The 72,089-nt window shown below is 39.9% G+C and overlaps 1 protein-coding gene across 2 annotated transcripts; it reads right to left on the bottom strand.

The window, feature by feature from the left end:
• Positions 1 to 21,565: 21,565 nt before the first annotated feature.
• Positions 21,566 to 66,233, bottom strand: SUSD1 (sushi domain containing 1). 2 transcript variants are annotated; one of them, XM_082075489.1, is made up of 16 exons: positions 65,920 to 66,230; positions 63,985 to 64,116; positions 62,575 to 62,730; positions 61,797 to 61,949; positions 60,300 to 60,476; positions 57,012 to 57,191; positions 54,918 to 55,097; positions 46,221 to 46,315; positions 44,406 to 44,595; positions 43,324 to 43,418; positions 42,025 to 42,211; positions 34,058 to 34,151; positions 32,709 to 32,964; positions 28,217 to 28,256; positions 25,314 to 25,407; positions 21,566 to 22,685 (listed from the first exon to the last, which is right to left on the bottom strand). In XM_082075489.1, the coding sequence occupies exons 1-16, from the start codon at positions 65,993 to 65,995 to the stop codon at positions 22,547 to 22,549; spliced, it is 2,244 nt and encodes a 747-aa protein (XP_081931615.1). In that variant the 5' UTR covers positions 65,996 to 66,230; the 3' UTR covers positions 21,566 to 22,546. The 2 variants fall into 2 exon arrangements, with proteins under 2 accessions (XP_081931615.1, XP_081931616.1); XM_082075490.1 differs by lacking the exons at positions 43,324 to 43,418; positions 44,406 to 44,595 and having other exon boundaries at positions 65,920 to 66,233.
• Between the last annotated feature and the right edge of the window lie 5,856 nt (positions 66,234 to 72,089).

The raw sequence follows: 72,089 nt of genomic DNA, 5'->3' as shown, positions 1-72,089 counted from the left end.
ATATGTTTAAGAAAATATGTAGGAAAATACTTTTATTTTTATTTACCATAAGCTGGAGCATCATGTGACAAGAAGCAGCTGGTGACACTGTGGCTTTTGCCTAATTCCTGATGTGAGGAAGAAGCACGTTGCTGTCCCGGCCAGGTGCTGTGCTCAGGAGACATGGGAGCCACACACTGGACTTTCTTCCCTTGGTTCCATCTCCATGTGCTCATGCATTATCTGCCTTTCAGCCTCTCCAACGACAGAGCAAACTGGAGCAGACAGAAGGTTGTCAAATGGAGGAGGTGAGGGGGGAAAAATGCAGAGTAATAACGGTGTGGGAATTAAGCAAAAAGTCCTCCTGCTTCTGAGCTAGGGATTGAACTTCATAGCTTGGTCAAGTCATGGGAGATGGCACTAGAGCTAGCAAAATAATAGAAATCAAGAACAGGATCTGAAAGTCAAAAGATGTGTGACTTGTTTGTGAGATGCAATGGTAGCTGTCCTCACTTAGGGACACATTGCTTCATCCCTTAAAGGGATATTTTAGGTCTTCTGATGGCACGGTATCTTTAGGATCAACCTCCTACCTTTTCTGAGGATGGCTTAGAGCCCTTTTTCTTATAATGTTTCAGATAGAGTAAATTTCAGGTGAAAACCACATAATTTCTATTTATATCTGTTTGCTGCACCTGAAGTCCTGTATTATTCTCAAGGGGAAAGGAAAAAAAAAAAAAAAAAAAAGCAGTCTTCACTCTGCTAGCAACATCTATGGTACAGGTTTCTTAACACCAAGGAAATCTTATTAGCAGACAAAGGTTGAGTGTTTTGAAGAAAATTGCTAAAAGAGTCTTAACACTTTGAATTGGATCTTTTTGCTTCCAGAAATATCCTAGAATCTTTAAATAGTCAAAGTCTGACTCCAGTGCCTGCTAGTTTTTTTAATTTCAGAAGAGTTAAAGCTTTACTACCTCTCTGGACAACCTGGGCAGGTGTTCCACCACCCTCATCATAAAAAAATTCTCCCTTATATCTAGTCTAAGCCTTCCCTCTTTTGGTTTAAAACCATCACCCCTTGCCTTGTCCTGTCAAAACAGCCCCTGCTAAAAAGTCTGTCCCCATCTTTCTCATGAGCTCCTTTTAAGTACTGAAAGGGTGCAATAAGGTCTCCCTGGAGCCTTCTCTTCTCCAGCTGAACAACCCCCAATCTCTCAGCCTGTCCTCCCAGCAGAGCTGTTCCAGCCTCTGATCATCTTGGTGGCTCCTCTGGCCCCTCTCCAACAGGTCCATGTGTGTCCTGTGCTGAGGGCTCCAGAGCTGGACACAGGACTCCAGGTGGGGTCTCACCAGAGCGGAGCAGAGGGGCAGAATCACCTCCCTCCACCTGCTGGCCACGCTCCTTTTGATGCAGCCCAGGATATGATTGGCCTTCTGGGCTGCAAGCACACATTGGCGGCTCATGTCCAAACTCTCATCCACCAGTACCCCCAAGTCCTTCTCCACAGGGCTGCTCTCAATCCCTTCATGCCCAGCACGTATCGATATTGGGGCTTGCCCTGACCCAGGGGCAGGACCTTGCACTTGGCCTTGTTGAACCTCATGAGGTTCACATGGGCACACTTCTTGAGCTTGTCCAGGTCCCTCTGGATGGCATTCTGTCCCTCAGGTGTGTCAACTGAACCACTCTGCTTGGTGTCATCAAGCTGATGACTTACATACAAATGGTTTACAAAAGCTAAGTCACTTACAGTCACACTTTCTGCTTTGCTAAGCTGCTGATAGTGCTGTCTAGCATTGTTTTTAATGTTACCTGTGTAACACAGCAAGGCTTATTTAAGCAGTTTATAATACTAATACCTCTAAAAAACATGTTCCTTTGTGAGGAAGCAGGGAAACACTTTCTGTTTACACTCTGCCTCGTTATAAAAACTGATATTCACTCAGGAAGCTTTTAAATGTGTTGTTTCTCGCCACAGAGGAGCCGAGATGGGATTTGAGTCCTCAGCAGGGAAGGAGCAAAACAGCTGGACAGTTGTCACAGTTCCCATGTGGCAGATCTTACCAGACTGCTCACCCTCACGACCTGCCCACCCCATTGTGGAGCCGTGCACTGTGTTTTTCCCCTCCTGCAGCTTACTCCCAGGGGCACCCGTTGCTCCTTGTCCCAGCATCACTGTGCTTGGAGCTCCAGGTCTCGCAGCTCTTGCTGTATGAAAAGCTCATGGCGGTGGGTGCTTCTCTGTCAGCGTTAGAGCTGCAGCCAGCAAGACCTGCCACAGCTTGCTATGAAAAGGAATTAAATTGATTTCCGTAGTGTTAACTTTGGGTGGGTGTTTCACAGAAAAACAAACAAACAAACAAAAACAATAAAAACACCACAATGAAACAAAAAATCCAACAACAACAAAACAAAATAAAAACCAAACAAACAAACTAAAAAACACCCCCAAAAGTTGCCACAGGAAGAATCAGAGGAGAGGACAGCAAATGACAAGGCATAGAAATGTTCAGGTAGAGATGAGCCAGGAGATGTGGATTGAACTGGCTCACATAAACACATAGCAACAAATTTAGATTAAAAAATCAAGCGCAGAGTGAACAGAAACGGGATGACAAGCTAGCCATCCATGCACTTGCTTTCCAGTCCTGTCCTGGGACTGCTCTGTCCTGTGCCTCTCTGTCACAGACCGGGTGTTTCTGTGGGCTGGGCAGGGCACTCTACATTTTCCTATTTTTTCTGTTTTGCAGCTGAATATCAAAAGCAGGAGCCAGACTTATCCCTGCCTGGCCATCTGTTAGTATTTCTTATCACCTTGGGGCAGTCGGTGGCTGGTGCAATCTGGCTCTTGATCTTGCTCTGCTTTTCCCAGGCTTGCTGCAAAACCCCTCCTCCCTTGGAAACCCCAGAGCATTGCTGTGCCTGCTCCTCTGCCTCAAGGGCAACAGACAACCATAATGCAACCTAGAAATGGCCTGCGCAAGAAAAACCAAGATGCAGGCAGATTTACTTTGTAAGCGAGGAGTTTTTGGAAGCCTAAGCAATGTTAACAGACTTCAGAGAGCTGCTTAAATTTGTGACACGTCAGCAGTGGTACTGTGGCAGCTGAACGCTCTCTGACTCATCCTCCTTCATGTGCTAGGCACAAGCTTTCACAGCTTGTTGCAAGACAGGCCCTCAGGCTCTGTGCAGGACTTGGGTCAGATGAGGCACCCACGGGCTCCTCTGTGATCCTGCCCCCAACCTCGCATCCCCCCCAGCTGCCACCATCTGGAACTGTCCCACAGCTCCCTGATAAGAGTTGGGGGATGAAAATCCACGTGTGGCCAAGGGGGTTTGTCCCCTTGAAGGACACTCTTGTTTTCGACAGTCCTGGGTGACCTCCCCACACTGGCCGTGATCTGGGACCTCGCCACTGCAAAGCTGCTGCTGTGGCTGCCCGGTGTCTGCTCCCTGGGGAAACTCTGGGGAGGCTCAGTGAGTCACACTGTTTTTATACAAACTGCTGAGGAGGTTCTAATGCCTTCATGTAATTAGTGTGACATGAACAAGTCAGGAGTTCATTTATCTTATCTTTTTTTTTCTCATACGCTCATATATTCTCACTGTTCAATACTGTCAGCCTTCCTTTCCCAGGAAAACTCACCCCCTGGCTGCCTGCTAACACACACCAAGTGCAGTAAGTGCACAGACATTTGAGTTTTGAAAGGTTCACAGAAAATACACATTTAAAGGCTTGCTGCTGAGACATGCTGACCAGCTCTGTCTCTGAGTAATTTTAGGTTATTCCTAACCTCCTGGGACACCACGTCCATTAACCCATGACCTTCTGTGCTAATAAACCCCAAATGATACACACCAATCAATATACACTGAGGCAGGCAGAGTCACCTTCTGTGTGCAAAGCACCTCGTACCCTGTGCAATCCCTTTCCCTGACACAAACCAGCCCAGCACGGGGGCTACAGCTGCTGGTCTCCTGGTCCCTCCTCTGCCAGGCCCTAACACTGCCCTGGCTCTGCCTGCCCATGGCAAACCCTGACCACAGGTGGACACCAGGTATTTTGGTATCCTGGACACATAAACATCCACAGGAAGCTGTGGGCCCGGCTTCAGTTTTGCAGATGTAAATCAAAAGTTCTTGTGTTACAGGCACAAGGGTTAGCCTTGGCTTGGAAATGGGACTAAATGTTGCTGCTCTTACTATAATCTAGATTGCTTTTTCCTCATCTGTACTCAGGATTAAGCAGTCTGTCTGTCTGCGGATCTCTTGGATATGGTCACCCGGTGGTATTTCCTGAACCAAACTAAATCATAACAAAAATGTTCTTTTCAGTTGCATCATGCCTGCAGGTGCTCCCGTTAATTCAGCCTGGTGACTTAGGAGTTAAACTAGGCTGAAGAAGAACACAATTTGACAGGGCACTGATGCTGCCCTGGGATTTCCCTGGGACACAGAGTTTACTTCTACCAATGGACCCAAAGAGGCTTCATTCTGCTTCGCCTTACAAGAGCCACACATGAAAACGTTGTCTTTGCACAAATTGGGAAAACACCTTTGGCAAATACTGCACAAAATTACTGTGATGGGATTTCTGAGGAACATCTTCCCAGAGCTTATTAATGTTGCTGCAGGGCAGAGAATGAAAATGGAGCTGCTGAAGGGTGCTCAGATGGAAAGCAGCTGCATGAAACCAAGGCGTCTGTGTGATGCTTTTGCTGTGGCTCATTTTTCTACTGCAAAACATTTCTCAGTCCTTCACAATCTGAGCAAGGCAGACGTTGCAGCCCCAAAATGAACCCCCTGTTTATGCTACCCATTATACTATGCAGGCATCTCCACCCTTGTCAGCCTTACTGCAGCCTCTGGAGCTTTGCAGAGGAAGGAGCCCACAAAGCTGTTCTCAGACAGCTTCCCTGTCCATCACTCTTTCTTATTTCTCCTTGATGCCCAGATGTGGTCTGCAGCTTGAATCAATATCATTTCAGATCCTTGCTCTGACACAGAAAATATGTGATGATGCACAAGCTGGCTTCACGTTTGTCATGTGGCTGTGATTTACACTAACCTGTGGGCATGGTGGCAGGTCACTTGATGGTATGTTAAGGACTGAGAGGTCCTAGTCAAGATCTCCTGAACCACATCTCCCTGCTTTCATCTTTCCCTCCTTCCCTAGGACCATTTTACTTCAAAGACGTCATGGCCTGAGGAGTATTTTCCCCAAGAGAAAGGACTTTTTGTAAAGCAGAGCTCAGTCTGACAGTGCAGGAGCCAAACCCGAGGACGTAAAGCACACCACTGCCAGCAGAGCTGGTGGCACAGCGCCGGGTGCTGGTTTCCTTTCCATTTGCACTGTCTGCCACATTGAATTCATACCTTTCCTGTGATGAACGGGATGGTGTGACATTCAGCTGCAGATCAGGAGAACAAAGGCCACAGTCAGCAGAGTGAATCACATGAGTGGGATTTCCAGAGATGACCAGTTCTGTTGCCAGATAAAACTGAATGTGGGCTGAGCTCTAAAAAAATTAAACAAAAAGGCCCAAGCAAACCAGACTCATACTGGGTTTTGTTTTCAGATTACTGAAAAGAAGTTAGCAACTTCCACATTATGCTGGATGAACTGATGAAGATGAGATGAGTGTGCCCTTAGCCCCGATGCTGTAAAGAGACTGGCTGCAGTTTGGAGAGGAACAAGCCTCCTCCCCTCTCCATGGCTTTAGCTAAAACCCTTTCTCATCTGTACTCAGGATTAAGCAGTCTGTCCGTCTGTGGATCTCTTGGATATGGTCACCCAGTGGTATTTCCTGAACTAAACTAAATCATAACAAATAAAATTTTGAAAAGGCAGAATTGGAATATCAAAGATATGGATTTTTAATTTTATGGAAAATTTGCTGGTGTTGAGATAAAACTACAGGCAGTCTAAGTGAGAATGTGAATTCAGCTTCCTGCAGCTTCAAAAGAGCTTGGAACATGTGTGCATGTTTGTTGGAAAACTGTTTCTGCCAGACCAAACCATAAAGATGTGCCTGGTCCCTGACAGCTCAGGGGGAGCAGCTGGAAAGAGCAGGGGGCCCAGCTACAAGATGTGAGGGCCGTGTGGAAGAACTGACCCTCTTCTAGCAGAGCTACTTTGCAGCAAGGCTGACAGGTGATCAGGCTCCACCAGTCTTCACAAGTGTTTCCAGGCATTCTTGCCATGTGAAGAATATGTAGAACTTTCCTGTGAGTCTGCTGGGATGCATTTTTCGGACCTGAGCTTTCCCTAGGGTCAAAAGAAAAAATACATTTGAAAAAAAGAAAAAACACACTTCTCAAAAGAAATGTATTGGGCATTTCTTTGGCATTTCTTGGGCAAGGGTCTGTTCTAGAAAAAAGGCTTCAATAGTCTTAACATGTGTACAGCATAGCTTGTTACTACTAATAGGGTTTTCCTAAAAAATGTTCCCTTTGCTCGGTGCAGAAAATTCAATGATATCGCTGTGTTTCTAAATGGCAAAGCATGTGCCTATGTGATAAGCCTGTGTATCCTAATCCAGAGGGTCTGCAGTGCTGCGTTTGACAGAGTTTTTCTCCACATATCCTACCTCAAGCTGTGTCCTATTTTAGAGTTGTTCCACCACAGGCAGTGTCTTGGTCCCTCTGCTTGTACTGTTGCCAGACTAGCAGCACTGAAACAATGAAGATGATGTAAATGTTCTCAAGCTAATATTTAGTCTGTGAAAAAAACCTACATATATGGGGATGCCTTAACCCTGCCGTGGTCTCACTGGAAGAATAGTCACCATCACCCACATTGCACAGAGGGGGAACAGGGACAGGACATATATAAATGTATATTTATACAAGAAGGTGAAAGCTGAAGACTCATGGAATAGCTCTGTAAGTGACTGCTCTGCTGGCATGGGACTCACAAGTGCATCTCTCTAATACGTGCTTTAACAATACTTGTCCTCTTAAGTTCACCCTTTTTAGTGGCTACTCGTTGTCGAGGGTTTTGATTGTGGGGTGACAACAAAACCCTGGCAGATGTGTTGTTAACCTCCTCTCCCTCGCCTTCTCCCCTGTCAGCCCCTCTATCTCCCCCCTTCCCACTAAGGACAGGCGATTGGGAGGCAAAGAAGGACAGAGAGAAGAGAGTTGGAAAAATTAAAGATGTTTTACTAATGCTACTAATAAGAATAGAGAAAATAATACAAAATATACAAAACCAGTCTTGAAAGTCTCAGCAACTGCAGAGCCGGCACCCGAAGTCCTGGACTGGACTCTGCTGCCAACCGGAGCTGGATTCAGTCTCTCACTTGGCCTCAGTTCGCAGGGACAACTCTCAAGGTCCTCTCCTAATGTCGGCCATAAGGAAATGGGATGAGATCCTCGCGATCTCTCACTTTTATATGAAGTATTCACGTGAATGGAATGTTATACACAGTTGGTCAGTTTCTTGGTCACCTGTTTCTCGTTGCCGCTCTCGCGAGATGTGCATCTGTGCTTATCAATAAGTTATCATCCCATTGCTATGTTTACCAAAACATGTATCTGGTTCTCCAGGACAGTGCAGCTAATATGAAGGCTTTAGCTGACAGGCAAAATCACTAAAAGAGAAACTTGTTTTTTAACAAAACCAGGACACTCGTGAGACAATGGCTAAAAGTACCTCAGCAACTAAGCTCCTGTATTTAGTCTACCATCCTCCCTGTAGTAAGAGAGCATTACTAAGTGCAGTTCTGCATCATACAGAGGTGTTGCAATGAAAATTAAACTACAGGTGCTGTGCAATCAAACACAAGGCAAATGAAGTCATATAAATACATTACATGCAAACCTAATGCAGAATGCAGGTCTGTGATTGTATCCACCATTCATCCCTTCTCCGTGTGGATAGATGTATATTAAAGGGACACCGGAAGGCTAATCAGCAAGAAACAAATTTTTCTTTTAAAAAATTGCCCCTAAGCAAATATTTCTGTGGTTTCAGCATCATCCCATCCAAGCTAAAGGGAATTGCACTTTTTATGAATGTCCTTTGGTTCACACACTTTGGGCTGTTCTTTCTTTGCTTTGCCCTTTCCTGCTTGAGAGAAAGTAGTAAGTCATTCACTTGTACTGCCAGAACTTTCTAGGCCTTTAATTTTATGCCTTGGGTGCAGTGGCTGTACCTGTCACTGTTGTTTCCAGTTCCTATAAGACTTTCTCCTCTTCGTGGATACCATTGTGACTTTCACAACTTCGTTGGGAAAAGCAGACTCCAAAGTGGTCCAGAGGCGATCAAAGAAAGGCTGTGCTGTGGCAAACTGGAGTGGAAAGACCCCGTTTTCCCCAGCAAGTGCTATACCAAACAAGGGACAGGCTTTGAATTCGCAGGGGGCACCTTCAGGGATTTTCTGGCAAGACACAAAGTCTCCCATTGACAACCCTGAGGGGCAGAACAAAACGCGAAGGACATCAGATCGGTTCACCAACAGTGGAGGAATTAGGAAAGCAAAACTGCCCCTTCTTTTGCTACAATTTAGCTGACGTTAGGGGTCGAAAGTAATTTTATGCGGTCAAAAGCCTGTTTTTGCAACAGGAAAGCCTTTTATCTAAATCAAGGAAATGCAGCATCAATATATATACAAATGTATATTTATATATGCAACTCACAGAGACTGTCAAACACCCATATTCTCAGTGCCTGTGGCTATAAAGGATTACTCATCTGCCAGCACAAACACTCATTAATCAAATATTCCTCAAGCACTTCCCTGCAACTCACAGTTTGATGCTGGTGAAACCTGAACTCTTGGTTGGCTTGGTCCAGCTTTTCACCAGCTCTACGTAGATTCATAGAATCAAGATCATCGAGTCCAGCCATTAGCCCAACACTGGCACTGAACCATGTCCCTAAGAACCTCATCTTCTCATCTTTTAAACACCTCCAGGGATGGTGACTCCACCACTTCCCTGGGCAGCCTGTTCCAATGCCTGACAAACCTTTCTGTGAGGATATTTTCCCTCATATCCAATCTAAACCTTCCCTGGCTCAACTTGAGGCCATTTCCTCTTGTCCTATCACTTACTACTTGGGAGAAGAGACCAACCCCCTCCATACTCCAACCTCCTTCCAACTACCTTTCAGGCAGTTGTAGACATTGATAAGGTCTCCCCTCAGCGCCCTTTTCTCCAGGCTGAACAGCCCCAGTTCCCTCAGCTGCTCCTCATCAGACTTGTGCTCCAGACTCCTGACCAGCTTCGTTGCCCTTCTCTGAACTTCCTAGGGTGAGTGTTACTGCAGTGTCACCCCAGTCCAGAAGTGTCTCTCCAGTTACTGTCACATTCACTTTTACTGGTGGTGCACTGTGGGACTGCTCCACAGCCCTGTGGGGCTTCAGTAGTGATAGACATCACTGATGCTACTCTGCTGTTTCTGACCAGAACCACCTTTGTCTCATCCATAGGTCACAGTCAGCAAGATCAACTATTGCCCTTGACTCCCCATCCAGAACAGCTCCAGACATCTCCATCTGCAGGAAACCTGATTTTGTAGGGGTGTAGGTTCCAAATGAGATGTTTATGGGCATTTGCCTACCCCCCTGAAGAACTTAGAGAATATCTCGCACCTTAGATAAAAGTTCTTCTCTCCAGCAGTTCCCTTACAAGGGAACTCTGTGAAAAGGTAGTTTTAAATCACTGGATTTTCATAAAGTTCGTACCTGACAAAATGTCTGTTTAATTACTTTAGCAACCTTTCTGTAAAATTGTGTTCCTCCCTAAGAAAAGGAGTATTTTTATTTACAAAATTACCACCGTGCTTGATGAAAATTTTAAAGCCAATATGGTTATGTAACTACCAACAACAGTATAAAAGCTGGGAAAAATAACATGAGGCTGTGAAACGCAGCTCTACCAGATTTTAATAATCCACATTTCTCACTTACGTCAGCACTTGGGTAAATCAAAGTCACAGTCTCAGGGAGAACCTGCATCATGAGAGCAAGGCTGCCACAGATCAGTAGTGCCAAAGCGGGAGCCGCTTTTTCAGTTCACTGGCATCTCTCAAACAAAGCAAACCAAACCAACCAAGCAACCAAAACCCAACAACAAGGTGACACTTTATTTTAACTTTCGATGTTTTGAAGCTCTTTTTTACTAAAAAAAAAATTCTAAGTTGTGAAAGGGAGGGGACTATGGACACAAAAGGGATGGTGGAGTTCCGTATGGAAACACAATGAGACATTGGTCCCATGAGCGTCTGAGGTTGCAGCCAGTCCTCCTGTGCTACACAGCACAGACTCAACCATGCGGCTCCTGCCCAAGTTCAGATCGTGCATGTGTTTATACCTGCAGGTTGCTGAAGCATAAGCACTGGCTGTATGCTTGGGTGTAAAAATGGTACAAACAGACTCCTTCTTGAAAGAAAAAGAAGAAGAAAGGGGAAAAAAAGGAGGGGAGGGAAGGGAGGGGAGGGGAGGGGAGGGGAGGGGAGGGGAGGGGAGGGGAGGGGAGGGGAGGGGAGGGGAGGGGAGGGGAGGGGAGGGGAGAGGAGGTGAAAAAGGGAAGAAAAATTAGAAAATAAAGAAGAAAATAAGGGAAAGAAAAAAGAGGAAAGAAAGAAAGAGAAAGAGAAAGAGAAGGAGAAGAAAGAGAAAGAGAAAGAGAAAGAGAAAGAGAAAGAGAAAGAGAAAGAGAAAGAGAAAGAGAAAGAGAAAGAGAAAGAGAAAGAGAAAGAGAAAGAGAAAGAGAAAGAGAAAGAGAAAGAGAAAGAGAAAGAAAGAGGAAAGCAGCGGAAAGCCTTGTTTCCTTGAAGGGGTAGCAGGAAGCTTAGCATGGAAAGCAATGGAATATGATTTTCTGGCTGGATGGGGATGCACTTACTACAGTTACTATGCAAGTGTCTAGGATTACAGTATTCAGGGCCTTCTGCAAGGGGAGTTCAAGTAGAAGCTCCTCCTCTCAACAGGACAAGGAGATGATGAGACTTCTCATGGATGACTGAACAACCAGGCTACAATGGTGCCTGCTTCCCCCTGAGCTTTGCAAAATTTAAGTCAGGGGCAAACTTTCCATACTTCTGGAAGGGAGGAAAAAAAAAATCCCAGTATTTCCAGGGAAAAATATGATCTGAGGCCTAACCCTGCAGCTTCAGCTCTCCCCACTCTTCCTATTGCACCATTTTTGTCTGCAGGTAAATGTTTTGCTGAGGAAATACAATTTCTCCTGCTCCCCCCACCAGCACAACCAGAGTGACCATGATGTTGCAATTGCTATGTGCATGCTGCTGACTTGTAAATGTCCTATCTGGTTGCCCCCTCAAATTGTCACGGCTGGCAAGTCACTCCCTTCCTTACTCACGTTTTTGTGACAGAGTTGCTTTTCCCTGGCCTCTCTCCAAAGTTTCCTGCAGCGATAACAGCCCTTTCCCCTAGAAAATGTCTGTATGTTCCACCAGTGACTTTAGTGAGGACCGAAAAGAAAGGTGAGGTGCTGGATGAGAGTTCATTGAGGTTGTGGAGCAAGTTCAGAGAAGAGCAACGAAGCTGGTGAGGGGTCTGGAGCTCAAGTCTGATGAGGAGCGGCTGAGGGAACTGGGGCTGTTCAGCCTGGAGAAAAGGAGGCTGAGGGGAGACCTTATCGCTGTCTGCAACTGCCTGAAAGGAGGTTGGAGCATGGAGGGGGTTGGTCTCTTCTCCCAAGTAGTAAGTGACAGGACAAGAGGAAATGGCCTCAAGTTGAGCCAGGGAAGGTTCAGGTTGGATATGAGGGAAAAATTCTTCATGGAAAGGTTTGTCAGGCATTGGAACAGGCTGCCCAGGGAAGTGGTGGAGTCACCATCCCTAGAGGTGTTTAAAGTATGTGTAGATGAGGTTCTTAGGGACATGGTTTAGTGCCTGAGTTAGGTTATGGTTGAACTTGATGATCTTGAGAGTATCTTTCCACCAAAATAAATCTGTGACTCTGATTGTCAGCCACAGCATAGTACTGCTCTGCAGCTGTCAGTGAGGTGTCTCTCACAAAGTGGGAGAAAGGAGAAATTAAACTTTTACTGAAGTTGGCTGCATTTATTGTTCTAGCTCCTCCTGAGGCCCAAAGGAGTTCCAGACATTTGTCATGCAGTAGCTAGTGTCCAGATCAGAACCAAATGCTCAAAGCCCAAGTCCCTGCTATTATAGTAGCTGCTTCTGATTTTTCCAGTGTCTGCATCTGTCAGCCTGGACCAGACACTGGCAGGCAAAGAGTATCCGAGAGAGCAGATAACCCCACCGCAGCCCCACGGCAAGTCCTGTGCTGCCTGTCACCACTTTCTTGCAGCTGAGAAAACCAGGACACTGTGGGTTTAGCTGGTATCTGACGTAAAGTGACAGAAACTGCAAAGACCACATCGTGGCTGAGGGGAACCGCACGGGTAACACTGCCCGCTGCTGACAGAGCAGTTACAGAACACACAGATTGCTCTACTCGTAGTTTCTTTGTGTGAGTAAGCTAACAAACAGATCTAGCAGAGGCCGATGGCTCCCTCCTCTCAGCCAGAACCAGTAGCAGGCAACTAGCTACAGAGTATACAGTATTTTAATATTTTTTAATAGATATAATACCCCTCAGTGTAGCATTCACACATATTTTCACCAAACGCGTAAAAAATAAATAATACATGCATTCCTACAGCATGAAATATTATTTTCCACCCACTTTCAAAATGTATTGCTCTACTCAGGAGCACAAGGTGGCTAAAAATCCATATGAAATACCCCTACATTAACAAGCAATGTGTGTAACGTTCTCCTTCACCAAAGTAACGTAAACCCAATGAAAAACAGGTCATGATCACAGACAAGTACATGCGGCAGAACCGCCTTCAAAGCCATTAAAGACAGTTATCAGAAGAGAAAGGGAGAGCGTTGTCTGAATCAGTGTTCACAATACAAACCTGCCAGTCAAACTACAATAGTTCTAGGTTTATGCTTTCACCAATTCACTCTGCGACAGACAGTACAACCCCTAACTTCTTTGTTCCTACCACTTTCTTACGGTAAAGTGTGTTAAGTTCTTCAGGAAAAAATATGTATTAAGCAGAGGTAATGAAGGCAGGAACTGACAGGCGTGGGAGTGAGATGATCTACATTCAGAATGAGAGACAAGGTTCTTCATCCCAGTGAGATGAACTCTCAGATAATTTACCCCAGCTAACCAGCAGAGGAAACATTATAAACGTTCTGTTGCACATAGGAAAGAAAGAGCATTGGGTACTGACAAGATTTTTCCCAAGTGAAAAGGAGAGGCAGCAATTTAAAAAAAAAATAAAGAAGTAAATACAGCAATGCCTAAAAATGCAGTTTGTCCATAACATCTACTTGTTTCGTTTCAGTTTAATTTGGTTTTAAGCAAAATTGGGTTATTTAATAATGTTTTTAAACAGATCTGCACATTTGTTTTTTAAAAAACTCTGACAATATATGTTTTTTATCAATATTTTTCAAGTGGCCAAATCCATAAATGATTCAAAAGGGTGCCAGTGTGTCAGTCACCAGAGCCTGACCACAGACACGTAATGAAGTGTCCCATCTCAAAACCACTGGGGCTCTCTTTTTGCTGAAGGCGCATGCCCCAGACTTACCTTCCAAGCAAAACTTACCAGCTCTGCCTCGACGCAAACCCTGATTTATTTCAGAAACATGTGACGATCTTGTCTACCTTATTCTTAAACTAATTTTCTGATTTTTTTCAAGGGAAGTGAGGAGGGAAGGGTACAGACTTCTGAAAAGACACTGAAATAATTTAGGAGACAAAGACTCTCCAGAGCCAGTCACAGCACTTCTAGAAGCTGCAGCTTCAAAATAACAGCCGATCTTCAACCTTCTCTCAGAAGCAGACCTATGTGCATAGAAATGCTCACTCTTGACGTGAACACTGTTTTTCTTAAAAACTTCAACAATTACACAAAATAACTCCTCCAACGGGTGCCAGGGCACCTCCTCTTCATTTAGCTGGATCTTTCTGTTAATGCTTCTCTACTGACACTTAGGAAAGTTGCTTTCTGCAAGGCAGCCTTTGGCAGTCTGAAATCGGAGTGAATAGACTGGTTCTGTCATTTGCTCCACATTTCATTTGCTGATCCCTTGATTTAAAATCTATTGGTAAAGATTATCTCAAAAACAAGTATCTGGTAACTGCCAAACATGATAGAAGGATCAACAGCCACAGGTTCCAGTCTTGAGTCAAAAGCAGTCTGTTAAGGAGTGCCATGGGGAAATGCAGAGGCTACATAAGCAGCAGATCCTGTGATTCTGAAAAGTATGGTGGCAAACATCCCAAGAATCTGCAGAGAACCATGATAAAGGCAGCTCCAATGACTGGTAGCAGAGGAAGCAATGCCTTTGCAAAATTCCAGCAGCAAAACAGGCAATTCCTCTCGGCATGGTGCTCCCAGGCAGCTTGGGACAGTTTGCCTCTTCACTGCACTTTTAAAATATGAACTCCCCCTAGCATTTTTGTCTTAGATCCGTCATTTATCATGAAGAATCAGAAAAGTTTTGTTGGTGTCAGATTGCAAGACAAGGATTGAAATTATATTATAATGAGTTAACATGCACTTCTTCTTCTCTTTCCTGGTTTTCCTGCTGCTGGACGGAAAGTTCCAAGTGTACCCATGCACCCTTTCTGCCTTGATTTGCAATCTGAAAGGAACAGTGCAAATGAGCAAATGTCACAGCAAGCACATTTGTAGGGGTTTAACTGCTGTGGTTTGTTGTGTGGGGGGTTTTCTTGTTTGTTTCTTTGTTTTCTGTTTGATTCGTTGGGTTTGTTTGTTTGGTTTGTTGTGGTTTTTTGTTTTCTTTTGTTTATGTTTTTGTTTGGTTTTGATTGTCCCCCAACAGAAAAGACCCATCACTGTCCCCTCCCTACAAAGAGGAAAAAAACGCAGTCATATGCTCCCACGGGATGTTGGCTCCATTGGGGAAAAAGACAAAGGGAACTGAATGTAACTTATAATATAGGAGAAAATGAATACAGGATAAAAAGGTAACAAAGTGAAAATCAAAGAACAGTACACTTGTTTAAGGATGTCAAAGGCAGGAAGAGAAAGATTTGTATTGGTTTTGAAAGCTGCTTGTTTACTTGGAAAAACAAGGACTTAAATAGTGATTTGTACTCAAGGATGCCTGGAAAGAAACCTGTTGCTTCTGCAGCTTCAAGACTCTCATCCGTAGCCTGTGATTTCCCAGTAGCTGGATTTCTATGGCTTTGAGAAAGACTAAGACTGAAGTGGACCCTTCTACCAGATCACTCATTTCTCACTAAAATCCAGCAAATTTTTGCAGAGCCAGGCAATAGCAGAATTAGCACATAAACTACAAGGTGCAAAAACCATAATAAATTTGAGCTGACACACACAAGGACTCATGGTCAGTAGGCTCTAATATGGAGCCTTAGAGATGTAGGTACCTGCTGACTCAGCACAGCTCCTGGAAAGAACCTAAATGTGTAAGAACATGAATATGCCGTGAAAAGAACGGTTTTAGAGGCCACCATTAAAAGCTCTCTGTAAGTCTGAGACTTGAAGGCTTTTGTTACTTGAATGAATCTAATGATTTCCTTCCTTCACATTTGAAGTTTTCTACACTGCTGAGTTCACTACAGCATACCTGCATAAACCTATTGCTTCCTCTACTCATACAAACACCAAGATTTGGCTTGTAAACATTCCGTGCACTGCACGTTCCCTGGATATCGTTGGGGCTGCATCCATCTTTCCCAGAACACCGGAGCACTTGGAAAACCTGTTCCCTGAGGAAGCCCGAGTCTGCCTGTAATCTCCTTCTTCTGCTTATGTGTCATCATTCCGGACCAGCAGCTATTGTGTAAGACCTGCTTAAGGAAGCCTGCACTCTCATTGGCTTTTTCTTCAATTCCAAGACACAAGTTTAGAGGATGTCACTGCTCTTTTCTAGTAAAAAACACTTCCATGATTCTCTACGAAAGCTGCCTTCAGCTCCGCTGATTTTCAGATTCTCGTAGTAGGTTTTAAGAATTAACAGACTGCAAATGAGTGTTGAAAAAAAACAGTGCTCTGTAATTGTCTGCAGAAAACAGCCTGCGGGTGTGCTGGAAGAGTTCAGATAAGCAGATCTGTGAACGCTGGGCCCAGCCGAGCCTCGGTTTCTTTGTATTTGTAACTTGTGATTGACCTGAATTTCTAACAGAACTTGAGTGTGCTGCTAAATGAGCTCGGCTCTTAGCAGCACAGGAGACTAATCATACAATAAGCAGTAATTTCCACTGCATGCAACAGACAGAGAGATTTGACTGTATTGCATGTTTCCTTAAGCAGAGGCAGAACATTAGTAACATCGTTTACTTGTACAGTGGATTCTCTGGTATCTGGCAAAAATAGAACTGGATTCTAGTGGATTCCGTGGATGAGCATATCCTGGCTGCAGAGACTTGAACCTTACAGAAAGAGCATTTTAGGATATGACTACACACAGGAAGCAATTACTCAATACCCAAGGCAGACATGAGGAAAATATCTGGGAAGGGAAATTCCAGGTACCAGATAAAATGCCTGGAGGCAAATGTATTTCACTATCACACTGATTTACTATCATCTGCTGGGACATGTTTATGGATAAATGCAAAACAGAATGACTTCTAAATGGGATGAAATTGGATAATTTCTCATATTATGGCAGAATTCTTGCTTGCTGGTACTCTACCAAGTACTCTGGGTTCATCACTCCTGGGATTACAAAATCACTGTCATTTAAACCTTACTTTGTCACTCTAAATGCAATCTCGTTTCCTTGCACGAACTCTGCCTTTTATTTTGTAGGGCGAACATGAGCAAAGCCAGAACGGGTGCTTGCATTAAGTCAAATTATCACATAAGAAATACTTGTTATACCTTGTAAAAGACAGCCTGGCTTTTCATTGCAAAACACCAAAGCCACTACATGAAAATTTGTCCGAACAGTCTAGTCTGTTCAAAAAATACAGATCAGTTCTGCTGTGGTAATTATTAGGATGGAGGATGAGAAAACAAACTCCCAGGAGTCCCAGCAGAAAGCAGAACAGATCAACAGGATCCTAAACTAACTCAAACAATCCTGTTTAATCTCAAATGTTGCTGAACTGACCAGCAGAAAAATCTTTCACGAAGAAAAAAAAAAAATAGGACAAAATCGCGTCTTCAAACAATGTGCAGCTGGAAATTCCCCTCTACCTTGCTTCATACTGACCTCCTGTGTAGAAAAACAGTGGATAAATAACATTACTGCTGAAGATTCTTAAAGTACTGCTGTGGCCATACTAGGAAACATTCCTACAGCTACTGCTTTCAATCTTCTCGCAAAAATCCACAGTGTACTCTTCCGTTTGGTCTCCTCTTTCTGTCTGGAGTTAAACCATAAGAGCATATTCTAAACTAATGTAAATATATATCATTGCCCTAAATTTAGAAAGACCAATGTCAAATGGCATGAGGTGAGAGCCTGGATAATTCCATAATTTCAAGGGAATTTTGTGAAAATCTGAGGAAGAAAGTTGAATTCTACAGAATAGCTGGATGTATGTCCAATTTTGAGTCTGTTTTATTGTAACAAAAATTAACATCTGGCAGCTTAAAGCCATGAAAAATAAATGGAGGAAGGTAATACTTAACAGAACTGGAAGAAGACAGATTTCATTTAGCCACAAGACATTCTGAAACATGCTGCATAATCCCATAATAATCATCTTATTCTTTTGCCAGTAACACACTGGTATACTGCAAACACGCAGAACTGCTGTTGAAGCACTATTTATCTGCCTCTCAGCAGATATTTACAAATGCTACTCATCTGGAAATTCCACATTCACCTGCCTCTGTGTGCCTGAATGAACATCTCGGGTTACGGGAAAGGACTGGCCAACCGTACACAGGGAAATAAAATACCTAGAATGGGTCAGAATTCACAGGAATGCAAAACAAAATGGAACTTTGGACATCTTCATTAGCCAAGAGCCAAACTGACTAAGCAATTTTACACAGCTGAAAGGTAAAGCTGGGAACTGGCTTGTACCACCTCTACATTCTTGTTACATCAGGCTTTTTCCAATGCAGTGGCACAGCTGATTTCTGCCCATTATCTTGAAACATCTTCACCAAACTACTCAATCCATTTTGCTGTCTTTTCACTTCTCCCAGCATGGCTGCAGGAGAGGCTTTTACAGGAACTGTCATCAAAGTCAATCTAAAACATTCCGGGCTAAAAGCTGCTTAGGAAAACCTGGGCATTTGGAAGTTACCTTCTGTTAAGAACTGACTTTATTTCTATAATCCTTCCACTGTTGCTCCCCACTCTATTAATATTTTTCATACTCCTGGGGGCAGAAACTGAACCTCCCCAACCTTGCTACAAAATTCTGACTGTATCTTCAGTTACTTCTTAAGTGAATGGAAAAAACAGAACAAACTACATATATATATATGTGTGTATACATACACATGTATATATTACACATGTATAATGTATACAGTTTTCCACTAAGTGGTGACCCAACAAGGACACCAGGGAACACAAAACACTAACTGCAACTGAAATATATCAATTGCACTGCCTCAAGGTGGGAAAACACCAATAAAAGGTCACTCTTCCTTATTCAGCTGTGAGACTGAAGGAACAAAGGCGGTATTTCTAGGAAAAAATACACATAGACATTTAGGGAAAGGGAAGAGAAGAAATAACTTCAGAGCAAGTCTCCCTTTTTTTGTGACCATAAAGGTGCCATTTTTGTTTACCTCAAAGTGGAAATAGCTCCATAATAACCATACCACGAACACTGTCATGATCCTCTGCCTCCTCAGACCTCACTGCTCTCAGAGCCAAAAGGAACAAGCGTCTGAGCTGTCCACAGGGGCATTTCTCCAGCTGCCAGGAGGTGCTGTTGCAATGCTGACACTTGTTCCTCTCCTCTAGAGCTCAGCTCTGAGATCACCAGCTGATTGCAGATCCTGCTCAGAATGTTATCTGAAGCCACCACCTCTGTCCTTCCAAGCAATGCAACAGTTGGATTCTTCAGAGACTTTTGTAACTTCCCAGCGATGCTGTCACTAGAACAGAAGTACTTCCATCTGTGCGAGACATCATGGGTCTGCCAGCTCAGGATGGACTCTGGCTGAACTCTGCTGAATAGGAAATGGCCCTGCAAAACAGCACAAGACCTGGGAGGCAGGAATGCTGATGGAGAACAGTTAAATCTGTGATCGTACGCAGAAATAAGGAGCACACTGGCCCACATATCTGGCCCTGTAGGTACAATTGATTGAGACTATAAACACCCAAACAAATAAACAAGCCTGAATGACATCCTACCAAAAGATTTAAAGGACCCATCAGTGACATGTAGTAGGAAGTTTATTTTACAATAAATGTTTTTTCATTTAACACACCATCAAAATTACATTCACCTGCATGTTATCTCACTATTACAGAAAAAAAAAAGACAAAAAATAGTTTAACTTAAGCTTATATGGAATTGTTTATCCAGGGCTAAGAACTTCCTGTTTCCTCTACAGACAAAAACCTAAAAACCTTTCAGAAATAATGCAGACAGTGGTATGTATCTAAACTAAACAGTGTCTCAATATAGCACATCTCAGTATGGCACTCTGAATGGGTACAGATCAGCAGTAAAAGCAGAGCAGCTTCAGTTGGCTTTACATTACTTGGCCTGGGTGTGCAACACCTATCAGAGGAAGCAGAACAAAAACATTGGAAGAAAATCTAGAATTTCAGTGTTAACTGGAGGAACAGCAGTAAAGGATCATTAGAAATGTCTCTAGAACTTCTCAGACCATGAGGGTGTGATTACGCCAATGTTGCAATTAGTCTGGCAGAAGGCTACATATAAAATACAGAGCTGCTGGGTCATTCCGTAAATTCAACTACAAGGATTACAAATCTGAGTAGCAAATGCACCCCTACAGACACACACTTCTAACTCCAAACCACCATTCAAAATGGGACCTCTTAGGAGTATCTTCTCCTATGAACTATTTTTGTAAATCTGCTATCTAAGGCTAAACGTTTTGCAGTGAAACCCTTTCTAGTATAATGGCATATTTCCTTCTAATGAAATGTCAGCGAACAGGCCTTCATTAGCAGTACTCTTGATTCATTGATTCATTCACTGTACAAGCTTGTTTCTCTAACAAATGTAAGTACACGCACTATAATTTCAAGTTGTTCTTTCGTCCAGTCCTACAATAGCTGTTCTCAGTAAAACTTTTAAGAACCTTCTTCTATTCTAGCTACTTCTTAATTTCCTACTGTTTAAAACTTTTTCCTTTCCCTAAAAAAGAATTTAAAATATACGATTGGAAAGCTCGAGAGCAATAGAGCAATATTTCTGAAAGACAGAGGCTGTAACAAAAGAACTGTTAACATTTGCACAATTATCTGAGAGCAAGGCTAAATTATTTCTCTATGCTTCCCACATTAAACTGAAACAGATGTAGATGGAAGGAAGATAAGTACACAACAGATGAAGCCAGGCTTTCAGCCAGAGGTCAGGCTGCCAAGACTAAGCAAGGAGGCAAAGAGGGAAACTTGCAGGACCGTAGCTGTCTTGGAGAACTGAAGATGGCAAGCAGTCCTGCCTGATGGCTTCTCTGTCACTGGTCTGTTCCTGGGTATTAATAAGCTTTGCTATGCAGAGATGTCCAAATGAGTCAGTAAATACACTATGTGGATGTTTGGTGAAAAGAAACCTTGGTCTGAAAACATTAAGAAAATACAAGCTATGTAAGGAAGAGGCACACAGAAAAGAAACTACTTGATGAAGGTTACATGTAGACCTCCAACTTTCCAATTATACCCAGTGACAAGATGGACTTCATGTTCCTGGTCTTGAATAACATAGTGGATCTGGTTTAATAAAAGGTGAATGAGTTTTTGTTTCACAGATGATGGCACCTCTGTCACTTTAAATAATTTCCTGCCCCTCCAGCTCTCTCTTATTCAGGAACAGCTGCTCACGAACTTCACAGGACCAGAGCTGCTGGAAAATGAACCAGAATGCAGAAGTATATACCGCTGTGCCAAACCTTGGCAACCTGTTCCATTGAGAAAGGGAATTACAAGCAGAATGTGTGAGAATGCATTCCACAGCAGAAAAAATCAAGTAACAGTAACCCAGCATGAACAGTTAAGTTGTTCTTTCACCAGCAAAGGAAAACATTACCAGCTCTTAATCACTAATGTAGACCAAGGAGTTCTTACTCAGCTACTAACTACTGAAAACTTAACTTGAAGGGCAGATTTAGTGAGCAGTGGAAATGCTGGGTAACAGAAATGGTATCTGCTCAGATTTGAAAAAGGCACCCCAGGTAGGTGCAGCAGTTAAAAACTCTCTCACGTAACTTCGACTGCAATTCTTCTCTGCTACCAACAATGAAGTCTGCTGTTACACTTTAAATATCAAAAAAGGACTTACACCACCTAGAGAGACAGAACATCTGAAAGTATAAAGCCAGCAGGAATCAGAAACATTTAAAATTCAAAGAAGGTGCATAATATATTCAAAGTGCTAAACCGCAAAACGTAACTTGGAAAAAATTACCAAACTGAGTAAAAAAACCCAACTTTTTCTTTATTTCAACAGTTAACAGAAAATTATTTTGTTAGTATATCTCAAAGCAACTTCTGAGCAGGAGTGGAACTAATCAAAGACACGTGATTCTTTCTTACAGAAGAAAAATATTAACTGAGAGTATGCCATAGGAAATTGATTAATTGTACTTTATTGACTCTAACCAGATGTTACACACCAGCTCATTAACCAGACAATGATTTAATGGCTTTACTCAGCTGTAATTATAGAACAGAAATTAGCAAAACTGCACTTAACACAGATAGTTCCTTATTTCAATTAGTTTCACATGCCATTAAAACTGCTCAGCTTTTTGGCAAAAAAAACTGCAGTTTTATAGATTGGTATATTATTTGCAATTACTGCTAATTGCTATGAGCAATGACTGCAATATCTCTGGAACACATCTGTTGCTGACACTATTTAAATCTGACAATTTCATGGCTAACAACTCTGTACTTGTTCCTGAAGTACCATTATCCACGACTGATTAAAGTGTTTGACTTTGATACTGAGGAAGTACAATAAGCACTTTATCTGATATAAGGGTTGATGTGCATTTTCTCTCATAATGGGCCAGTTTATCTGCCTAAAGGTATCTAAAGTAGCAGTTCATCCTCAGACAGTCTCAACTGAATCAGGGGATTATTCATGTAATAAAGTAAAACACAGACATTCATCATCAGGCATTCACGTGGCTGGACTAGCTGAAAGTCAGTGGCCAACACAGAGAACACATGTTAATGTCTCTAACACAAACCTGTTTGTTAAGGAAAGTTCTCCTTTACATATTACACCATTGGGAAACAAGGGGAAACAACAAACATCTCCCTCCCAGTAACAAACACATTCCAGTTGCCCATGCTACATATGTGTCGTGCAGATACATCCATAACCAATAGATGCTGGCTTTGGTAAGAAAAGTGCATTTTCTCTATGCTGACTTCAGCGGATAACACATCAGAGAAGAGAGACATTTTCAGTCTCTATGAATGACGATATAATCCCTGTTTGTGCCATGTCCATTGTAGCAGACAGATGTACAGCCTCGCAGGCTAAAGCTGCAGGTGGGGAGTGCACTGTGCTGTGGAGATAAGAGCTGTGAAAAGAAAAAAATCCAGTTAAAAAAATAATTGAAAAACCAGTTAAGACTCAAGTGTGAACCTGAGAGAGAACATGCATCATACATGTGATAGAATAAATGACCGAGTTTCTGAAGTTTTTTGAAGACCTGAGGTGCTGGTATAAATTCTGAAGATTGTAGCCAGTGCAAGAGGGGTAGGAAGCATTCCCATAGGGTCTGATGACTACCTGGCCTATGTAAACCTTGGCATTGACAACACTTATGCCCAATGCAGATCTTCAGAAAGCTGAAGTTCTGACACTGTCCTTATGCATCTGAATGGGCATCACATATTAAGTGAAGCAAAGGATTAGAAGGAATGAAGCCAGGTCAATGTGTGACAAGGCACCTTAATAATAACAACTATGGGCTAATGCATTTTTAAAATGAAAAAAACCTGATAATATCTAAGGAGATCAGCAGTCAGTCAGGCTGTGTGTTTTGTGAATCCAGTGTCAGACTTTTACTAACTGAGAAACAGTTAAAGCTGCTGTCAGCAACCAAGCTAGAGGGAATTCACAATCTGTCCCACTACAGTAACACAACATTTGAGGAAGCAGACATGTGGCAAGCTGGTGAGCATTTGAATACAGTGGTTCTTTGTGACAGAAGCTGCAGAACAGGAAACCTTACAGAGACCCCAAGAAATAATCTAACACCATTCACCCCACACCATGACAGGATCAGCTGTAGCTGTGTCATTCCTGACAAAAGTTTAACCTGCTCTTGCAGACCACCCAGAAGCCATGGTTTTACAGCATTTGCAGAAATCTGTTCCCATGCCTCCCTTTCCTACTGTTCAGAAGCACAGGGGTATACTGCCCGTGGATGGCCCATGTACCATGGACACTATGGACAGGAGGAAGTTTGTCTTCCTATAACAGCTTTCTGCGTATTTGTATATCATGGTTCACAGTTTATTCTCCGCCAGGCTAAGGAACCCACCAGTAGATTAACTCTACTCGCAGTTGGATCAGCCAGATTTCATGTCTCTCTTGTCAAGTTCCTTTGTCTCTTTTTCCTGATGAGCTGCACAGTGCCTAAAACAGCACCATGGCTTTACAACTGTACAGGGCAGAAGGCTGATTTCACATGTTTTTTCAAATTACATTCTTATTCAGAAATGCATTAAACTGATGATTATTTAAAACTAAAGGAGTATTTGTTATTAATGAATATTACAGCTACCTCTTGTGAGCACTGTGATGGGTCTTATCACAAGTGACATATGGGTTTTCCCTTTTCTGTCTCCTACTGGGATGGGGCAGCTTTAATTTCTGCCAAGGATTCTGTCTCACTCCTTTTAAAAGAAGATTGAAATGGAAGTTCAGGATCTAATCTCTACACTCATTCACAACTGGTTCATATTCACACATGATTCTACCAGTATTGCCTATTATCTTAAACAGCTTTCCTATCACCATTATGCTAATTGATTTGACACAGTTTTAAAAAGTATCCCCCTGTCACATTTCCACCAGAGAAACTGAAATAATGGAGAAGCCTTTCACACTGTGGCAGCCCAGGGATGCCCTTCTTCCTGCAACAAGCCCACTGCCAGGAGTGCTAGTTCTGATACTGAGACAGTTATAGCCCCTTCTGCCTCAAACATCAAAGCTGACTATGACAATGCTTTTCAAAACAATTAAGACTGCAAGCTCAAGTTTACCACTGCATCCTATTGCCAAGGGAACTATGAGATCCCTTTCTCTAATTACTTAAAGAAAGACACCGTGGAATCTTTAATCTGGAATTTAGATTGTAAGAACAAATTTGAAATTTAGACAACTACAAATAATCCTAATTTCTCCAGCCCTGTAAAAGACTAGCTCCTTCTATTTCTGAATGCCAAATAAGCAGCTTAAAAGATCAATGCTTGACTTCACAGCTCCCAAGCTGGAGGTTCCCAGCCATTCCAGGGACACAAGTCACAAGACTGCTCTTAGAGATAAACATTTTAAAACAACAACAAAGACATATTTTTTAGACTGATTTTACACATGCACAGACATTCACAATTATTTAAAGGCACACATTTGTTGTACTTTTGAAAGGAGGACAGTTAAAAAGTTACTGCCCCTGCATGATGGATCATGAAACAGAAAGAAATCAATTTCTTACAAAATTCTAACACTTTCTTGTTGTGGCCTTTAGCTAAAGATCAACTGCTACTGAAAAACAATCCTTCTAGACCTTTTGAATGAAGTTAGGAATTGCTTCCTCACATAAGAAAAGTACATCAATGTTTCTGTTGATATGACTTCACTTTTAGAGTAGCACAGCATATAAACTTTATTTAGTTATCATTAAATCAAAACACCTTTGAACTAAATTCCTGGTGCTACTTACTGTCAGAATCCTTCCTTTATTAAGATGAGCCCCATACATTTCAGATGTTTTGCCAGTGATTGCATAGACATAGAGGGCATCAGTTCAAGGAATGGACAGCATTAATGGTCACTGAAGGAACTCTTGATAATAGTTTCTAACCACCTAAGAGGCCTAAACCAAGCAGGCTGGCAAAAAAAAAAAACTATCTGAAAAGACAAACACATAAGCTTTGTACTGGAGGACTGCAAAAGTGGAGTTAATAACGATACATACCGTGCTGCTGAGAACGACAGGAACAGTATGAGGCAGACAGCAGCAACTGACCCTAATCCAACAGCAGTCATGTATTGCAGAGTGGGTGATATGTCTGAAATAAAATATCAAACAATTCAAATGAATGAACATCAAATAGTATAGCTTCAGTCTGGTGACTGACCAAACTGAAGTCACCAGTTCAAAGCTCTGCTCAACTGCTAAAATTCTGTAACAAAACTCAGATGCTGGACTTACTGCTCAGTCAAGTAGTAATGGAACTTACTATCTAGTAGTTACTGTCCAATTGAGGAAAATTAAATGGTGTATATCTCAAAAATTATTATACTTCTCCATTCCTCAGTACCCTGCCTTTTTTTTTTAAATTCAGATACTCAATGTCAACATTTCTGGCAATTTCAATCTAAATCATATGCCAAGCTCATCTCTGGTGTCAGAAAATCCTAGTGCTTTATTAAATGGCTTGATGCATCTCCTTCATTTTTTTTATGATCTAGGCATGACTGTTCTTCTCCATTCTTTTTTTTTTTTTTTCCTCCCTCCTAAAGTGACAGAATAGACATAAGCCTGGCAATTACAGCCTTACCCAGGCCCATAATACTGAAACCCACCCAGGGACAGAACAGAAGGCTTACAGTGATTTGCTGTCAAAACCAGAATTACTGAGAACTACTGGTGAAGATAATCTGAGAAAATAGAAACTCAGTTGCTTCCCACCACCTTCATCACATCTTCAGCATTAGTCAAAGGTTACCTAAATGGTGTTTTAAAAGATGGACCCAGTTTCAAAGCAGCATATTGGGGTCCATCTTTTTAAAATACCCTGTATTTCTTAGTGGATTTCCCACAGGCATCTAAGATGCCCCATCTTCTTCCTGCAACATTCTGCAACTCTGCTGGCTCTCAAATATTGCAAGCGTTAGTATTTAATGTTTTAGCAAAAATTTTAATTTTTGTAAAAATGGTACTTATTCAGTAAAAATACTGTCTATCCATGATGAGAATTCAAGTGTCCAAACATCAGAAAAGCTACCTCTTTTACTTAAACTGAACCCTTTTTTGGCTCATGTGAATGCACCAGCACAAAGCTGGCTGGGCACTCACCCAAAACACCCTCGACAATTGATCTGAAGCACAAAAAATCATACAAAGTCATAAAAAGATCCTGGCCAGTTTACCATCTTTGGGTGATACTGCTTGGTGAAGCACCACTCATATCTGTGCAGCACCTCTCACCTGTAAACCTGCTGTGGGTCTGGCAAATTTCAGACAGGGACTCTACAAGGAAAATCTGTTAAATCTACAAGAACGTTACGTTTTGGTTAAAGTTGTGTCTGTCCTTACGTCACTGTAACACCAGTTTCCATAAGCAAGTTATGCATCTGTAGACCAGATGAGAGCCCTCCATAGAAGTGACAGAACTGTCTTCCCTATAAATCGTAGAGTATATCTAACACACTCAAAATTCCTTCTATTTATTTGTGACAGAAGGAAGTGTGCTTTTAACAGCTTTCTACCACTTTTTATGGCAACGATTTATCATGCAATGTGTAGCTTTGTCTAGACAGCATGTGAAACAGGCCAATTTACTTTAGATTTAATTTACAGATTTGTCTTCCACACAAGTTGAATTAAGAAACACTCCTCAAAGCGTTCGGTGAGCCAAAAATACTCTTAGCCTCTCCAGCTGCACAAGTACATCAGACCATGCATGCCATTTGGCTGAAAGTCCATTCAATATTAAGGTAAACAGATTTAGAACAGAAAGCCAAAGCCTGACCTGTCCTACTCCCATCTTTTAATCCCAAGACCAAAATCCACTGATGTGTAAGACAGTCTCTGATGATGCTCTGTAAGCTCATAAATGACAAATTCAGAAGAGGACAGTTTTCTGTCTTTCCAGAGTTATTTTACAGCTCTTGCCTGTACAGCTCTAGCAATGGAGCCCTCATTGCTAGGGAATCCTTAATATTAAGCCAAGCATCCACAACCACAAACTGCCCAAATTAGTTATTCTAAGTGTGGCAGTGAATGAAACATGTCACATGAGTAAACAACAAAATGCAAACTAGAAATAAACATACAGCTGTCACCAGAAGATCAGTAATAGCAATAGTCACGCAAGGGTTTTGTGAACAGTAGAGGAGATGCACTTCAGGTGCTCCAGGCACCACATGATTTATTATCATTCCAAAGTATTGTTTCCAGAGTCACTGCATTTTCTAACTCCAATTTGTGAGCCTTTCAACTCAAAGGCAGAATTTAGAGTTTGTAGGGGACTCCAGTGGTTCCACTTTGTCAGGAGAAATGAATGTCTGCATTTTGCTGAAACCTGATGAAATTGGTGAAGAGAGTACTTGCTACCATGGTGGAAAGGATGGAAATTGGATGTCTAGTAGATTCCAAACTCCTCTGAGGTAAACTCATTCACAGGTAACATTTTATAGTCAAAAAGAAAAACAAGGATAAAACCATGCTGAGAGATTAATTGGCTTTTACAGTTATGGAAGTATACTTTTAAGAAACTGTACTGCCTAGAACAAAAATTAGCCATATTTTTCATTTTTACACAGAACTATCTTAAAACAGACTTCTAAATTTTCACATCTTCTATGCTACAGACCCTTTGTGCACAAAAATTGCTGTAAAGATTTAGAAGTGATGCATAGAAAGAGTAATACTGAAAATGAGGGATAAACCAGAGAATCCACTTTAGAATGGATTACTGAATCAATGAAAATGGAATATCAAAGAGCAAGGCAACTTTTCTGCCTCTAACCTTTCCAGCCCTCAAAGTCAACCAGTCATTAATGGCATATGAGGAAACAGCCACAGCAATTATCCTTTTATGCAAGCAAAGCCAGAAAACTTTTGTTGTCTCATTGAAGGAAAAACTGACTTACTTTTAATTTGTGCCCAAACAGCACAGGACTGTGTTTTCACCTGAAAAAGAAAACATAAAAATCTCTGTTTCTCATAAGATATATTTATTAACGCTAACACTCTCTGCAAGAGCAGCCATCCACAACATAATGTATTTTATTACTACTGGAAATTGAGTTAGTTATTTCCCTGGTAGCAGTCTCTGGCTTGTCTGAAAAGCTTATAAAATATAAAGATAGGATTTGAGACAGAGCTTTGATGAAAGGCTGGCTCTAGTTTTTTAGATCATCACTCTTTCTTTCTTTCTGCAACCTAGGCACACAAGTAACATGAAAGGATCTTTGAAGCTGCTTGGATAAGAATTCAGAATTTATTAAATGCTAAGATAAGCATGAATATGATGTATTAACTCTATCCTCATTTAGAATACATGTTAAAATACGGTACTTAATAGCATTTTTTTCAAACATTAGATGTAGGGTTTCTTCAGTTATGACAACTTGCTTGGTAATTTTTAACAATTTGTATTGAAGACTTATAGTAGTTAATGTTCACAACAGTTGAATAAAAGTTTATTAGCAATCTGCCTTTGCATGTGTTTAACTAGTTTGTGGGTTTTTCACAGTAAGCTTTGGCCCCTGCACATCTTTTTCCCCCCAGCACTTCACACTCATATATAGACAAGAAGTTCTATTCTAAGTTCTATTGTCTATTGTATAATCACTGAGAAGTCTATTTTTGTACTGCTTCTATGAGTACTTTCCTCCTAAATGACTTTCACAGACATTCATAGAATACATACCCATATATTTTTCATGTTTTGGCAAAATGTGTATTATGTTGCTCTGCATAACAGTATGTTTCCATAAAATGAAAGGCTACATTTTGAGGCATTTGCACAAAAGGACAAAGGCACATTTATAAGCCTAATCTTACTTTTGTGTGTCTACATGCTGAACTGTGGACTCTCAGTGTTTCTTAAACTCATTTTTTATAAGAAATTTTTGGTTATTTAAAAAAACAAAACAAAATCCTCTTAGGAGAGGGAGAAAAAGGAACAAGGGGTGGATTTAAAAACTCAACCAAATGCCAGATTCTGGAGGCAATGTTGTGAGTGCCATCATCTTGAAATAGCTACCTCTGTGGCACACTGCAGTTTGCAGGAAATCAGTCATCTCCTGCATATCTGAGAAGTTACAGATGTCCCAGGAATCTCAGCATTGCACTGATCTGCGCTTTGTACTAAATCATAAACCCCTTCCTCTGATGAATTAGCACCTTCCCAGATAGTTATCAGTGAAATTACTCCTCCAAATACTTGAATGTCCACAGATCTCAAAGTCCATATTTCAACCCGGATATTCACAGGTAGCTAAACTGGAGATAGAAACCCCTTCCACAGCCACACACTTAAAAGATTTCTGGAGAAAAGAGAAAACATTTTGCCATGCATATACACATTTCTCATCTGATTTTTTACTAGGCTAGTTTTAACAGACTCTTCTCACAATGGGGGTCATGCATAAACTGTTCGATCCAAAAAATCTGATGCTGACACTGAACAAAATGTATGCTAAATAAATTAATCTCAAATAAGTTTTGCTAAAGAAATTAATGTCAAATAAGTTTAAACTCCTAACATTTCTTTTTTAGTTCTTGCCCTTCAGTATAAGCCTTGGTTCTCTGCTCAGCATGGAATCCATAAAGTAATAATTGGAGATTAAAATAGGTACCAGATGGGTCTGAGTTATTTAATTAGCAGTATCCCTCATGGAGCAGGACACCTCCAAGGGTGGACAATTTGTTCCACCTAAGTAAGGTTTTCATGATAATGACAGTAAATTCTTTTTTGTTCCCAAATCCTCCCTTGGTCTCCATCATCCCCATTCTCCAACTGCCAAATTCAGTAATATGGAAAATGGCAATTTCCAGTATCTCCACCTTCCTAACTGTTTTCCTTCTACATCCTCAACAGTTTCCTCAGATCAGCCTTTTAACACATCTGAATATCCTGTACAAATGAAATATGCATTTTAAATCCTCCACCTTGAAAAATAAACTGAAAGTAAAAACCACACAGCAGACACCCTTCTTAGGACCTCCAAATCTGAGATGGGGATAAATGTACATGCTCTCAGTGGAGGACAGCTTACTTGTCTCAACTGTGTCTACACAATTTTATCTGAAGTGATTTGCCCACCCTTAGCACAAAAAAAATTTGTCAGTTATACTAAGGAATAATGGCAATAAAAAGTCACAACCAAGGCATGATTTTGCAGCATGTATTGTAGAAACCACACCATTCTCAGCATGAAGGGGTCTGGAGCCAGAAGAGGCTCTGGAAGATGACAGAACATAGAAGTACAATAAAGGCAACATGAGTTAAGAGGTTATGACCTATATTTCATATGTGTCTGTATTCAAGTGCAAATGTATTCACAAGTAAAACACACTACGGAAATGCTGATTTCACGTGTGTTAATAACTGAGGGCCAATTAAAGAGCAGTTTGTTTTTTTGTTTTTGTTTTTTTAAGCAGACTTTTAAGTATTAACTGTTGAATCCAAATTCAGTTACCTAAGTAATCAGATTTTCAGAAATTCTCAAAACTCAACAACCCCCAACTTATAAATCAGAATTTCTTTACCTTCTTAATACCAACAATGACACAAAATACAAAGGCATGAGAATTGAAGATAAACCAGTATTTCTGAGCCACATGTCTAAGTTCCATTTCAAAGAATAGCTGAGAACCAAAGTTGTTTGGGATTTGCAATCCTTACAATTATTTATAAATGTTGTATGTAACCTTGTGTACTTCGTCAAGTAACAAAAGTCATACAGAAAAGTGTATACCAAGAAGTTGATGCATTTAAATGGAAGGAAGCAAAGAGTAACTTCTACAAACAACAGTAATAATATTCCATTAAACCAGCGGCCTAGAATATATATCTCGCAATGCTAAAGATGAAACATCAGGAAATAATTTATATGAAAAAGAAAGAATAATGTAATTTAGAAGCAGTTTAACAAACAGCTGCCAGAGATGCATAAGCAATCTGCACTGTTCTGAGCAAGAAAAGCCTCAACACAAGTAACAATAGGAAATGCTCCTCAGCATCAGAAAATACCAGAGGGAAAGAAATAGGGAAACCAGTGCATAAAACCCAAGAATACATAAACTGAGCTCAAGGATGTATTTAGGAGTGCCTGAAGTGGCTAAACTTGTCTACATTTGAGTGATTAACAATCGTGCTCCACGGAGTAAATTTCTCTAAAATTTACAGTTGTCCAAATTCCAGGATATTTTTGGCTAATTTAACATCATTTATGAACCGAATGCTTTCAAATGTCATTTCCTATTTATTCACTCACACAATCAAAAATTTATGACAACAGATTTGTATCAGGATCAGAAAAAGACTTTATCTGTGCTATAAAAGCTTCTTACACTATTGTTAAAGTAGATGCCACAAAAAAACATATACTGCACAGACCAGCAGATACCAGTAACAGCTATTACATGTACTTGTTTTACTTCACTCACTTTGGACTGAAGCAGAGTTGTATTTCTTAATAGAAGTTGTTTTCACTTACTGAGATTTGGGTGTAGGCTTTCAAGATTATTTACAAGTGACTCACAGATGAGTTTTTGCATGCCTCCCTGCTTTGTGCTGTATACACAAAGCCCAAAACTCTATTTTAATTTTTGGGGTGGCAGGGTGAGGCACTGTTTAAGCATGTTTTAATTTAGTATATGTTGCTTTGTTCTGTTTTTATTTTTGACATTCAGGAAATGTATGCACATGAAAAATCTACCACCTGGCCCCACTGCTGAGACTTATGTTATAAAAAAATTACAAGCTGTTGACCCCTGAGATAGATAATGACTAGAAAACTACTGGCATAACAACATAATGGGAGGCAAAACACTGGAGCACTAAACAGGTGAGATGTATTTTGTTTCTAATTAAAATACGTATTTACTTTAAAATTACAAAAAATAATGCTAGTAATATGCTTTTTTTCCCAAAAGGCTTTCCCAAGGGAGCTGGAGTTGAGATTCATTGCTACTGGGAAGGTATTTTTTCCTTGTCATTTTTCCTTGTCATTTGGAGAACTGGAATACTTCACTATAAAACATTCAATTAAAAAATGGCTGAGATTTCATTGCTAAGGAGCAATTTTCATACTCTCATACTAATCTCTTTCATCAACTCCTGGCCCGATAAAGACACCCTCAGTTACTGAGGGCAGTGATGGCCCTTCATTTTCAGTTTTTTCCACTGTTTGCCTTTTGGCATCCTAAGTTGCTCTAACATTACAATGACACAAATATCTGTAAAGAATGAGAAGAGTTATTTAAAGAGCTTCAGACCTAATCTAATTCTGTCAACTAACAGATCCTTACAACATCATAAAAAATTTAACACAAAGTGAACATTTTCCTCTTTTTTTCCCAGCAACATATCATTAGACAGGTATAAAGAAAAGGTTTTAAAACATCCATTACCTTATTCCACTCACTTATTATTCTCAAAACAACACAATACTCTTCTCCCAGCTTTAAAGGAGCATTATAAAACTTCCCGTAGTAATGTCTGTCTCCAAGAGCAATTGACATGTTATCAGCAACATCCTTCGCCTGAAATTCAGCTGCCACATATCCTTTAGCGTCAGTGGTGTTACCAAAGAAAGTTGCAGCAGCAAAGGAGTCACAAATAAAAGTGCTTTGCAAACCCAGAGGAAGGACAATCACTTGATAAAGACTAGAATGAAACAAAAAAAAGTAAACATTAGCCCTCATTTCAATATACTATACGTCAGACAATCATTAATTCACATTGTCTTTTCTACTTGTAACCCCTTAACTGCTTTTTATTCTCAATGCCCAATATGAACTCATCTTACACTAAAATATTGGTGTGTTCCACTGCATTTTGAAACAGAAGCACTGCATGCACAGCTCAGAGCTGACTCTTCTCATCAAATGGACACTCACTTCACATGTTCACTCATGTTGCTCAGAAGAGTAAACTGAGTTATTGCAGGCTATTTCTTGCTCCTCTCATCTAACACTTAAGTTCACCTACGAAACATCATCATTGGTCTCTAAAACGATTCATAATTTCCCAGAAACAAGACATTTCTGTTTAAAGAAGGAAAGGACAGATAGAATTTGTAAACAATTAATAAAATCTGTCTTCAGACCTCTCAAATCAATGTTTAGTCTATGGTATCCAACCGTAGAAAGAGTAATTACTAGTGCTATTACACAACTCAATTCCTGAAACATTACTAGCTTTCAAATATTTTCTGCTTTATTGCAATGTTGAGTTACAATTACCCTTTCCTTCTATCACAAACAGCACTTAGTAAGGTGTAAATCCTTTTTCTCTAGAAGTACATTTTGGTAGTAATACACTAATATGAAAACACTATTTGAGAATATGCATAAATACAGACATGGTTCACCACTGCCTCTGGCTCTTAATAAAAAAAATGTACTGCCTACATGAGTTTGTTGGAAAAGAAAAATTACTTGTTTAGAGCTGTGCTTGGATCCATCAATAACAACCTACTGTGGCTTCACTGTGGACAAAGGAAAAAATAAAAAAGATAAAACAACAAAACCGACAGCAAAAACTCAGAATTATCCAAACCAGAATTTTGTTCCAGAAAGCAGGGAAGAATCTGAAGCCAAATATTACTCTGCTAAGGGACAAGAAACTGGGAGTTACAGCTTAAGTTTTCTCTAATCTCTAATACAAATAATCTAACCCCCAGAAGAAATTCCAGTATGTAAGTAACATAAAGCTGCAGAATGTTTCTTGAAAGGCTGAAGAGTGCACAGAGACAAACCTGATCGGTCCATTTCGATCTTCTGCTTTCCGAAGTCTGAGCAAGGGTGCAGAACCTTTTACTGCCACAAATTCTACATCTGGGAAAGGGGGATCTAAAAGGTAAAAAACCACCAGTGCTTCAGAGACGTTTCAGAAATATTTCAGGCATGAGGGTCCCTAGCTATTTTTTCCCCAAAAACTTCTTCTGTCAACTGAGTCTCAAACTCCTGACTGTTACAGTCTGCAGGCAACGTTGTCTGGTCAAGAAAAACTAAAATAAAACAAATAAGAGCATGATGGTATGGCAACCACAACTCAAACCCCCGTATTGAAGTTTATCTGCCAGCTAGGGAAAACAGTTATGCCCCCTAATGGAGACAGACCACAGAGAAACAAGACAGGAAAGATTTGTTGGAAGAAGCAGTATTATTTATTAAACTAACTGAAATGGTCAAGAAGAAAAAGATGAAACTGCGATCACACAGCCCACTGCAAGAAATAAAATAGAATGAATAAAGGAGAATTAACGCCAAAAACACTTTCAAGAAGGCAACTTCCTTAGTTCCTGCTCACAGTCAGCTAGCAATATCCACCCCTTAAACTGGATTTAAATATGAGTACAGAGCTGCAATTTGTTTTAGTGGGAATTTGCATCAACACCAAAACTGAACAAACACTTCTGCCTCTAATTTCAATGGCAATGACAACAGCCGCACGCTGACTGAGACCAGTGCTGTGGTAACGGAAGAAGAAACAAAAGAACTTCCGTGTGTACAACCAAGGGGGCAGAGTGAGAAGCACAGATACTACCTACCTCAGAAGTCCAGAAGAACTAGCAGAGATATTTACAGGTATGGCTGTTTGAAGACTGGTCTACCAAGCTCCTGATGTGGTATCTGCAGTAACAAATGCAGTGCTCATATACAGAAAACCAAGGCTAGAGGGCACTGTTAGAAAGAATAATCAGTGCCATGGAGACAAACCAAACAAAACTGATGCAAATTTGCTGCAGTTAGGTCACATCAGGCATTGCTTGCTGAGATGCACGTATTTTTAAAACAGCTGGAATACAGACAGCTGCACATATATGTTGAATTTTGTTAATAATCATAGTGTAAAGTCCAGGTGTGTACAGATGAATTTTGCTGCTCAGTGTTAGTGTACAATAAAAGCAGTATGGAGACATTACACAAGAAGAACTGAATCACTTTTGTGGCTGTTTTGCAGAACCAGGATGAAATCCACCACTAGAAAGTACAAGGTGATACACCTGGGGCTACTAACAAGATTTTTTTGCTATATGTTGTAAGCTCCTTTGAGTAGTTGGAAGAGTATATTAGTACATCTCAGAATGAGTGTTAGTCACCAAAATCATAACAGAAAACAAAAACAAAACAAAAAGGCTGTGAAACAAGGTTTCTGTAACTCTAGAATAGTATCCCTAGAGGTACAGAAGGCCCAGGAGTGATCATTTCAGTGTCTGAAGTTCCAGTCACCAGTCCAGCAGAGCTAAGTGAAATCAGTGCACAGGATGGCTACAAGAAAGATCCAAACAAAGGAGAAATTGTCTTTCAGCAGGGAACCAAAAGCTTGTCTTTTTAGCCTATGAAAAATAAATTTGAAAGCCTACATGATCTCTGCTTTAAATCGATGAAATATGGAAAAGGAACAACTTAAGCACAGTGTGCCTAAAATGAAGACAAGAGGCCATACAAGCATCCCTAGCAAGAAAAACCCCACCTTGACCTTGGCAAAAATCATCCTGAAAGCTTACCGAGCCAAATAAATTGCTTTGGACCTTCACCAGGTCCTCTTCAAAACCAGGCTATGAGTGAACTACCAGTGAAGAAACCATCTATGAATGTTTAGGATTGAAATAAGATTAGTATCTAGCAAATCCTTAATGTTCTGCAGTGGCTTCCCTCTGTCAGAGACAGGGTAGCTTTTTAGTTTGGTTAGGTCATTTTGGTGTTACAGCACCAGGAATACACAGAACATAGCAAGAAACGCAAGCACATCCAGAGACAGTCCCACTCGAAGCACTCCACTGTCATAGCAGTGCTATGTTACTAATACTTGGACATTTCATACTGAGGCTCATTTTCTGCACTAAGAATCCATGCACTCAGTCTCCCTCTGAACTCGAGGTCAGGCTGCAGGGAAGAAACACCAGCTAGGAGGTGCCTACGATTGCAAACAGCACATGCCTCAACATGGGAGCAAACGCTCGCTCAGTGTTATACTGTAATCACGCGCTTCAGAAAAAGCTGTCACATTGGAAGCACTTTACTATTACTTATCATGAAAGCATTTCGCAATGGAACAGCTACATTTATTTCTTTAATCCTGGAAATATGCTGTTTACTTCTTGTTTTAAAGCCCTGGTTTTTGCCAATAACCAAGGACCACAGAGGCACACTGTTGCAATTCAAGGAACATGACCCTTTTATGACATTCTCCAGTAGTGATAACAGGAATATTTAAAGACTTTCCTGTCATCTCATCCTTTGTAAAGCTCTGAAGCTGTAACTCTGGGACAACACTGTGCTACTTACCTTTGCACATATAATGCTGGCAAAAAAGGTTCCAAGTTTCCTATACACAGACGGGTCAAAAATGAATGCACAAATCCATTTCTGTCCCACCCTACATATGGATATGCACTAAAACCTGTTAAACTGAATGATTTCTGCCTTACTGAAAAAAATTTATCTTGGTGCCAGCATAGCCCTCTCTACAGCATCCCTTCACCATTTTGTGCTAATCATAAAGCTTTAGAAATAGAATAATGGAATTGAACCTCAGAGTCCAAAACCAGACGGTAACTCTTCTCAAGTTCAGGGAAGTCAAATGAAAGATTTCTCTTAAGGCCAAGTTCTAACTGATATAAACCTTTCCCGAAATAATGCGATTTGTGTGATATTCATTTCCTGCAAACAATGGTTACTTGAGAGCTTTATGTCCAAAAATTTTTTTACTGCATTTTAAAACAAGGAAGTCATAAACATTGCTGTATTTTTTTTTAAGGTAGAGGTACTGATGCAATCAAAAAGCTTTTTTAACCATTTTTATTACTGTCTGAAGAGTAATTAGGTTTACATATTACCGATTAATTGCTTTAACAAAAACCAAGAATAAATTTTTAACTCGGAGAAAGACATTACTTAAAGAAGGGAGAGAAGGAAGTAGGTTAAATAAACCAAGAACACATCTACAGAAAATAATTATTTAAATCTTTAAAGATTGTATCTTAAAAATGGAAATACTAGCAGAGTGTACGTGTGATATTTTCATGTATAAATTCATAGCAAAAAGAGCTTACAATCTATCTTCCTCCCCATTTTAGCCTATACTTGCATTGTTTTTTTTCTCATTTGCATTTCATCTATTTTACTTAATGCTAATTACGCTAACATGTTGAGAACAACAAAAAGGCTGATGCACATACATCACTATAACTACTTAAAGGACTACCTGAAGCAATATGAAAGAACTCCCAGTTCACACAGGCAGAAAAGACTGAATAAGCAAATAATTTTGTTCAGCATGTACAGCATTGGCCATAAAGTATAAACTGTACCACCTATATCAAGCGTTTTGTAAACAGATCGATAGATGTGATCAGAATGATCATGGCTTCACAAATATTTATGAAAAAATTCTGTACATTAAGGAGGCCAGAAAAATAACAGAGAGGTGGAGTTCATATAAAATTAAATATCATGCATTTGAGTAGTGTCTACATGAAAATTAAAAGTGCATGCATTAACATGTGTATGAAAGTGTTTACAGGATTCTCAGCTAATTTCCTACCTACATTAAAAAAATATATATATCACGCTCAGGTTTAAAATCACTCCTCTTTTCCCATTAGACAAATCAGAAACTCCCTTCTTTGCAACATTTGTGCTGCACATCTGAAGCTGCACGCTGTAATGGACTGTCTCTCTGCAGGTACGCGATGCGCTGTCAGAGCACCACATCTCCAACCGTCTTTCATTTCTTCACTAGGAAGTAGGTTTAGTCTTTTGCTCTTTTTCTCAGATCCCTTTATGAAAGAATGAATGTAAACCTTTTCCATCATACAACAGAGAAGTACAATGTGTCTTTCGTGTGTGTGTCTATATCCGTGGGTGGGCAAACAAATTAGATATCACAAACGGATCTGTAATGTCATACATTTTCACATACTGAGACAAAAGTACAGAGCTCTAGAAGATTATAGTCATTATGTGATGGAACTCATTCTTCTAATTCAAGTAACTTTCTAGACTCCCTGTTTATGAGTCTACTTTCTGACTTATGTGTTCATACAAAGAGAGAGACGATACATATTCAAGAGTATGTGGCCTGCAGGGAAACCCTGAAATAAACCAAAAAGAACAGCTGCTGAGAAACATGGGAACTATTACAACTGTTTGACGTACACAGGCTCGAGGTCAAAGCTACCCAAACCCACTGGAAATTGTGTGTACAGGTATGTAGAAATGGCAGCATGTGGAAACAGTAAGCATAGAACCAACTCAAAATACACCTTGCTTCTAAGCTAATAATTGAGAGTAGGAAGAGTAAACAGAAATCATAATTGAATCCAATATGAATTATTTTACAAGAGGAAATGTAATCCAGTAGTTCAGTCACAAAATACCTGTTTCTAGTGTCAAGAAAAAATTCTGTCTTACGATGTCTTAGGTCACAATGTTCTGCTCCAAACTAAAAAATGATAGGCAGACACTGTAAATAAGTAGGCATTCATATAGGCAGACACTGTAAATAAGTAGGCATTCATGAAGTTCCCAAAGACCACCATTTTGTTGCATCCATCATACAGAATCTATGCCAAAGCAAAACTTGCAAAGAGATTCAAATACCAACAGTATTTTTATGCAGCTCAACTGAAGAAATTACTCTTATTTATGACATTAGAAGCAAAAACAAAAGCATTAGCTCTTTATTATTCTGTTTTGCAAACACTTGTAAATGGTTAGAAAATTCAGCCTTCTTGAATTTGTATGTGAAAACAAATAATGAAATTAACCATGCCTTGTCTAAGCATGCCTTAATAAATGATCTTCAAAAACGGAAAGATACAGACCCATGTGTGGGACAGAAAGAATGAATGAGAAAGTATATCCACAAGAGACTCCTTTCTTATAAACTGATATGAACGCCCTTCTTGCTTAAAAGACAATGTTGCTACCATCTTTTTACTACTGTAATACAATCATTGCCTAATCATTTTTCATAATTGACTCAACTTCCTATCTCAAGTAGACATGTGCTGAGAGCATGTCTGAAGTAAGCTAAGAAGACACAAAAGACCTTGCAATATGCCTGTTACTGGAAGTGTGAAAGGAGCAGAATTTCAATGATCCACGAAGCATGTGCTAGACTGTATTTACCATCCACAAGATGACGGGCAAAATCAAGTTTGTGCTCATCACATAACTATTTTTAAAGGATGCTACTTGCCAGGGAGAAAAGCAGGCTTCTAAATCCTAAGTTTTAGGTTTTTTTTCTTTAGAAATACTATGGATATAATATATCCTCATTCAGGAGAGGTATAGATACTCAGAATATAGAAGTAGCTTTCTTAACATGCATTTACAAATCTTCCTCTTTGAAAAAAGACCCAGCCTTATCTCTAGGATTTACATGTTTATTGTATTCTGAAACAGTCTTTAAGAATTTACACGGATGACTATCTGTTGTCAGGAAATTAAGTCTGTTATGCAGTAGTCATCCAACCATCTGGGACATGTCTCTCTTCACCGTACTTGAAACTTGACTGTTAAGGCTTCCCTAACTCAAAATGCAGGAGGCATGTGCCAGTCAAGGAGATACAACATCCAAATTTGCCCATAACTGGGCAAACAGACCAACCGACTATGCATTTGTTAAAGGGTGCAATATGAAACCTTAGGCAACAAATGAGGCCACCTCCAGTACAGTAACAGTAAAACACTTTCGTAAGTCTCAGATTCCTTGAAGCCTCTGGGCTTAAGCTGTATCTCACATTTCTATAGTACTATGTAGCTAGAAAACAATCAGAGCCAGAAAACACTTTTCAGACTTAAGCTGGCAGATAAAACAGAGATAATTTCAACCACCACACCATAACTATCTGGTTTAACAACATACATGATCACAAAATAACTGGACAAATGAAGAAGCAAATTATACATCCACTCTAAAATTATAAACAGTTTTTTATAAAATTAAATTGCTTGTACAGATAATGCAATTCCTGAAACATAAGGCACAGAAGTCAAAGAGACACTGTCAGAAGAATTACTTCAACTGTATCTTTTTCATCTTGGATAAGCTGAAATTGCAACAAAAATAATATCTTATTTAGATTATAATTATTTAGTGAGCTTTGGAGCATGATCACTCTTGGCTTTTTAATTTTCACTCGATTTCAACTGCAAAAAGACCTAGATTTTTTTTGGCTTCCATTAAAAAACAAACAAAGAAACCACAACACAATATGGAGTGTTTGCATAGCAGATTTTAGTTCAAGATTCCTAATGACAGAGCAACACATACCTTTTATTTGTCATTGAAAAGAGGAACTACCAGATATAAAATGGCTTGTGTCACAGGATCTTCTTTCAAAATGGAAATGACCTAACTTTTACACGAAGACCTTTTCTGGGGTATTTGTTAAGCACTAACTCAGCGGAGAGGGAAACACGCCAGCTGCCAAGGCACAAATACCACTTCACACAGCACCTGCTGCAAAGTGTTCTCTAGAGCTCAGCTGAGTAAGTGACCTGACACAATCCTGCAGACTTTAGGAAATACCACAGGATGACAGAGTAAAGAGTTTTTTTACTTTTTTTTTACTTTTTTACTTTTTTACTTTTTTACTTTTTTACTTTACTCTGGGTATGTACTAAAAAATTACTTCAGTCAACCAAATTCTGAGACAGCTTATTAGTTTTCACAAAGCTACATGTACTCATGGCTGCTACTTTCAAGTGAAAGCCAGCAAACTCCTGAAAAGGAATTATGAAATGGTTGCTGTCATTTAACATAAATCCAAGTAATTAGGAAACAATATATGTTTTGCCTTTGTGAAGCTTAAAACCCCTAGATTTACTGTTAAAAATACTGTAATACTATCAGTTTCAAAAACCACCAGAAATCCCCAGTTCTTCATAAGCTGTTAGAAGAGAACCAGTTCCATCTAGTGGCTGAACATTACAGACACTCAGCTTTCACGTTTCTTACCTATTCCGATTTGTGTCCCCAATGGGAAGAGTGATACCAGCACCAAACACTGCGCTTCACAGCATAACACTAATAACCTAATACAGAAAGTCTGACAGTACAGGGATGGTGCAAGACTGCTTTGAACAAAAAACGGGCTAAAAAATGACAGATCTTTTTTTTTTAATCATAGCGTTTTAGTGCGATACAAATATCTTGCTAAACAGTGAAGCCAAGACTCTCCCTACGGAACCTTATTTGCTCAAATGCCTTTTATATTTTGCACTCTACCAATTAGACATGAAGGTGTCTGCCTGAAGTATTTGCAGAGGCCTCTGTGCTTTGTGTCCTTGCAGACTTTACTGATATTTGTTGTCACAAATACTCATACAAAGTGCAGTTGTGCTGTATCTCCACTTCACAGTGGAGAGAACTCGAACTGAAAAAGTGACTCAGCTTCTAGCAGGGCAGGGAATTTACCCCAGCTTGCCTAGATACAAATCTCATGTCTAACCCATCAAATTATTTTTTCCCTCCTGCACCAAAATGACACTTCAAAACATCACACACCCATTTCTCTCCCTCTTCTACTGCTGACCTGTCAATTCTATGAAATCTTTGAAAACGAAAAACAATGAAAAATTTTGAGCATGGAAAGAGAAACTTTGACAACCCAGTGCACAGCAGTGAGATCAACAGTGTTGTTTCACTTCAGCTTCTTGCTCCCAACAGGTGCTTTTGTAAATACAGCAAATAAACTGCAGGACCTACCTGTGATTTGTGTTGTCATGGAAACGAGCAGTGAAAAATTCAGTGCTACCATGGAAATATTAATAGAGTAATTGGTGCCTGGCTGCAAATCAAAACAAACTTCTGGAGCCTGCTTGTGTGTGGTAAGGTTGAAGGTCATTTCATGAGAGAACTCCTTCTGATACCAACGTTGGCCTTGCACATGAAACTGTAATGAAACAATCATGGCATGGAAATGTTTTAATATTACCACTTTCATTCAGTCATTTCATGCTCTAAATTAGAAGAAACAGCAGAAGAAACCATCACTGCACACAGAGTGCCAGAAATGTTGGCACTGACAATTACTCAAATTCAAACGCTTCCAAAATTTGACAGGAATGGCAGACCCTCTTGATCAGTTCTGACATTGTCCTATTCTTTCACTTCTCCTCCTAGTCTATCCTCTTCATTATTAGTACTATTAGTACTATAATTTCCTTCAAGTCTTGATTTCCTGCTAACATATAGGCTTCCAGTAATAGTGCACTTTCATTGTAGTATGCCATGATGAGTTAAACAAGTAAGCTCACATGAACACCTCTCCAGTTTGACCCTCAGGATCAAATAAAAATCTAGTCATTCTGACCTATGTCAAAATGCAAAGTACCCTCCAGGATCTGCCACAGACAGACATGTTTCCAGACAAATTTACAGACCTATGGGGTTCTTTTGTTTGTTGCAGTTGGATTTTATGCATGTTTGTTTTGTTGTTGATGTCCCAAATTATAACGAAGTCATTAACTTAAGGCCTCTGTTAATGAAAACTAAAATGCTTGCTGTATTTTAATAATGTGCTAATTTTCCTTTAAATAGATCCTATGCCTATAGATAGTCTTGGAGCACCTCTTAGCACATGGAGATACGAGACAACAGCAGGTGGTCACAAGTCCTGGCAGAGACAGTTCATGCAAGAATGCCCTGCTGGGAGGAGGGAAGATTGAAGGCACATCACAAGGTGGAGTGGGCTGATTCCATAGAATTGGAACAGAGTTGGCTGAAGCCTGAACATGACAGAGTTGAAAGTATAGGGAACACAAAACAGAGAACAACCGGGGAAAAAAACAAGCAAGAAACAGGAGACTTGTACAAAAGATCATAGTCGTGTCTTTCTTTCCTGAAGGTTGCTATGCAAGCTTACACCCTGGGTTTTTATGACAGACATTATTATAATGAGGAACACTGCTAGCAGTGCATGTTTGAAAAATTACGTGGTTTTTTTTTCACACAGGTGACTGATATAAATTGTTTTCTGGATTCGAAATACAGATTGTCACTTACTGAGTATCTGTCTTCCACACCAGTTCCCCTGACATTTCTCCGCCATTTCAAGCAGGTATCATTAAAAATTAATACGTTATTGAAAGCTTCCTTTACTGTAGAGACAATAAAAAAGGGAGAAACTTATTACAAAACTTCACCTTCTTCAACTTAATTGAACTAGAATAACTGAAAATTTTAAAAATGGTTTTGTTTTTATTCTCTTCTGAGAAGGAGGTAGAATCTTATTTATTTCTGAATGAACACAAACAGTTAATAAAGCATGAACATTTTTCAGAGAAAATGTATTTTGGAAAAATGTAAGCACGCTATTCAGGAAATCAAGACAGGATTTATTTGTCCAGACCTAGGGAGGTTACAATGACAGAAAGATCCAGGGCTTCAGAGCTTCTGACAGAAATAAAATTATCAGACAACTGCTTGTCACAACTGATGCCCTTTAGGAAAGAGCACATGAGAAAAATGCATATTTGTGGATTGCAAGGGCAACTGCTTCTCAAGGTCTGTCTCATTGGAATTAGTATGTCAGAAAGCAAGCTTAAAAGTTTCCATGACCAAATTACTACAGAAGCCTGCTGCTGGAACATGCCTTTTCCACAACTATTAATTGTCAGAATATTGCTCATCACTGCTAAACATAGGAACATTATCTATAATGCTCACATCACTTAAGATTAGTACTGCACAGCTCAGCAACAGGGAATTCTCCCACAGGCAGAGAACCAGTTTTCATAAGTAACACTACCACAGACTGAAATTCCAGCATGTAGTCAGGAATGCCACTGCACCAATCCTGCCTCAGCCAGGAGACAAATCCTGAAGAAGCAAGTTTGACAAATCTTTCTGAAGGGCACTTACTGCCACTGCTCTGTTTGCTTATACACTCAATGGCCACAGGGAGCAGAAAGTAAAACATCTTTCAGAAACAGAGGGTGCTGATGGTGGCTACATGTGTGTAGTCAGCATAAAGAATGACACAGTCCAGGAGACACTCTGTTATTCTGAGTGCTAGACTCAAAACGGTGAACTATGCAGCACAGTAAGTTATTCTATAAGCATACAGAATACAAAACACAACCTACCCTTTGTTTGAACTGCTACTGTAACTGAAACAGTGATGTTTGTGGAAGAGATGGTAGTAATATTCACCATGTAGTTAATGCCAGAGCTGAGATCTAAACACACCTCTGGATTATCTTCACTTGTAGTGATGTTAAATATCACGTCTTCAGAGAACATCTTGTCATCCCATCTTTGGCTCAGTATGTGAAACTATTAAAGGATTAAGAAAAATTATGGTGCAATTGGTTGTGGCTCTCCAAAATTCAGAATACTAGTTCAATTAAGCCTTAGAAACCTAGGATTACATCTTTTTTAGAATATAATCTCAATCAAGAAAATAGGCTTGTGACTGATCTTTTTGGTGCAACAGGATGGTTTAATAAATTAGATCTTTAATTTATTCTGGCTGTTAAAATTAACATTTTTTCATATATTTCAACAATGAACAGAAGGAATCTATAATGTGGACCCCACAAACAACTCCAACACAAATAGTAAGGTGTAAGTAAATATTCTTTCTTGTTTACAGCACACAGATGGAAACTACATTGCTTGCTACTTTCTGTTCTTGTTTTTCTAGCTTTTCTTCCCTCCCTTGCAGAAGCAGTCATAAGACTGAACGCCAAACAAAAGTAAAAGACAAGCTTCCCTAAGATCGTGCTGTTGCAGTGAAACAGAAACCTGTCGTTTGTATGGGATGGACAGACAAAACTCATCCAGTTGAGCTCAAGACAGTCCAGACTGTGTTCTGAACTTTACTGCATGCACTCTGTACCTACATTATCCTACGTTTTCATTATTCTTAAGTGTCCTGCAGATAGCTGAATTCAGGCAAAAACACATGCACAGAGCACATTATACCAGAGATCCATAGCTTGCCAGTTATGACTGGGTACATGAAAAGCACTTGTTTTGAACTGTTTGGCTAACTGGGAACTTGTTTTTTCTATCTCAGTAGTGTTCAATAAAAGCAGTCACACTAAAAATACATTTGTTTATAACAAAGGAGAAGAAAAACAGGTTGTTTTCCCAAATTATCACACAACCTTGAAACATATTTTCCACATTAAACTATCCATCTTGGAGATCCTAAAAAAAAAAAAAAATTTTATTTTTTCCCTATTTGTACACAATTAAAAAATGACCTTTCTTGGGTGCTGTCATTCTCCAAACATGCAAATGCTTATCATATTGTTTTGGCTTTCAGTAACACTGACTGAACTATTCATTGCTGAGAATTTATATCTTGACTCTTATGTTTATAGAGGGGGGAGAAAAAAAAAAAAAAGATGAAAAAGTAGTTACCAAGGTGGCTTTCAACTGCTATGAAAAACAGTTCTGAAATGTTCAAATACAAGATGGTTAAATGTCTTGAGCAAGGCATGGTATTTCAACATACCTTGTATTTCTAAAACAAGTTACATCCAGTATCTGCAAACGATACACTGTTTACTTGAAATGTTTGTATCACAGATAGGGACAAAGCCCAAGTTTTGCAATGTTTTCTATGTCAATGTGACCTTAGCTCTACCACAAACCTTCACTAAAACATAAACTTGTGCTGAAATTCTTCTTATAGTTTCAAGCAGATGATTAGTTGATGTTCCAGTGTTTACTGGAATGGGAACCCAATAGCTTTTAAGTTTTTCACTCAACTATAGGACTTGAATTTGTTTCTTTTCTAACCCAGAGACCTTCAGGCTTCTAGGCAGTTCACTGACAAGAGGGAGACAAATTACCATAAAAATAAAACCCACAAAGCAAATCTCCACTGCTCACTTACCCAAATTAACCAGGATAAAGCTAGTCCCAGCCCCAAATACAGTTCCACTTACTGTGTATGTTTCCTGAACTCCCAGTCTTCCAGTTTTCCTTTGCCACTTCACACATGTTTCATTGAATATGGACAAATTACTGAATAATTCCTCCTCTGTGAGCAAAAATGTAATAATAGAATGAAAATAGTTACTATTTCTCATGCAAATCTTAATATGTTTGGAGCACTTGCCTATTTCTTCCTCTTTCTCTGTTTTGGTGTTGGTTTTTGTTGTTGTTGTTTCAAACAGGAAAAAATAAAACAAGGTAGGCAGAATTTAGTAAGTTTTCCCTTAACTGTGTTGGGTCCTGAAATTAAAATAAAAGGCCAACTGAAGAAGCGTGTTCTGAGCTAATGACTGTGAAGTCCATAAAAACACAGCCAGCATTACATACACTGCTGTGATTAATGAAAACAAAATACTTTGCTAGGCTTGCGTTTTAACGTAGAACAATTTAAATTCTTTTAATTCTAATGACTTTTCAGTTTATCTCAAAAAGCTCTTCTTCCATATGTAAACATCATTAACCATTCCACAGAGGCCCCATTGCAGCACATGAACATGACACTGTCACTGAGATATACAAGTACATTGATAGTCTCTACACTTCCTACATGTAGGCACTTATTTAGAACCAAATTGTACCTGATTCTGTATTTTGAAGCACTATATTTTCTTTTTCCTTTCTTCTGATTAGTAAAACTATCATAAAACTTTCCTAGTATCTCCATCTCCACATATTCAACAAATATATGCCTCACTCACTAGAGCGGTTTGACTCCCAACTGATTTTAAATCCTCTATTCCAAACTGCCATTAAATATGGAAATGATACTGAAAGCTTCCTCTTCCACGGAACAGAAGAAGAAAAAGGCATTAATCTGCATGTCCTCTAAAACAAATGTCCTTACAAATGGCTCTGTGATTAATTGTATTCATTATTTGTTTCACAACAATGTCTAAAAACTCCAGAGTATTGACTTCTGTACCAACACAGAGCAAAAGAGTATCTTCAGTTGTTGTATTCTTCAAATCAGATACACTTCTATTAAAAGGCCTGATGGCAAAAACAACTCATTAGCGCACGGCCAGAGAGAAAATGTTTGCAAATCCACAAGATCTGAATTAAAATGAGTAACAAGAAAGGAAAAAAATCATTGCTAAGATTGCTCAACAAGCAAATTAGGTACTTGATTTGTAAGTTCATAAAATACTCAGTAAAAAAAAATAAAGCAAAATAAAGCAGCAAACAACAAGAAAGTTATTATGCCACATATTCAGCCAAGGAAAGAAATCTTATACAGTGGCCTCCTTGGAGGGAAGAAGGCAAACCTAGCAGCATTTTTTTCTCTAACATCAATTTTTCTGTCTTGCTTTCTGAACTTCAAGAAGGGCAAGGCCACCATGCAGTTACCATACATCCACAGAATAGCTGGCAGACTTTTTCTTACAAGTTTCCACTCTAAATGAGCAGGAGTGAGAGGCTGAAAAGCTGTAACATGCACAAATCGGACACCACAGCAAAGTCCTGGGCTTCCTGAGGGGTCTGATTTTCCTCCCTCTTACTGATCCCAGCTCTGTTTGGATAACGTACAGTAAGTGCTTGGTTTAACATTAATCCCTGTAGCATAAACACAGTATCCAATAACAGCACAAAGGTATCTCTGTAAAAACTATTCTCACACATCGAGAGAAACAGGTTCCCTGCCAGATTAGTTCTCTTGTAAAATCCAATGGTGCCAGTGACTTCCAGAGCTTGGGAATTCCCGGTGTCAAATGCACTATACACACTTGGCCTCAGTGCAATGTCTTGGCAGACAGCATCAGCCAGATCTTCAACATATCTGATTTTGATCAACAGCTTTCATTGACTCACAAATGAGGTGGGAGAAGTGAAGACCCTTGACTTCATCATACTTCAGCACTAGAAATTTCAATTTGTGATTAACCAAGAAGGCCACTGGATGCCACTGCTGCTCCGCTGACCTCCACATCACCCTCACAATCTCCCTCCTGTCCTAAGGGAAGGGTCCTAGAAATGACCAACGTGTAAATGCCTGGAGACCAGAGCAGACAGGTGGAAAAAGATCCTGGAGAAGTCAAATACTGAAAGGCAAATCTGGGAGAGGGTAGAGAGATGCAAATAGCATCTGGCTGTTAGCCAGGAAAAACAGGTGCTGGTAAACAGAACAGAAATGCGAAACCACAAAAAGCAAGCAACAAAGTAATTCAACAGTGCCAGTGAGCACCGGAGGGGGAGAAATAATGCTATAAAAGCCAAAGAAATTAATTCTAAGAAGGAAAACAAGTGAAGGTCTCAGTCTTCTTTACTCCACTTGCAAAAGCTCTGCTAGAAAGGAGGGCCACTCTCGGTGCTTGAGTGTGTGGGAAAATCTTTACAGTAATTACTGGCAGTGCATAAATGCCTGTATTGCCATGCTCTTCTGCCTTAGCCCTTGGCTGTGCAGCCTTATTCCTTCACTTATCAGTCTCCGTGAGTTCAGGTCCCAGCACTCATTGTTATTATTTGCTGATTCAAGAAAAAACACACCAACAGCTCTATGTTTAAACAGTTATTAAAGCCACATGACTTTTTCCACCTATACAGTCCACTCCTCCTCAGCTGAAAGAGCACTTGACTACCACTGACCTCAACTTGAGACATGTCTTATCAGTGAAGTACTTTTGAACTTGCATGAAAAAACAGTATTTACCAGAAAGCAGATAGAACAAGCTCCAATCTGACACTTCTTCTTCTGCAAGTCGCTTAGAGAGCACTCACATCTGCACATCCACTTGCTGACCTCTTCCCACCAATCCCCACATATACATGCAATTTAGGGGAAAGAAAAATCCCCACATTACCTATTTTTGGTATGTTTTGCCTGCTCAATTCTGTGTAAACTGTGAATGATGCAGCAAATGCCATCTGCTACTAACATGCACCACACATACGTTCAGATACAGAAATTATATGACAGCAAACAACATTTCAAAGAGAACTTCTGCTCAAACTGTTTCAAGGTACCTGCTCCATAGCATACAGGCAAAGTCCTCATGCACAATAGCTTTCTGAAGTATATATGGAATTTATTTAGATATATAAATATATATATTAAAAATATATATTTTTATATATATACATATATATATATGTATATATATATATGGAGAGTAGCACAGGTTTTCACATTTTAAGTAACATACTTGCTTCCAGTTCAACTAGCATTGCAAAATTTCAGCAGGTTTTCACCTTCAGCCTGAAATTTTACACATAGAATATCCACAAGGAAGCAGCAAAACTGCAGGCAGAGACAGTCATGCAGGAAGGAGCAGACAGAAAGCTAATGATTTACTACTTCCTTTGGTCTAGCAGTGTTACTAGGAGACAATTAGGAGCAGAGTAATTCATGTATTGAACCAGACGGACAAAAACATGAGATGCAATTGTGAGCATACTTACAAAGGAAAGATCTATCAATAAAGGGTGTCAGACTAGACAGGATTAGATGGGCCAAGATCAGAAATGCACATGATCTACTCAGCAGCTGAAAGAGGTTTCGAGACGGGTATTTGCTATCACAAACTGACTATTAATTTGTTTTCAAAACAAACAAACACCTAAATAGCCTGCAAAACCCTACACATTTGTTTAGCTGTCACTGTGTTGCATCACTTCAGTTTAAGTAGCAACCCCCTTAACACAGGCTCCACCTGTGTTTTTCCAGGCAGTTAAATAAATTACCAGATGTCTGGATTTAATGTACCAAATTAGGCCTTTACAAAAACTAAGGCACATAAGATCCTTGTCATTTATTACTACAATTATCTTAACTGTTTGATGGGGTTCTTATTCCTACAGAACCACAGGTTTTGAATCAATGCCCACACATGAGTGACACCTTTTCTATCAAGATCATCATGGTTGACATTAATTATTTACACATGGATGTGAATAAAAATTAGGACAGTGCTGCCACCATAGAAACATTCCAGCTGTCTTTCTGTATCACCTAGTATTGTACAAGTGAGGATGTAAAAACTGACATCTCAGAGGATTCCAGCTAGAGGGGAAATAAGTCATTGGAAATATGGACAAAGCATAGGGGAAGAATGGAAAGTGAAATCAAAGGGAAAACAACTCTGAATAAAGAGAGACTAATTAGATAGACACTCTCAGTTGCAGGGAAATTATCTTCCTTGCAAATCTACAGTTAAATTACACCTGAAGGATGATCCTGCTCTGTTTATTCCAGACTGGATCCAGATTTTGCTTTTGAATTTTTTCAAGTTGTTTTCTTTCGCATTAAGAAAGAATTATTTTCTTCCTCTGCAATGTTTTAAGGTGCACAGTGTGAACAATCTGCTATGCCTTCTCCGGACCTATTAATCAAACCAGACTTCCTTCTAAACCCTCAAATCTCTGAAGCAAGTATCCTCTGACCTCTTCATCCATTCCAATTTTCAGTGCTGGCATAAAACATGAATTTTCTGGGAAAAGGCTCAAAACCTACTAACACCTTATTTTCTTGATGCTTTGAAGGTATTCCTCACTACCACAATAACCAAGTTTCATGTTATTATCTCAACAAAGTGTCAAGGTATGCAGCTAAACCCTACTTGTGGATGGGGAGTCACAACCCAGAAAAATGAAGCATTCTGAAACAGAAAATTAACCTTTCGTGAACGATGCTGATTGGAATAAGCTGTTGGATTAAATGCAATTCACACTGCATTTAGTAAGAGGTAACATGAAAAAGAGGATGCACATGAAAAGTTAGGACACAGAAGCTCCAAGCTAAGAATCAGATGGAACATGCACTGGTGTGAAGAAGGATTATTTTTCCCTGCTTGAGTTCCAGATTCACAATACATTGGGACTGGGTTGTCATCTCCTCTGTACACCATGTACACGAAGCTTGCAATGTGCTGACACCACTGACACTGCCTAACACTAGTTTGGAAGCCTCTCACAACTGACTGGTAAGATTGCTGTGCTGTCAGACCCAGCATTAAAGGCACACAGAGGTCAGTTTTCCCTTTCCCACTGCCAGAATTTTGGAATACTTTACCAATAAAGTGCATTACTTTTCCATGCAGGCCAGACTCACTCACTCCTCCAGCCTTTTCACATATCCATGAACTTTTCCCACACCTATGCTGCAGCTGCTTCTTTTGTGAGGACAATATTTCACTTAATACATCAAAAAACACTTTAATAAATGCATTTGTAATAATAAGAGTGGTACTGGAGACTTACTTAAACACTGTAATTCTTTAATGCAGATTTGTATTTGCTTTGGATAAAAATAAGGAAACTGGACAAACTGTTTTTCCTATGACAAAATATTGTTGCTACCCACACCAAGAGATGCTAAATACACTGAATACTAACAATCTCCAAAGAAAACAGACATAGAGAAGGAGTTTTCTAGGATCAGAATAATGAGCAGCAGCCAACCCAGTCTATGTGCTTATAGCTGAGACTAGAGCCAATTGTTATGGAAAGGATATATCAGATACTGTGAAAAACCTCTCCGTGAGAAGGATATCTCTAGGACCTGAGCCTGGGAAATTGCAACAAGCTTGATGAATAGTAGAAGCGAGTACTCTGCAAACAGGATGAAGAGAGCTGCAGTAGGTAAAGGGACTATTTACCCCCAAAATCTACCTAACAATTATCCATTTAACATTAAAAACTGCATCAGACACTGTCTCGTCTGTGCACTAACTGACCCCTCCACAACTGTGAAGAAGATTGGAAAAAGTACCAAAAATAGTTTTAGAGCTGTACATGGTATTAACAGGCAACTCCATAAGCACTCAATTCACCATAATTTATTGTAACTTTCCCTGGATGCCCAAGAAAGAAGCTCTCAGAAGTTAAGCTCTCTCTCTCTGTCTCTCTCTGTATATGCATGCACATACGCAATCTACACATATTACAGGGGGAAAAGATTTTCCTAACACATTTGTGTTAGCCCTTCTGACCTTTTACTTTCAAAACACTTGTGTCCAAGTTCAGTGAAAGATGAAACCAACTAATTCACACATTTTCATTTCAGACACCCTCCAGTTCCTCTCCCTGCCCTTCTCAAAGTGATGCTCTTCATGGATTTGGTAAAGGCTCACAATATACATTGCATAATGTGCCATTTGCAAGTGCAGATATCAGATAGATAGCGAAAACACAATTCACCTTTTTCCTGGCCCTCTTACAGACACAATAAATTAAAAAAAAAAAAAACCAAACCAAACCACAACAAACTTATCTGTGGAATCCACTCAAGAGTTAAAATAAGAGTGGGAAGGCTTCATTTTACGCTTTTCACTTTAACAAAAAATGCAACCCTAAGTCTTACGTTACCTTATGTCCCATTTTGAGCCCACAGAGAGAACAACCTCTCTCAGGTAAATATTACTACCAAAAAAAGCTCAGGCTGGCAGTTTCTCCTCTGAAACTCATAATGGGAAAACCAAGCTTTTTGTTTCAGACTGCCTTGTACCACTGCATGCTACAATGCTTTGTAGCCAAAGCCCTTCTCTGAAACAAACTGAAACATTATTCCCACAAGGCGATCTTGTTTTCACTCTGAAAAAAGCTTTGCAAATTTACCATGATATCCCACCAGAGCTCAACACAATGTGTCCCTGGGATAACAGCACACCATTTCTGCAATTAATATAAATGAAACCACGCATTCCTGCTCCACGGGGAAAAAAGAAGTTCTTCCAGGACTAGCTATACAGGATGTCCTGACTCACACACTAAGTATACTGGACAGCAGGTATTTCATTGCTGTATGCTCTCTGCACTTTAGCCTCTTGAGTTTATGTATGCATATCAGGTGTTGGGAAAGGAAGACTTATCCAGATGACTATTGCCAGACTTCACTGCTGACAGCTTAATCCAATCAGCATCTCTCAGTAAAATGAATTTTGTTATTAAAACCAACTACTATTAGATGTACTTACATACACACATACACATTTACCATATACACCAACAGACAATGCAAATAAAGGACATTCTACAGCAATCACTGCCCAAGAAACATAGAAGTGATAACTGGCCAAAGGGAACATGCTCAGGGAAAATTCTTAGCTTCCTTGCTTCTAATGAGGTTTATCAGCAAGTAGGAAAAGACAAATGGTTTTCTGACTTGTGTCATAAGTTATTCTGGAATGCTACATTATTTTCTTTCATTTTAAGCGGAATTACTGATTAATTACACATACCTTAAAGATCATACACATCTGAAAGGTATCATTACTGTAACTGAAATTTCATTTAATTTGAAATGAATTTGATACATCTAATCAGTGTGAAAAATGTAGAAGTTAAGAAGCTGAAGACCCTGTATTCATTTCCTATCCATGATTTTTTTTTTTCCAAAGGAGCTTGAACTAGTTAGGCTATTTTTAAAAGTTCTTTCCATTATACTTGACTGTAGCTCTGACATTTTTGGGCCTCTGATCCAACAGCTAGAGCTGGAGTCTACATTTTTGCCTCTGAGAAAGCTCTTGGCTGAAATCCATGGTAATCCTGTCAGTGCAGTCTGCAGGTTCAGGCCCTTCAAAGCTTCAGAGTGCTCAAGACAGAAGTCTCAGCACTGCGAAGACTGACATACCTGATTAACTTAACCACTCTACACAATGCTGGCTTCAAAACCAACTCAGAAAGTACAGCTATGCAAATTGCCTAAATGAAATACGAATTATGACTTCTAAGAACAGCAGTTCCATTTTATCAGGGCACTATAAAAAGTGAGACAACTGCTTATCTGCTGCTCGTTTTATATAATGTCACATGTTTTATATTCGCAGTGAATGCTCAATACATCAAGTGAGGCAGAGAGGCATCAAGTGGCAACTCTTTGTGTAAAGGCTCGGTCTGTGAAGTGGTAGCAGTCAAAGACACACTTTCAGTTCTTTTGAAAAACACATGGATGTTGCAAAGCTACAGGAACGTTACCATCTGCAAAAGACAGCATTGCTACTTAAGAACGAGAGATGCATAGTCATAGAACTATCTTGTGACACCACTTTCTAAGGGCACCCAAGAACACAAAGGAGCACAACAGCCATAGTCCAAAACATATGTTGGGTTTTTGCTATTATTAGAATGTCAGTACATCCTATCTCCAAGCTTACAGTATGACAACACCTTCATTAGAGACCTCCTTTCACAGGACTCACTCTTCCATAAGAAAATCCTTCTGGACTGAAATTCAAACTAGATCCAGACTAGAAAGGCAACCATGAACAAATTTTACTTTGGGCATTGTGAGAGAATTAAAAAAAAAGGAAAAGGAGTTTTGAATTCCATTGCACCTACTTTCATCACACCGCACCTTACAGTACTAGGCCCACAACAAAATGTCATTAAATGTCTTCTGCTCATCTGGTGATGTTCCCCTGTCTTTTAAAGCTGGAGGTTCTCAGTGCAGCAAGGAAACTCTAGCTTCATTAGTCCCTTTCTTTTTGAAATAAAAAGCAAGACAGCCATAGAAAGATCTGAGGCATCCACTAGAAATTGTTGTATGGCTAACATTCTCTTCCATCACTCTTTCATCCAAAAGTACCACCATGTTCCCTACACTATAAATTACAGATTTCTTGCTTTCATCCTTCCTCCTGTTCCTACCTTCACAACAGGAATGACAAACTATTTAAATAGCACACCCCACTATAACTTCCTGCAGTAATATTTACCTTTGCATATGTATGTAATATTCTCCCATGATTGATCTATTCTGCATTCTGAAAAATTCTTGTCTCCATTAAAATAATATCCTTCTTTACACTGATAGTACACTCTGCTCCATAGAGTTGTAGAGTTGTCCCAGATCATTTCTGTGTGTGGAATCAGGAAAGGTTTGCCACAATCTATTTCTGAAATGCAAAAAAACAGGATAGCAAAACCTGAAAATGAAAACAGGCAAGGTGTATCAAAGTGTTCAAGAGAGTTAAATTGTCCCGGCATCTAACACTCCACCTTTTTTCACTTCATAGAGACTTCACTTCATAGTCAGGTCAGCCATTTGGAAATGAGAATTTTGTGACTGGACACTTTCTAGCAGGGTGGAACATTTATCCTTCAAGATGATAAAATTAAATAGTGTCCTGTTTAAAAATGGAGAACAAGGATCTCGATGCAAATTTTCACAAGTGGATCTGTACCTATCATTAGTAACAACAGACCTGAAAAACAACACATGGTCCAAGCAGCGGCATGAAAGAAGAGCATGAAGATTATATTCCTTTGCTAGTGGATTTAATTCAAGCTTTGAAAAAAAAAAAAAAGGAGCAGCTGCTATGGACAAGCAGAAAGAGCACTCCTGGGGGAAAATAAGATGGATTCTTCCGACCACTTTAGACTTAATTAGAAAGCTGAGGTAATGCACTTATAAATGAATTCATTTGGTCAGTTGTTTTCTGGAGCTTCATAATAAAATTAGGTAACAAAAAAGAATAAAGAGTAAAGATCAAATCAATGGAAGAATACTATTAGGGTTAAAATCTCTTTTCAAATCCACAATCAACATTATAGCCCAACAAAAGATTCTTCATTTCATTTATAAGAAGCAAACTACATAATTAAAATCTTACCTTCACTAAAGCTTATATGCAGAAAAAAACTGTTTTGAACTGTTTAATGGATAATCTTAAGCAATTCTGAAATTCTACTCAAAGAAAAACAAAGAAGTAAAAACCAATCATGACCTGTACAACTTCTAAAGATAAACATATGTCTTGCAACAGGCAATACATCCACCATCATGACTACCTTCATTTTCACATCCCAATGTGTATGACTGTATGTACCTATTAGATCAAGAACAAGCTTTAGAATTACTAATGCACATGAAATTAACATGTTTAGCTTATAGAGGGACAGTATATAATGAAATTTTAAAAATACTGCTCCTTGACTTGAGCTATCTGCCCATGGCCATCCTGTAATCAGATTGAAAAGTAAAAATGCAGAAGTAGCGAACCTGCTATTTACACTAGTAACGCAGAATATTAAAGATTCTAAAAGTAAAGAGTGACTGTAACACAGACATGGCATAAGCAAAAAAATTACTACACTTGATTGCAGTGAACACAACAGTCAACCCCTCTGGATCAAGCTCAAAAGATATTATCCAGGGAATGGAAAGGTGAAGTTGTGCCAATGTAAAAACTGACTAAAGACTGTAATTATCCTGAGGTCACATTAATTAATAATTATGAACTCAGAGTAATAATACGCTAGAAATTTTGTTGGCCAAAATACTTTTTTTTAAATGTACCTTTATGTTTCTTCTTACCAAAGAACTTGTTAGGCTACATTCTTCCCATTCATAATAACAAAAGGGACGTATAACTCCTGTCAAGTAACAATAGCACGCTTAAGCAATGATAGTTTGAAACTGGAAACTGTCTGAATACCAGGATTTTAAGGGGATGCTAACTGCTAAGAGTGGTTCAAATCCCGAGTAGTGGCTTCAAGCACAGAGTAGATACTGAATTAGAAAATGGCAGCAATTTAGGCTGAATATTCAACTCAGGGAAAACCCAATGCCTAACATGCATCGGGCTTGTGTCCTTAGAATGTTAACTGTTAACAATTTATTGCAACTTCATTAGCAACACAGATAAAAAATGCTGTTTAATATATGGCTTTGGTTTGCAACTGAACTTAATATGCCCCAAAACTGTATAAACTAAATGCCCAAAGACAAAGTCCCTAACTGATGACTCCTATTTATTATGGTGGCTGAAACACTATGCTAAACACACCTGAAGGCAGATTTTATTTACCTTTGCACACCAAATCAGTACCATCCCACTGTCCTTCCGCATTGCAGACTGCAGTCTGATTACCACTTGCAATAAAGTAACCATGAACACAGTTGTAAGTAACTTCACTTCCATATGTAGTCCCACTTACAGATGCTCGATATGCGTGTAAAACAGAAGGTGGAAGCCCACAATCCACACCTAGGGAAAGGAAGAAAGAGGAAGATAAACTTGTTTATCAAGCAGCAGAAGTAATGACAGCTGCACTCACATGAGAATTTCTTTCATCATCATCAACTGACCCTCTTCCCTGTGGTAATCCAGCAGTCCCTGATGTCCTCTGCAACCTCCACACCGTGACTGAGGGTGTTACAGCTACTCCACAGCTGCCTCCAAATAAAATGACTTCTCTCTGCCTTTCTCTCAGTATGGCATGATAGACCTGTGACTCCTTCCTCAGCCTAGCTGCTAGTATACAGAAAATGCCCTGTTTTGTTTTCAATCTTTAAGATTCTCCTGCTTTTACAAAGGTGGCAAACTGGTCTGATACTATTTGCAGTGAGTAACAGTCAGAGGGAGGCAGACAAGCAGAAATTGCCTTTAGGAAGCAAAAGTGCACGAGGACTAGAAAATGTAGAAACACAGAAAAGGCTAAAACATACAATACAAAAGTTTCCTGCTAAAGAAATAGTCTAACATGGTGTTCAAAACACATTGCAATAGTTGCTCTATTTAAAACCATACTGAGTTGTCATTTACAAATGCATAAAACAAATAAGTCAAGCAGCACAGAAAAGCATTTTCTTTGATGTGATGTCTATTTTTTTTAAAGTAAGCTACCATCGAAAAGGCTTTCATGTTAGCATGACACAACACTGATGTTCAATAGTTTAACTACTCCTTGTCACATAAATCACATCTTCCCACTAAACTATCTGACTTTTCACCTGAAGACAATTTTTAATAATATTAAAGGGAAGCTGTACTCTCTAAAGACACGTTACATTCATATACTTATGTTCAAATAAAAAAGGGGGATCTGCTCCACTTACAGTAACCTGATGTTAGGTCACACATTTTGCCAAGTTTGATCTACCTTCAATTACCAGTTTTATCATGACTACAAAAAATAAACTCCTAAATTACCATAGGATGGTAAACAAAAGACAAATTTATTAATTTTCCTAAAAATTTTTATAAAACTTTATACCTGGTCATGAGAAATACTTAACTTAGCAATAAAGACATATCAGGGAAACTCTCAGAGTTTAAAGGTGCCTTCACTAATATTAAAAAAAAAAAAAAAAATCAGACATGCTGGTTTTACAAAAAGGGAAGTCCTAACTGAAATCCAGGAAAAGAGCTTGCAATACAAAGGGGAAATAAGTTTGTTATTTCAGACTCATAGGCAGTTTCTTGGTGTTCGATGTATTTTATTTCAGTTAAGCACAAAAGATGTGCTCAGAAACTCCAACCTGACCTACAGTTTGATTGTAGAAATTAAAAAATCACATGAGAAAGCGAGCACTAAAAAATATAAATAAAAAACAAATGTACAAAGCGTATCAAAACAACTCACAAGGACTGCATTCCACAAGCTTTCTTCAAGAACCTCTTTACATTTTGGCCACTTCATCTTTGTTTTGAAATTCATTGTCCTTTATTTATTTTGGTGAAAAAATGTTATTTCAATTATTTTTTTTATGCCAATAATTTGGTCTCAAAATGTCTTACGTTTTCTTTCTTATGAATTTTCTGGTATCTTTAATATTTCACTTCTCCCAACCACACTGATTTAGCATCCTTATTCTAATTTATTCACTTCCCCTAGACACATGTACAAGTGTTACACTTCTATCTCCCTCTCAAAGAAAAAAAAAAAAAAAAAAGAAAATGATAAAAAAGAGAGAGAAGAGAGCTTTAATATTTTTTAGAAGGAACACTCCTCACTTTAGTGATAATTTTCAGAATGAAAATTCTCCCCTGTAGAATTGTTACACAGAGGGTAGCTTCTGTTAGCTAGCACTTCAAGTGTCATTTAACTAACACACAGACTTTCTAACTAGTCATAGGAACACAAAATCCTGCACTTGTAAGTAGCAATATTTCAACAGGATGGGCAAAAAACACCAATGCAAGTGCAAGTTTTAAAGATCCTCACAGGAAATTTTACACTTCAGAGATGTGAACCTGTTTGCTCTTGCACGAATGCTCTTAAAAAATAAGGCTATCCAGAGATGAGGGGTGGCGTGATTCCTCTCCTCTGCATCTACAGTCAGTTTTAAGAAAAGCTTCACAAAAATTGTTATTTTCATGAGAGGTCAACTAATGCCTTCTAACTCAGTGGCCTGTCCCATGAAATGCTACAGAAACCTAGTTTTCTAGGCCCTGGTTCACAGGCAGAAGGACATGCTGTAGTGTCTGCAAAAATGCAAGGACCATCATCAAAAATGTTATTACACTAACAAGAAGAGGTGGCATTGATACAGCAAATTGACAACTAATTTATTAACACTTAATAACTAACACTTAAAGAACTAACCCTAGCCCATGTCACTAAAGACACTTAGAGAGCTAACCCTTTAACACACACCACTATTGCCTAGCCTTGCTTAACTCTGTGTAACTCACTGTACGAAAAACAGGACTTCACTGACGCCTTGCAAAAATAATAATCCTTGGGTGCATCCTTGGTGCATCCTTGGGTGAACTAGATTACAGAAACTTGGGCACAGGACAGGAGATACGCCAGTTTTAACCAACTCAGCAGTCTGAGACCTAACCAGCTCATCACACTGGACCAAAGGTGACCGTGTACAGCGAAAGAGGACCCGGGTTCACGATCACTGCGCAGCTACAACCAGGAGGAGCCAGAGGTGGAGACTATGGAAACGTTCTCCCGGAACTCATTGTAATATGAACCGCCTTCTCAGGGACAGATTATGAATATGTATAGGCGCTCCTAAAACTTTCATGAATATGTAAAACTTTACTGCATTTAACCAAACTCACAGCTACTGTAATTTTACACACGCATTAGGTGAAATGATTCCCCGTGTGTCCGGCGTCGTAAATAAATGCATATCTTCCTTATAACTTCAAGGGTTGTAAGGTCATTCTGCGCCACAGCATCTTTTTTTTCTTTTCTTTTCTTTTTTTTTTTTTTTTTTTTTTTTTTTGGTGAATAGACAGATCTTGAAAAATTATCCTTCAGATTAAGGAAACAGTCTACTGTGTTTCACAAACACACTCTCCCATACATAAACACACTTAATAAAGAATTTAAGAAAGATTTAAGACTCTTTTCACCTTTACAGCTTAAAGTGGCAGGTTCCCAAGTTTCATTTGCCATGCAATATGAGAACTTTCCCTCATTGCTGTAAAACCCTTCCTCACACTCGTAATGAACCACACTTCCTGGCAGCAAGCTGTAGTTCCCCACAATGTAGCCATGCTTCATTTCAGGAGGGGACCCACATCCAATTTCTGCAAAGAGATTGAGTTAAAAGATCTCACAGTACAAAAATCACAACACACAATCACTTTAAGGGATGCTGGACTGGGTGGTCACACACACCCAATCTGATGAATCTGAGGATTCGCCAAAGGGGTATAAGATTAGAGTTGAAGAGTTGTAGTGACCACAGCTGGAGGAACACAGTGATCCAGATATGGAGCTACATCTTTACTAGCATACAGCTGAAGCCACCCACAACACCTAAGAGGAGACACTGTAATGTGGTGGTGCTTTGCATGTGCCAGGCTCATTACAGCAATGGTTTAATGATCCTTCAACACCAGAGGAAAATTTCAGGCCCCAATTCACAACTTTATTTCACTGTGCACAGGAAAAGTGAAGCCCTGTGGACAGGCTGAAATGAAATGGTCTGACCCTCAATTCCTCCACCTCACTGAACCAGCCTGCACAAAAAAAGCTACATTCCTTCTGCACAGCTGCTTGACAGGTCTCCCTTGTCCAACTCTGCAAGTGACACTGTCAGTACAGACACACTACTTTGCCACAGCATGTGGAAGGAGAAGTTGGTGAGATAAGCAGGGTTATTAGCACTTCTGACATAATGAAGTGGAGCACTCCAGTCAGAAAAAAAATGGATGAACTACAGGCAGTGAACTTTATTAATGGGTCTTTCAATAGTTCAGAAAAGAGAGCTGGATATAATCGAGGCAGTTCCCTCCACCTGGGATGCCTGGGTTCATTACATACTCTGGCAGCTACAGCTAACACTGCTAGCACTTTGCATCTGTGAAAACCTGCACTAGAAAGGAAAGGAGCAAGGCTTCAATTTTTTTTTTTTTTTTTTTTTTAATGGCAAGATAAACAGAACAGTTTATTTGTGCACACGGTACAGCATGTAATACATAGCTAAACTATTGTTTTACAATTCCTCTCCTCTAGGTTTGTTTCATTCATTTGACCTCTCTTACCAGGTATTTCTCTGCTCTTCCCTTCCCCTTCACGCAGTGTGATTACATGAGCAAGTGGATTATACCACACTTCCTTCCTATTCAGAAACTAATTACGTCACCTTCATGGTATTAAGCTTCTCTGATCCTGCACACCAGAACCACTGGTGAAAGCCTGTAAAAATCTCATGCAGTGTTGACCCTACCACCCAGACATTACTGGAAGAAACCGAATCCAAGAAGGAAAATCCCACAGCAGACAAAGTCCACAGAGAGGGCTTCTGCCCTGCACACTTAAAAGCACAGGTCAGAGCAGGTACTACTATGCCATTTAAGATCTGATTTTACCTGCTAGTAAAAACAGCATCCAAAGACTCTCACCTTTGCATGAAACTATGTTCCCATCTGGATGAAACGAAAGCTCTCCATTTTCTAATTTATAACCATCATTGCAGTGACACTCGTAGCTTCCTTCAGTATTCACGCATCTTGCATTGCGACCACACAGCCCAGACTCCTCACATTCATCTATATCTAAAAATTCAGATTAAAATGTATGCACTTGGTAATATTTTCTAATTAGTTCATATAGGACCAAAGCTTAAAACAAATACAGCATTCCATGAATGGGTTCTACACAGTTTCTGATGGCTCTTCTGGGAAACAAAGAGGCTTATCACTGCCCTACGTTCAAACATCTGCAAGGAAGAGAATCGCAATTTTGTAGCTAGCTGTCCTTCAAATTGTTTCTGGTTTACCTGACAAATAGTTTCCAATGTTATTTCCTGCTACAACAATCCCAGAAAAATCCTGTATCTGCACATATCTTAATCAATTAAAATAGTTCATCACTGTAACAATGAACTGGCTAATATTCTACACTAAACGCAAGTACGACATTCTGGGGTAAAGATAAGGATAATCTTGTTTTCTTTAATCTAGCTTCCTCTTCTGGAAAGATTATTGTTTGAATGTGACTGTGAAGCAATGATACGTAACATAGCAAAGATTGCAAAATGGAACTAATTCACAGCTGTTAGAACCCAGCTCTGATATAGTATTAGAAAGCAAGTTCTAAAGCAACTGAAAAAAACCACATCTGTATAGTAGAAAATTAAGTTCTGGATTCCTGGTGCTCAAGATTTTTTGTGATGTCTACCTGTACAGTTCGTGCCATCATTTGGAATAAATGTCTTGTTGTTGTTGGAAGCTCGGTATCCATCAAGGCAAACACAGTAAAAACTTCCATGTGTATTATGACACAGTGTATGATTTCCACAGATCTTGCTGGCTCCAATCTGGCATTCATCTTTATCTGTCAGCACATTTAAAACAAAACAGAGGGAGATCAGGTAAAGCAGAATATTCTTCCCTCCTCACTCATTCTTGTGTAACCACACCTCCCCTTACAGTTTTCTCTGTATGTTATTTGGGATGTAGACACTGCTAGAAAGCTGGAGTACCTAGACCAACAGAGGTTGGTCTGTCCCTGGATGAAACTGTGAATAAACATGACACAGCTTTAGCTGATTTAAGAGCTGTTGAAATGAGCAAGTCCTGCACTCCATTTCTGCTCTTCCTTACGTCATGCACTGGCTGCAGCACTTGATGAAGTTCATGCTGATCTTACCCAGTTGACCCCACTGGCACAGAATTAACATGGTACAATATGCAGCTTGTCTTCTCCCACAATAATGAGGTCACTGGATCAGGGCCTGGCAGGTGCCAGTGCTTCTGAAGGAAGGAGATTGGAGTGGAAGAGATCAGAGGTGGAGGACCTTCTGCTTTAAGCAGTGATAAGATATTACATACACTCAGACAGAGTATTTTACATCATCCTTTGATTCACGTACTGATTTGTCATGCGTGAGACAGTATTAAAAGGACACTACCTGCTACAGTAATAAAACAATGCTGAACACCACTTTTCACATAACACATTTGCACTTAAGAAATCTGTGTGTATATGCACACTGTTATTAAGAACAGACGTTTAACTTATTAAATTATTTTTAGTTACACAGTAATCTGAGTCAACTGCAAAATCAGTAAAAAGGGACTGAATTTAATTGTCAGTTTTGCTGTCTAGTTTTCATTTCACTGGTGCATAGCTTGAAAAGAATAATAAAGTGAAGCCCAGTATATATGATTTTTTGCTGAACTTAAGATAAAAAATATCCAATAAACCATTTAATAAACCAATAAATTTTACTTTTAACTACATGTTTGATAAACCCCTACATTTTCTAAGACAAAATTAATTTAAATCCTTCATTATATAGCAGAAGCTGAGTAAAACAGTTAAGCAACTAAGTACAAAGCAATACTTACATCAAGTACGAGTAAAGTACAGCTCATGGCCAGCCATTCAAACAAGCAAACAAACCAACCAACCAACCAACCACAAAAACAAAACACCACCACAAGCCACACATATTCTAGGTTCTGGAAATGCTACCAGGAAATGACCAAGTTCTACCGTGTTTTGAATGATTTAGTAATATTACTTGAGAAAGAACATTTCAGGAATGTATATGGTTTCTTGTGATTTCACGAACAGGCAGCATACCTTGACAATGAGTTCTTCCATTGCCTACAAATCCATAGTTACAGATGCAGACACTTTTTCCTTCAATTTGATGACATGTAGCATGAATGTGGCAAGTTGCACAGACATCTGGAACTGATCTGTTCACAAGTGCTTTAAGAACAAAAAGATGCAATTATCTTTTTTTAAGAAGGAACATAAAGGTTGTCTGGGATGGGTAACTGGCACAGAATTTGAAGTGGAGATACAATGCAGATTAAAACACATCAAACAAAATCCCATGTCCTTCCATCTCATTTTCAAACTTGCAGGAAAACCACTGCCAGAGTATTCAGAGACCAAAAATAATAATAATAAAAAAGCAAACAGAAAGGATTAAATAAAACTACACTGAACAGTTTTCTCCACCCATCTATTCTTTCACAATGAACAAAACAGCTTTTCAGCAGGCAGCAAGGCTTACGAGACACATAATAAATAGCTCTACCCAATATTGTTAATCTTCTCTATAATTATTTTCTTTCCTTTTTGTCTTGATTTCTGTTTCCTTATTTATTCTATTATTTTGTTTCTGTCATTTATGCACAGACATTTAGCCTGTTTACCAAACTATTTGTGTCTTCTATCATCAACATGTATATGGTATAAATGTTATTCATAAAAACAATGTTGAGAATATTGCCAGCTGAAGGATGACTTAGTCATTTTAGAATTGAATTTATATTAGTAGCAGTTTAGCAGTGTATGACACACAACCTAATTAACTGTAAACTGGTAGGACTATAAATATACCTGAAACTAGCATAAAATACGAACTTATTCCTTTATTTGTATTCCTACTTTCAGCACATTATGTGCATTTCTCTTTGTTTTTTTGTAAACCACTTTTGTTATCTTCACACATACACTGGGTTTACAAATGATAAACTTCAGAATGGACAGCCTGAATGTAGACAGACCATGTATATGCTTACACCATTTTTATATTTTTAAAGAAATAACTAATATGCACAGCTGAAGTTCTCTCATAATGCTGGACACATCACTACAGAAATTTTTACTCTTCTAAAACAGCTAAGATTGATAAGGGTGGTGTGATTCTTATAGAATACGAATCTTACTGCATATAGAGCTGCTCTGACAAAATTCTACCTGCCCTTACACGGTGTATAAATACGTAACTTTAACTGGAAGGAGAAGGCAACTGAACGCTCTTGCCAGCTTGTTTTATGCACCAAATTTATCGGTGTGATAGAACCTTCCACATGCACAGTGTTTGTTTTACTCACTGTGCATTTCCAATTGCTGTAAAACTGGCTGGAAGCATCATAGATTACTACTCCTAATCTCAATGCTTTTATATACTTTTTGTGTGTGTTCCTAATAAGACCAGAAAACAAAAACCGTCAGCATGCGACGGTAGCCAACGTAGATCAAAAAATTAAATTTAAAAACAGCCACAGGAAGAAGTTTCTCATGATACCTCAATCTTCTGATAAGACGTGGGAGTGTCCTCCTCAGATTGCTGCTCCGGGAGATAACAAACAGTTTCTCCTACACACACACTCCCCACTCCCCCGCCTTTACTACTATGGATAAAACTTTACGACTTATTTAGCTTTAATAACGTTAAATTTTTCACTCCAGCACTGAAGTCACCTCACGGTTCCAGCCCTACCCGGCCGCGCCCTCTGGCTCGGGACGGAGACGAGTGCGAGGCATGGCGCCGGCGCCCACCCGGGCCTGTCCCCGCCACCACGGCCGGGCCTGTCCCCGCCACCACCGCCGGGCCTCCCCGTCCCGCTGCGGCAGCGCCCGCCGCCAGGCCACCACTCTCCCGCCGCCTCCTCTCCCCTCGTCCCAGGGCCGCCATCCCCTTCCCGCCTTTCCCGCCTCGGCTGACGGGCGCCGCCCTCACGGCCCCGCCGGCGGGGCCCGGGGAGGGGCCGTACTCACCCCGCCGCCCCGCGCACCGCAGCAGCGCCAGCAGCAGCAGCAGCGGCCCCAGCGCCCGGCCGCCCCCCGGGCTCATGTCCCCGCGGCCTCCGCGTCCCTGGGTGCTGCGCGGTGCCTCCGCATCCTCCCCACGGAGGGAAGCCCGAGGGCGTCGCGCCGCCCGCAGCGCCTGCCTCCCTTATCGCCGCCGCCGCGCCCGACCGGCCCCTCCGGCTTTCTCCTCAGCGAGGCCCCTTTCCCGGCCGAAGAACCCTTGCCCGCAAAACCCTCGCTTTTCTTCCTTTTTTTTTTTTTTTTTTTTTTTTTCCTTTCCCTCATCCCTGGCACAACCCCTTTCCTTCCCCGGGACACCGCCTCTGCCCGGCCGGGCGAGTGGCAGAGCTGATAAGGGCTGTTGCTGTCCGCAGCCACCGGCCCTCACCCCAGAGCGGTAGAGAAGCAAAGGGAAGCGTTACTGGGAAGGGCGACGGGAAAGTTACACCTCAGTATAATAACAACTGTGTGTAATGGCAAGTTGAACGTGAGCCAACAGTGTCCCTGGCAGCCAAGAGGGACCCGTGTCCTGGTGCATCCAGCGCAGCATCACCAGCCGGGCAGGGAGGGGATGGTCCCGCTCTGCTCTGCACTGGTGCGGCCTCACCTGGAGCATTCACTGTGTGCAGGGCTGGGCACCACAGGATAAAAAAGATATAAAGCTACCAGTGTGTCCAGACATGGATTTGGTGAAGCATTTAGAGCAGAAGCCATATGAGGAGTGGCTAAAGTCCTTTGGTTCGTTCAACTTGTAGAAGAGGAGACTGAGAAGAGACCTCATGGCAGCTACAGCTTCCTCACAAGGGGAGGATGAGGAGCAGGTCTTTACTGACCAGTAACAGAACCCGAGGGAATGGCAGGAAGATGTGCCAGGGGAGGTTCAGGTTGGACATTAGGAAAAGGTTCTTTACCCAGAGGTGCTGGACACTGGAACAGGCTCCCCAGGGAGGTGTCACGGCCCCAAGCCTGACAGTGTTCAAGAACAGATGGACAACACCCTCAGACACATGGTGTGAACTGTGGGATTGTCACATGCAGGGACAGGAGTTGGACTCGATGGTCCTTGTGGGTCCATTCCAACTCAGGTTGTTCTATATAAGCACTTCCATATAGACCGTGCTGGTGTCCTCCTGCCTTGGCACCTCCAGGTTGATGTTGTTGAGGAATGGTGGCCACCAGCCGGTGTTTGGTCTGCAGGGCAATGCTGCAGCCCCACACTGAAGGGCCCATGTCCCCCTGCGCACGAGGGAGTCAGAGCCCAACAGCCCCGCTGGACCCTTCTGCAAGGTTGCCTGAAGCTGGCACATCCGTTCCACAAATGTGTGAAAATTGTGTAAGGGTACGCCACCAGCCCTTGGTACTTAACAATAAGTAGCACTTTCTCATAGTAGGCGTTTACAACAGTACAGGCGAATCCCAAAACTTCTGTTTCAATCAGTACCAGCAACACTGCCCGCAGCATTTTCTGCTGCAGAAGAACGACAATCCTCCTAAAGCTCACAGTCCTCATTCTAGTCTGCAAGTCTGACTTTTATAAAGCTGCATAAACTTGTATTTATCTACAAATGCAGTTGCCCGGTTGTCACAACTACAATGGAGGAGTGTCATGGAGATGAATGGAGAAAGCCTAACACAGAAGTAGATTTAGGCATCTTTCATGTGTTCTAGTGAACTTCCTGCAGAAGTTGTGCTCATGTGCTACATTGGCTTTACATTAGTGCCCTTTGATGCTAGCACACTCAAGCCTTACATCACAACTGCGCTTAAGTGACATAATTTGACCTTTAACTGCTGTGTTATAACAACAAACAATTTGTGTCTGATTTCAATGGCAACAAAACCCAGTTTCATAAAACTATCAGCTTTATTGATCTCTTTCTGTAAGTTGGTCTGTTCCAGTCTTTTTTAATTACTGCTCTGCCTACTTAAGCATGTATATATTTTTAACCAGCTTCTGCTACCCTTATGCATCTTGACCAGAACCCGAAGTGACCTGATTCTCCAGCAGTGGCCAGTTACATCACAAGTGACCCTGCTTTTGGAATAGCTCACTACTGATGCTCACTCCTGCTTATTTATATCTGAAATTACAGAAATTGGAGGCATGTATTCTCAATGGTGGTATTTTATTACTGCAAGAAATTATTCAGAGAGAAATTGTTGTGCACAATGTACTAGAAATTATCTGGAAATTACATTTTTTCTCTCCCTTAGCAGCCCCCTATGCTGCAGACCCACTAATCACTGCAATTTCTACTGTTTCTTTCATAAAATGTAGTGGGAGCAACTGTATGTAGCCATAAACACCTCACGCAGCAAAGAGGAAAATATTTTTGGCGGCCAGCCTGAAGAAATATGAGTACGTCACCACATTTATAAAGAGAACAAGTTTAAAAATGTAATATAAATATTTGTTAAAGTAACAAGGAAGTGTATCAGTTGAAGAAAATACAGGACCCCCTTGTTTTGTTCCAGTCTAGTATGTCCTAAACAGCTGATGAGTTCCTATTTAAGACATACTTCAGTACTGAATAATGAAATTGTACACAAACGCTACTTTAAATTACGCATATGTTGTTTGCTTATTTAAATTCAAAGCACAGTCACAGGAACCAAGTATCAAAAAGAAGTTGAGAGGTCATCTGCTCTGTTTTTCTGCTCTATTACAAGATCAACACTGCATAAATTATTCCTGACATTCTTTTCTAACCTGCACTCTTTAGCGTCAGTGATGTAGAATTCAGAGCATTCCCAAGTGATCTGCTGCAGTACTTTGCTCCCTAAAAATGGTAATCTAATGTTCAACTTAACTTTTAGTTAAATTGCTAAGTCTTTGTTCAGTTCACAGACTCCCAACAGCCTTCACGATCTGGACCCAAGTTGAATCAGCCACTGAGACGGGTCATAGATCACTTCTGCACTGAGGTCACTTGCCCAACTCCTGAGTTGATTTATTTGGAAAGACAATTAAAGATTCATGAGGGTAAGACAGATCAGTGTCCCAACATGCTGATCCTTACACCTTATACAAATTTAGCTTATTTCATACACAAATCTGTCTAATGAAAATATAGGCCACCATCCATCTAGATTTTCTGTTCTGGATAAGGTTTTCAATCTTTTTATCGTCAAACTTCAAAGCCCTAGCTTGTAATTACAATGTTTCCTTTGTCCCTAATAGCATTAGATCTCACTACCCAGAAGGCATCTATACCAGTACTTGCTTCCATTTTTCCTCTTTGTGATAAGAAAACAGTTGTGATGATCAATGTAATTGAATTCATCCAGAGACATGTGGAAGTTTCTTGTGCAGTCTTCTCCTTGTAGCTGTCTAAATGGAGATAATTGAAAATCAGAAAGGCAAGGGCGATTAAATATCTCCTCAGCTGTCTGTATTTGTTCTGTTTCTTTTGCAGACAGTGAATGTCACTATGTCATCTAAATCACTTGGGTTTTTTGGTAAGGATGTTTGGCATAGATTACACTACTTATTCTGACATAAACACAAAATATTTCATACTAATGGCTCTTTCATCAAACAGATTTTTAAAAACACAGCAAACGTATTCAGCCAGACCAAATAAATGTAATTCATCCTTGTTAACAGATCACTCAGCTATTCATAGTGCAGTTTCACTCTTGAACAAACTTGCTATCAAGCTCTTCTTTCCAGCTGGCAATGAAAAGAGTAACTGTAACCTGATGGCAGGTTCCTTACATCTGAATTCTGCCTCTCTTGCCTATTGAAAATGAATCAGATTAATGACTGATCTCTCATTATCCACTTAATTTCCAGAATAAGCAACAGCAATTGGTACATTAGAAATAACTGAAAAATGGCCTGACCCTCCTCAGCCTCTAATGAAAGTGCTTCAGTAAGCATTGTGCAGAAGAAGAGCATTCTCTTGTAATGGATTTTGCTACAAAGGAAATATTACCACTCAAATTGTTTGCGGCATTTCTGTCTGTACTCCCAGGTGCCCCTATGCACCAGTCTCAACTCCTGGCAAATGAAGTCAACATGAAAAAAACATAAATGGAATTTCTGCAAAAGATTTAGAGTGAGAGATACTTGAATTTGAACCTTAAATATTGAATGCTTGTATACAATTTCCCTGGAGGATAGGCTTTGGATGAAAAAGACATATACATATACATCTCATAGCAAAAGCATGGTAGGTGATAAAGCCTGCTGACAGTTGCTGCTAATCAGAAAAGTAGCTCTACAGAGCAAGAGGGCTGCTATCTGTGGGTTTTAGCACAGGAGCAGGAGCTCAAACTGAGCTTTGCCACAAACTCACTGTGACCTTTGATAAGATAACGCCTTTCTGCCTCTCTCAGCTTCCCCCCACACTTAGTTGTGAAACTAGGATAATATTCCAACATAGGCATTTTGAGGCTTAATACCATAAAAGAAAGAATGAGATGATACAATGTAAACTTCTCTGATAGAAGTTTTGATGTCAGTACAATCTGCCCCCATTTTTTTTAAACCTCAAGGACTTGGTATCAATAAGTTTATGGGTGAGTATCCTAATGTTACTGGATCTTGGAATATCGTGTGAGAAGGCTGCTGACTAGTCATTGCTTGTGGTTGTTCCATGTTGTTATATACAAATTGTGTCATTATTTTGAGGGTTATGCTGGCTGGAGGCAATAGTTAAGAGGACAGACAGGGAGTCACAAAGGAAAAGTAAATAAAAATTAACAGCACCCCCTTTGCACATTATAAAAAGAAAAAAGTTTAAAAAGAAAAAATGTATTGGTGTGATTTTCTTGTCTCCAGACAGATGAATAGGCATCTTTTCCTTTCTGATTCTAGAATACCTGCTAAAATAAGAAGAGGAAGAACTGGGCAACAATCTCAATGCTTCCTTCTCTGCCAGGCTCCTGAGCTCATCCACAGGGGTGCTTGTCTTGCCATTGCAGCTGCACAAAACGTAATAATAACATATGGCTATTGCAACAATTAATGATAATTACTTTGATAGGTACAGGAAGAAAACCAAATCCCTCTGATTGTATTAGCCTTCTCTCACCATTAGCTTTGCCATATTTTGAGACAAGATCAGTCTAGAAGTGCTATAATCATTAAATGGAAAATATGGCGACTTGTCAAATTCCATACACCCATCTTATGGGAAGAAAAAAACCAAATATTGACCAGAGACTATAAATCCAACAGTTTTCCTCAAGCTGTTCAGGCAGCTGGGCATTCTTTTCCCATGGCTTCTTTTCCTACAGGCCAAATGTATGTTGTCAACTGGCAATCTCCTATTTGCATCAACACTTTGTAGTGGCAAAGAAGAGGGGCAGAATCTTAATAACCAAACCTTTCATAGTATAATAAATACCTTGACTGTCACAGTCTGAGTTGTTTAGTAAGCAATTTAAATTTACTTCCAGTCTTTAAAACTCCAAGGGGTGTGTTTTAAAGCTAGGCTGAAGGTACAGTCCCATAATTGGGAGAAAAAAAAATCAAGATTAGTCAGCAGGAACTTTCAACTTGCATTCAGCATCTTAATCAAGCCCATTGTTTCTATGCAATTGATCTGCAAAGTTATTAGCAGTTTTCCTGTTTGATTACATGACACAGTAAGTGACTGAGATATCCTAGGCAAGACAGGATGTTATTGGTAACATCTTATGGTTGTGCAGACCCTTCAGAAGTAATTTCTTCCTTGCCTATTTTCCTCCTGATGAGTGGCAATAATGACTGTGAAAATGTTTTTCAGAGGCCTTGATTAAAGTCTGATGCATCAAAATAAAAACTAAATGAAAAATGCGATCTTCCCATCACAAAGTTGAGAGAACCTAAGCCCCACAGATTAAGCAGTTTGTATGACAGCTAAAGGCACACAGTAATTGAATACTATCCTCAAATAAAAGCAGTTTTAACAAGCAGCGGTCATAGTCCTGCACTGAGTGCTGAATGAAGCGCTCCATAAAGAGTTCCAGGAAGTTCTTTGGGATTCTGACAAGCACATATAGCATGTCCCAAAAGTGAAATTAGCCCAGCCATCTTGTGACGGGCAGGCTGTAACCAACAGTGCCAACCCAGAGCAGAAAGAGAGAAAAAGGCATTTAAGCCATAGTAAGTCCTAGCATCAAGAAGCATCATGTTGTGTATTAACTTC

Source organism: Streptopelia decaocto, assembly GCF_964273445.1.
Source record: "Streptopelia decaocto genome assembly, chromosome: Z".
Taxonomy (NCBI): domain Eukaryota; kingdom Metazoa; phylum Chordata; class Aves; order Columbiformes; family Columbidae; genus Streptopelia; species Streptopelia decaocto.
Note: the sequence above shows the minus strand (reverse complement) of the source record. Positions and strands in the feature narration are given on the sequence as shown.

Excerpts from the sequence above, each read along its gene's own strand:
- SUSD1 (XM_082075489.1), bottom strand. The coding sequence starts at position 65,995 with ATGAGCCCGGGGGGCGGCCGGGCGCTGGGGCCGCTGCTGCTGCTGCTG. Across the intron at positions 61,950-62,574 it reads TGATGGCACGAACTGTACAG|ATATAGATGAATGTGAGGAG; the intron begins GTAGACATCACA and ends CTGAATTTTTAG. Across the intron at positions 32,965-34,057 it reads GATCGAAATGGACCGATCAG|TCTTTATCAAGTGATTGTCC; the intron begins GTTTGTCTCTGT and ends GTTTCATTCTAG.